The sequence below is a fragment of the Spinacia oleracea genome, chromosome 6 (assembly GCF_020520425.1).
Source record: "Spinacia oleracea cultivar Varoflay chromosome 6, BTI_SOV_V1, whole genome shotgun sequence".
NCBI lineage: Eukaryota > Viridiplantae > Streptophyta > Magnoliopsida > Caryophyllales > Amaranthaceae > Spinacia > Spinacia oleracea.
The window spans coordinates 98,522,409-98,594,497 of record NC_079492.1 but is presented as its reverse complement, the minus strand read 5'-3'; the positions used below and the strand labels follow the sequence as shown (position 1 = coordinate 98,594,497).

Here is a 72,089-nt window from a genome sequence, read left to right as displayed (position 1 = left end):
CCTCCGGGCTAGTTTTGGAACTGGAAGAATGTTTCCATGTTCCAAGTCTTACTAAAAACATCATTTCAGTTTCTTGCTTAGATGCTAAGGGATTTTCCTTTATAATAAAAGACAATAGTTGTTCGTTTTATTTTAAAGAGATGTTTTATGGATCTGCTAGATTAGTCAATGGACTTTATTTATTAGATCACGACAAACAAGTATATAACATAAATACCAAAAAGGCCAAAAAGGATGATTCAGATCTCACCTATCTGTGGCATTGTCGATTAGGCCATATAAACTTGAAACGCTTAGAAAGACTTCAAAGAGAAGGAATTCTAGAACCATTTGACTTAGAGGATTATGGTAAATGCGAATCATGTTTACTTGGCAAAATGACAAAGCAACCTTTCTCTAAAGTTGGAGAAAGAGCAAATGAACTATTGGGTTTAATCCATACAGATGTATGTGGACCAATGAGTACAAATGCTAGAGGTGGTTTCAGCTACTTTATCACTTTCACTGATGACTTCAGTAGGTATGGTTATGTCTACCTAATGAAGCATAAGTCTGAATCCTTTGACAAATTCAAGGAATTTCAGAGTGGAGTAGAGAATCAATTAGGCAAGAAGATTAAGGCACTGCGGTCTGATAGAGGCGGTGAATATCTGAGCTATGAATTTGATGACCATCTGAAAGAATGTGGAATTCTATCAGAATTGACTCCTCCTGGAACACCACAATGGAACGGTGTGTCAGAACGGAGGAACAGAACCTTGCTAGACATGGTCAGGTCAATGATGGGTCAGGCCGAACTTCCATTAGAATTTTGGGGACATGCACTAAATACAACTGCACTCACTATAAATAGAGCTCCGTCTAAAGCTGTCGAAAAGACTCCATACGAATTATGGTTTGGAAAGCCTCCAAATGTGTCTTTTCTTAAGATTTGGGGATGTGAAGTATACGTCAAACGATTAATTTCAGACAAACTTCATCCAAAATCTGACAAATGTATCCTTGTGGGCTATCCAAAGGAAACAAAGGGGTATTACTTCTACAATACATCTGAGAACAAAGTGTTTGTTGCTCGAGATGGTGTCTTTTTGGAGAAGGATCACATTTCCAAAATGACAAGTGGGAGAAAAGTAGACCTCGAAGAAATTCGAGTCGAACAACAAACTCTAGAGAATGCTCAAGATGACATTCAGGATGAAACTCAGAGATCTTTAGAACAATCTGGTGAGAATCATGGTCAATCTAGAAATGTTACCCCGCGTAGATCGCAAAGATATAGATCTCAACCGAAAAGGTACTTAGGTATTTTGACGAACGAGAGCTATGACGTTCTATTACTTGAAAGTGATGAACCTGCGACTTACAAGCAAGCTATGACGAGCCCTAGCTCCAAGCAATGGCAAGAAGCCATGCAATCTGAATTAGACTCCATGTCTGAAAACCAAGTATGGGATTTGGTCGATTTGCCAGATGGCTACCAAGCCATTGGAAGCAAATGGGTTTTCAAACTGAAAAAGGACAAGGATGGGAAACTTGAAGTTTTCAAAGCTAGATTGGTTGCAAAAGGTTACAGGCAAGTCCACGGTGTGGATTACGATGAAACCTTTTCACCAGTTGCAATGCTAAAGTCTATTCGAATAATGTTAGCAATCGCTGCATATTACGATTACGAAATATGGCAGATGGATGTCAAAACTGCTTTCTTAAACGGCGTTTTAACAGAAACTGTGTTTATGACACAGCCTGAAGGTTTTGAGGATCCAAAGAATGCTAAAAAGGTATGCAAGCTAAAGAAGTCAATCTACGGATTGAAGCAGGCATCCAGGAGCTGGAATATACGTTTTGATGAAGCAGTCAGTGACTTTGGTTTCATCAAGAACGCGGACGAATCTTGTGTATACAAGAAGGTCAGTGGGAGCAAAATTGCTTTCCTAGTATTATATGTCGACGACATATTGCTTATCGGAAATGACATTCCTATGTTGAACTCTGTCAAGATTTGGCTTGGGAAATGTTTTTCGATGAAGGATCTAGGAGAAGCACAGTACATATTGGGCATCAAGATTTACAGAGATAGATCTAAAAAGATGATTGGACTTAGTCAAAGCACTTATATCAATAAGGTGCTTGATAGGTTCAAGATGGCGGACTCCAAGCGAGGCTACCTACCCATGTCTCATGGAATGACTCTAAGCAATACTCAGTGCCCAAAAACACTTGATGAGCGTAGACGAATGAATGGGATTCCATATGCATCATTGATTGGTTCAATAATGTATGCTATGATATGTACACGCCCGGATGTTGCGTACGCACTCAGTGCTACGAGCAGATACCAGTCAGACCCAGGAGAGGCGCATTGGACTGCTGCCAAGAACATTCTGAAGTACCTGAAAAGGCACAAAGATGACTTCCTGGTCTATGGTGGAGATGATGAATTAATTGTTAAAGGCTATACGGACGCAAGTTTCCAAACCGACAAAGATGATTTCAGATCACAGTCTGGGTTTGTCTTCTGCCTCAACGGAGGAGCAGTAAGCTGGAAAAGTGCTAAGCAAAGCACCATTGCGGATTCTACAACTGAAGCGGAGTACATTGCTGCACATGAAGCAGCAAAGGAAGCTATATGGCTAAGGAAGTTCATAGGAGAACTTGGTGTAGTCCCCTCCATTAAAGGACCAATAGCCCTGTATTGTGATAATAACGGAGCTATTGCACAGGCAAAAGAGCCTAGACACCACCAGAGAGTCAAGCATGTACTTCGTAGATTTCACCTTCTACGAGAGTTCGTTGAAAGAAAAGAAGTCGAGATAAGCAAAATTGGAACTGATGACAACATATCAGATCCATTAACTAAACCTCTGCCGCAGGCGAAGCACAACTCGCACACTGCAGCTATGGGAATCAAGCATATTGGAGAATGGCTTTGATGTCTCTGTTTAATGTTTTAAAGTTTTAGAGTTTAAATCTTTGTAAAACATTATTGGTTAATCATTCACAATAAATGAAAAGAATTCATTTTTCCATTTAATTTGTGGTTTATTAAATGATGAGTCCCTTCAATTTGACGATATATTCAAGATAGACTGTCAGGACCAGTCCTGTGACTAAGAAATGTCTATCAAGTGAACTTGAATGTCAAAGGTTGAAAATGGTCCCTAATCGGAGTTTTCTATAAAATTGGACGCATAGAAAACGTTAGACGATTAGAATGCAAGATGACTAGTAGTTCTGTTTCTTGAACTATGTGGACATGGCAATGTCATAATCATTTGCATAGATACTTACTTTGGGAAGACTAGTATCGGACGAGACCTATGAAACTTTACTGTAAGAGATGAAAGTCTGTCATAAGTAAATTTCATTAAATTATTAGACACTAAATCCTCAATACCTGAGTGATTTGAAGATTACTTATTTGAGAACTGGTTGCTTTGACGTTGACCAACCGTCGCACCGTAAAAGGAGGCTATAAAGGCAACGCTCAGGTAATCACCTATCAAACGAAGTCTAATCTCAAGATCGCAAGATTGGGATTGTCCTCCCATAAATCGGGATGAGATGCTTAAAAGTTGTACAAGGCCACTCGGAGAGCTAGAAACTGTGAAATGCATGGCCGTGCTCGGATGAATCATAGGCTATGATTATCTGTTTATTTGATCAGTTGAACTCTGAAACCGAGGAACACCTCTGGACATAATAAGGATGACAACTCTTACCTTATGTTCAAGAGCAAGCATCGAGCGACAAAGGAATTAGGAAATGCACACTTGTCCCTAAGGACAAGTGGGAGACTGAAGGAAATAATGCCCTTGGTCCAAGTATGCATTCTATGTTAAGTCTAATAAATGCGGTTCAGTATTAATTAACAAGTTAATAATTCAGTGAGATCAAGTGAGCTGAATGCCTAACTAGAGGCCGCTTCAGTTCAAGTGGAATTAATGATATTAATCCACAGCTTACTCTTGACTGAACCCGTAGGGTCACACAAATAGTACGTAAACGGATCAAGTATTTAATAGCATTAAATACTCCATCTATGAATATTCGGAACCGACGGATCTTGGTTTCAGTGGGAGCTAAGATCGTCACAGGCAAGGAATGAATACTCCGGAAACGATGATATTGCCGGAAACGGAAATATGGATCGTATCGGAAATATAAATATTATCCAAGTCGTAGATGTTGCCGGAAACGGAAACATGGTACGTGTCGGAAAATATTATCGGAAATGGAAATATTGCCAGAATCGGAAATATTGCGGGAAACGGAAATATTGTCAGAATCGGAAATATTACCGGAATCGGAAAATAATTCCGGAAACGGAAATATTAAATATTTGTTCGAAACGGAAATTAATTCCGGAATCGGAAATATTAAATATTGTTCGTATCGGAAATGAATTCCGGAATCGGAAAATTTAATCGGAAGCGCATCGTACGAATAAGCATCGGACGAGGCCCAGCACGAAGCCAGGCCATCGCCCAGCAAGCCAAGCGCGCCGCACAAACAGCCACGCCAGGCCCAGCGCAAGGCCAGGCCCAGCAGGCTGCGCGCAGCGCGCATCGCGCACAGCGCGCACAGGCTGCGCAGCGCGCACAGCGCGCAGCGCGCGCGGGCGCTTAGTGGGCTGCTGCTCGCGCGCACGCATGGGGCCCATCGTGGCTGCCGTGCGTGTGTGTGCAAGTGTTTGTGTTCGTGCACGTTTCCTAAAACATGCAGAGTTCGGTTAATGATTAAATTCCTAATTCTATTTGATAAATTAATTAAATTAGAGTTCTTATAGGATTCTAGGTTTAATTAATTTGTATCTGAATAGGATTTCGATTCCCTTTCCATACCGCTATAAATATGAGGCTAGGGCTCACAATTTATAACACAAGTTTCAAAGTATTCAAAGTGAGTTTTTGAGAGAAAAATTCAGTCACACATTTGCCTATAAAGTGCCGAAAATAATAGTACCTTAAGGGCGATTCTAGTTGGTCAATCTTAAGGCGGATCCGGACGTGCTGTGGACTATCTACGGAGGGACGACACTTGGAGTCCTAAAGACTTGTTCTTGTTCGGTTCGGGCGCAGCTAGGGAAGGCACGCAACAAAGAGTATGCATCTAATCTATGCTAAATGATTATGTGTAAATAATATGTTTTCCTGGGTTTATGGTTTTTCCGCATGATTTATGAATTGTCATATGTATCATAACCTAACAGTGGTATCAGAGCCCCTTATTATTTTCATAATCTAAATTGCATGAACATGGTTAAATATTACAAATTTGCAAGAATTAAAAGGGGTGATTAATTTTCGTAATTGTTAATTAATTGCAAATTGCGTTTATTTAATTATACGTACGCAGTTTTTCGGCAGTTTCTTCGTTACTCATCCGAATTGAGTGATTATTGTGTCAATTCCGCATGTAAAAGGCATTCTAAAATTTTGACAAAAATAGTTTTTTTCTGCCGAACCCAGAATTCTCAAATTCGAAGCCTAACTATGACTTTTCGAAGGTTTTAGTTTTTCGAATGCAAAATTTCGTAAATTTAAGATGTTAAATTAAATATTTGCGATTCTTGTTGATAAATCTTGAATTTTTGATTGACCTAGTGCATATGTTTAACAAGTTTGAATGCCTAGTCTTGTTAATTATGCAATCTAATTTGTAATTATGATTAATTTGTTGAAAATTAGAATAATTTAGAATTAATTTGATTTTCATAATTAATTGTAATTTAATTAGAAACCTATGATTAAAAACCACCATAAAAATTGTAAATTTACGATAAATTTTAAATTTTTATGACCTAGACTTGAATCCATAACAATCGGAAATCAATTGGATAATAAATTTTCGATTTTTCGCCGTAAAATTATGAAATTAATATTATTTATTAATTTGTCATTAATTTTAAATATAAATTTTAAAATTTTATGCGATTCGTTCATATAACTTGCACGCACGAAGCAATGGACGCTTCGTGTTACCCTTAAGGAGTGTTGTATAATGCGGGCATGCGACGACGAGCAAGGGAGCTCGTCGCCCATGCGGCACGAATGCAATGAGCAAGGGCGTAGTGCACGAGCACAAGGCAGCAGCCCTGCCTTGTGTCGTGTGCCACGACCAATGGACGAATGGGCATGGGCGTAGGGCGAGCCAAGGCAGTCGCGTGTGGGCAGCGAGCGAGCTGCGCCACAACGCGCGCTGCCTCGCACAAGAGCGCGCAGCCTCGCGCGCAGCGAGCGCAAGCTCGCGTGCCACGAGCGCTGCGCCTAGCATTGCTCGCGCGCACAGCGAGCGATGTCGCCCGCCCAGCGAGCGATGTCGCGCGCCCAGCGAGCGATGGCTCGCGCGCCAAGCGAGCGATGTCGCGCGCCCAGCGAGCGATGTCGCGCGCGCACTGCGAGCGATAGCCCGCGTGCGATGAGCGCTGGCGCGCGCAGCGAGCACCAATGCGTGCGGAGGCTTGCGATAGGGATGCAGCAGCTATGCGACGAGCGCATGGGCTGCGCGCACATGGCCAGCAATGGCTGTGTGCGTGCGGCCCATGGGCGTGCTACGCGTAGGGTGTTTGCGTTACGATTAGATCGTTTTGAATGTTTGATTTGAAAATTTCAGTTCACGTAATTTTAATTAATTTTAAAATTAATAATTTAAATTATTTTCTTGGATTTTAATTTTGAATATTATAATTATAATAAATGTTATTTATTCTAATTATTTTACTAAAATTAAAATCATGAATTAATTTAAATGCGACTGAAATTAAATTAAACTTTTTGGATTCAATTATAAATTTATATGAGCTTTAAATTTTAATTAAATTTGTATGTTTCCGGTTAGACTAGAAATACATTTTTATGTTTAAAATTGGTAAAGCATATGAATTTATTGGTTTAAGTGGGAGCGCTTTTTAGTCATAAACTCTTGATTAGGTCTACAAATCCTTAAGGTTAAAACAACTTGATTAAAATTAATAAGGACTGAATAATTGGTAGATTATTGGTGCCCTTGATTAATTGCTGCAAATGTTTACGTGATGCATAATGTGTTTTACTAACCAGCTATGTGGGCCATTCATGATAATGAATGGGTGAATGGTATATATTGTATATGTACTGTTTTGCAGGTTATGAAGTGACTAGTATGGCCAAATAGGATAGAAAATATGGTCTGCGTACCATTAATTTGAATGTAATTGGTCTAAAGTACCAAAGTTATTTTTCAATTCAAATATGGTCTGCGAACCATCAAATAGTTGTAATTAGTTATAGCTTATCCTATTTGAAGAAAATGGTGCCTCCCACGGAGATTTTCAAGACGGACTTTGAAGTCAAAGCTTCAAGATGAAGTCGGGCCATACTAGATCACAAATATCTTATGCATGTTTTAAGTTATTTATTGTTTTAAATATGTCTTAAAATGCATGAGATCAAAAGCTTGATTATGTTGCATTATTAAGGATTTTAGTTCACTTAAAATCTAACCAACATAGTAAGAGCCTTAAGTTCCAAACTTAAAAATTGAGTTAAAAGGTGCCATGCCAAAATATACACTTGCTTGGATATCCTTTACATCAATCTAGTAATAGTTTTCGCTCAGCGAGGTGTTACTTATTGGTCCTAAAGGGGCAAGGTACACAAATAATTGTGAGTACATGTTAGTTTTGGTGAAACTCAACGATATAAGTAAGGAGTCCTTTTATGCCGTGGCAAATTTGATAGGTTTACCTAATAAGTTCTTAGACGTACCTATCAACCAAGAATAGTTTCTAGACTATTAGCAAAAGGCTTTTGCTTACCTAAGATGTTCTAGGATTAAGTCGACAAACTCTGCTTAGTTCTTCAATGATTTTAGGATCTTGGAATCATTTTATTCACACCTGCCGGAACACATAATTTGAATAAAATGCTTAATAAACATTGAATTATGCATGTATGCTAGAATTTAAGTTTATTAAGAGAAACTGTGAATGGTTATTTATTTGTTTATTCTTTTCAATTGTAGTTTTAATATGGCAAACAACAATCAAAACATCATCATGGGTTCTGAGCTTATGGTCAAGCTGAACCTGACAAATTTTCTTGAATGAGAAGCTAAGCTAGTTGAAATAGTCAAACTCAATGGACTTGAGTATGTACTGTCACATCCCATGCCAAGCTACTATGCCAGAGACATGACCCCTGAGAGATTTTACGCCTGGGATGCGGATCTCAAAAAGGTTATGAGTCTCATGCTGAACAATATCCCTGATGATTGGGCTAGAAGGTTTGTAGCCTATGAACCTTTTACGCTCATCAAGAATCTGAGGGATATCTGTCGTGGAAGTACGGAGGACAGGGACCTGAACGTCCATGAGTTGATTGAATCAATGTCTGGTCTAAAGGTTAGTTCTCCCAACAGGTGTTATAGGATGGAGGTCCAAGAAACACATGTTCAGCTCCTTCGCACTAAACAAAGGGTAGGCGTCCCACTGAGGTTCCATGTGGATCTTATGTGTTCATATTTTGATCGCCTAAGTCTACTAGGAACACCAATAAGCGAAAGGATGGCAGTCTCTGTCTTGCTCAATTCACTACACAGTGGGTTTGGTCGCTTCAAGCAACTATACCTAAGTGAACCAAGAGAAGAAACAGTTGCAGAATTTATTCACCTTGTCAGAAAGGCTGAAATAGTACTGGACTGTGAAGCCAAAGATTTACTCAAGGCTAGAAAGAGACCATTCAAGAAAGGTGGAAAGTCCAAGGGCAATGCTAAATCAAAGCAGGACAAGTCCACATCAAGCTGTCTTTATTGTGATGGAATAGGCCATTACAAAAGAGAATGTCCAAAGCTAAAGGAAGATCAGAAGAATGGAACAGTCGTTCCATCTTCAGGTATTTTCGTTATAGACTGTATACTTGCTAATTCAACTTCTTGGGTATTAGATACAGGTTGTGGCTCACACTTATGTTCCAATCCACAGGGACTAAGAAGAAGTAGAAAGTTAAGCAAGGGTGAAGTCGACCTACGAGTGGGAAATGGAGCACGGATTGCTGCATTAGCTGTAGGAACTTACTATTTGTCGTTGCCCTCCGGGCTAGTTTTGAAACAGGAAGAATGTTTCCATGTTCCAAGTCTCACTAAAAACATCATTTCAGTTTCTTGCTTAGATGCTAAGGGATTTTCCTTTATAATAAAAGACAATAGTTGTTCGTTTTATTTTAAAGAGATGTTTTATGGATCTGCTAGATTAGTCAATGGACTTTATTTATTAGATCACGACAAACAAGTATATAACATAAATACCAAAAAGGCCAAAAAGGATGATTTAGATCTCACCTATCTGTGGCATTGTCGATTAGGCCATATAAACTTGAAACGCTTAGAAAGACTTCAAAGAGAAGGAATTCTAGAACCATTTGACTTAGAGGATTATGGTAAATGCGAATCATGTTTACTTGGCAAAATGACAAAGCAACCTTTCTCTAAAGTTGGAGAAAGAGCAAATGAACTATTGGGTTTAATCCATACAGATGTATGTGGACCAATGAGTACAAATGCTAGAGGTGGTTTCAGCTACTTTATCACTTTCACTGATGACTTCAGTAGGTATGGTTATGTCTACCTAATGAAGCATAAGTCTGAATCCTTTGACAAATTCAAGGAATTTCAGAGTGAAGTAGAGAATCAATTAGGCAAGAAGATTAAGGCACTGCGGTCTGATAGAGGCGGTGAATATCTGAGCTATGAATTTGATGACCATCTGAAAGAATGTGGAATTCTATCAGAATTGACTCCTCCTGGAACACCACAATGGAACGGTGTGTCAGAACGGAGGAACAGAACCTTGCTAGACATGGTCAGGTCAATGATGGGTCAGGTCGAACTTCCATTAGAATTTTGGGGACATGCACTAAATACAGCTGCACTCACTATAAATAGAGCTCCGTCTAAAGCTGTCGAAAAGACTCCATACGAATTATGGTTTGGAAAGCCTCCAAATGTGTCTTTTCTTAAGATTTGGGGATGTGAAGTATACGTCAAACGATTAATTTCAGACAAACTTCATCCAAAATCTGACAAATGTATCCTTGTGGGCTATCCAAAGGAAACAAAGGGGTATTACTTCTACAATACATCTGAGAACAAAGTGTTTGTTGCTCGAGATGGTGTCTTTTTGGAGAAGGATCACATTTCCAAAATGACAAGTGGGAGAAAAGTAGACCTCGAAGAAATTCGAGTCGAACAACAAACTCTAGAGAATGCTCAAGATGACATTCAGGATGAAACTCATAGATCTTTAGAAGAATCTGGTGAGAATCATGGTCAATCTAGAAATGTTACCCCGCGTAGATCGCAAAGATATAGATCTCAACCGGAAAGGTACTTAGGTATTTTGACGAACGAGAGCTATGACGTTCTATTACTTGAAAGTGATGAACCTGCGACTTACAAGCAAGCTATGACGAGCCCTAGCTCCAAGCAATGGCAAGAAGCCATGCAATCTGAATTAGACTCCATGTCTGAAAACCAAGTATGGGATTTGGTCGATTTGCCAGATGGCTACCAAGCCATTGGAAGCAAATGGGTTTTCAAACTGAAAAAGGACAAGGATGGGAAACTTGAAGTTTTCAAAGCTAGATTGGTTGCAAAAGGTTACAGGCAAGTCCACGGTGTGGATTACGATGAAACCTTTTCACCAATTGCAATGCTAAAGTCTATTCGAATAATGTTAGCAATCGCTGCATATTACGATTACGAAATATGGCAGATGGATGTCAAAACTGCTTTCTTAAACGGCGTTTTAACAGAAACTGTGTTTATGACACAGCCTGAAGGTTTTGAGGATCCAAAGAATGCTAAAAAGGTATGCAAGCTAAAGAAGTCAATCTACGGATTGAAGCAGGCATCCAGGAGCTGGAATATACGTTTTGATGAAGCAGTCAGTGACTTTGGTTTCATCAAGAACGCGGACGAATCTTGTGTATACAAGAAGGTCAGTGGGAGCAAAATTGCTTTCCTAGTATTATATGTCGACGACATATTGCTTATCGGAAATGACATTCCTATGTTGAACTCTGTCAAGATTTGGCTTGGGAAATGTTTTTCGATGAAGGATCTAGGAGAAGCACAGTACATATTGGGCATCAAGATTTACAGAGATAGATCTAAAAAGATGATTGGACTTAGTCAAAGCACTTATATCAATAAGGTGCTTGATAGGTTCAAGATGGCGGACTCCAAGCGAGGCTACCTACCCATGTCTCATGGAATGACTCTAAGCAAGACTCAGTGCCCAAAAACACTTGATGAGCGTAGACGAATGAATGGGATTCCATATGCATCATTGATTGGTTCAATAATGTATGCTATGATATGTACACGCCCGGATGTTGCGTACGCACTCAGTGCTACGAGCAGATACCAGTCAGACCCAGGAGAGGCGCATTGGACTGCTGCCAAGAATATTCTGAAGTACCTGAAAAGGCGCAAAGATGACTTCCTGGTCTATGGTGGAGATGATGAATTAATTGTTAAAGGCTATACGGACGCAAGTTTCCAAACCGACAAAGATGATTTCAGATCACAGTCTGGGTTTGTCTTCTGCCTCAACGGAGGAGCAGTAAGCTGGAAAAGTGCTAAGCAAAGCACCATTGCGGATTCTACAACTGAAGCGGAGTACATTGCTGCACATGAAGCAGCAAAGGAAGCTATATGGCTAAGGAAGTTCATAGGAGAACTTGGTGTAGTCCCCTCCATTAAAGGACCAATAGCCCTGTATTGTGATAATAACGGAGCTATTGCACAGGCAAAAGAGCCTAGACACCACCAGAGAGTCAAGCATGTACTTCGTAGATTTCACCTTCTACGAGAGTTCGTTGAAAGAAAAGAAGTCGAGATAAGCAAAATTGGAACTGATGACAACATATCAGATCCATTAACTAAACCTCTGCCGCAGGCGAAGCACAACTCGCACACTGCAGCTATGGGAATCAAGCATATTGGAGAATGGCTTTGATGTCTCTGTTTAATGTTTTAAAGTTTTAGAGTTTAAATCTTTGTAAAACATTATTGGTTAATCATTCACAATAAATGAAAAGAATTCATTTTTCCATTTAATTTGTGGTTTATTAAATGATGAGTCCCTTCAATTTGACGATATATTCAAGATAGACTGTCAGGACCAGTCCTGTGACTAAGAAATGTCTATCAAGTGAACTTGAATGTCAAAGGTTGAAAATGGTCCCTAATCGGAGTTTTCTATAAAATTGGACGCATAGAAAACGTTAGACGATTAGAATGCAAGATGACTAGTAGTTCTGTTTCTTGAACTATGTGGACATGGCAATGTCATAATCATTTGCATAGATACTTACTTTGGGAAGACTAGTATCGGACGAGACCTATGAAACTTTACTGTAAGAGATGAAAGTCTGTCATAAGTAAATTTCATTAAATTATTAGACACTAAATCCTCAATACCTGAGTGATTTGAAGATTACTTGTTTGAGAACTGGTTGCTTTGACGTTGACCAACCGTCGCACCGTAAAAGGAGGCTATAAAGGCAACGCTCAGGTAATCACCTATCAAACGAAGTCTAATCTCAAGATCGCAAGATTGGGATTGTCCTCCCATAAATCGGGATGAGATGCTTAAAAGTTGTACAAGGCCACTCGTAGAGCTAGAAACTGTGAAATGCATGGCCGTGCTCGGATGAATCATAGGCTATGATTATCTGTTTATTTGATCAGTTGAACTCTGAAACCGAGGAACACCTCTGGACATAATAAGGATGACAACTCTTACCTTATGTTCAAGAGCAAGCATCGAGCGACAAAGGAATTAGGAAATGCACACTTGTCCCTAAGGACAAGTGGGAGACTGAAGGAAATAATGCCCTTGGTCCAAGTATGCATTCTATGTTAAGTCTAATAAATGCGGTTCAGTATTAATTAACAAGTTAATAATTCAGTGAGATCAAGTGAGCTGAATGCCTAGCTAGAGGCCGCTTTAGTTCAAGTGGAATTAATGATATTAATCCACAGCTTACTCTTGACTGAACCCGTAGGGTCACACAAATAGTACGTAAACGGATCAAGTATTTAATAGCATTAAATACTCCATCTATGAATATTCGGAACCGACGGATCTTGGTTTCAGTGGGAGCTAAGATCGTCACAGGCAAGGAAAGAATACTCCGGAAACGATGATATTGCCGGAAACGGAAATATGGATCGTATCGGAAATATAAATATTATCCAAGTCGTAGATGTTGCCGGAAACGGAAACATGGTACGTGTCGGAAAATATTATCGGAAATGGAAATATTGCCAGAATCGGAAATATTGCCGGAAACGGAAATATTGTCAGAATCGGAAATATTACCGGAATCGGAAAATAATTCCGGAAACGGAAATATTAAATATTTGTTCGAAACGGAAATTAATTCCGGAATCGGAAATATTAAATATTGTTCGTATCGGAAATGAATTCCGGAATCGGAAAATTTAATCGGAAGCGCATCGTACGAATAAGCATCGGACGAGGCCTGCCGGACGAGGCCCAGCACGAAGCCAGGCCATCGCCCAGCAAGCCAAGCGCGCCGCACAAACAGCCACGCCAGGCCCAGCGCAAGGCCAGGCCCAGCAGGCTGCGCGCAGCGCGCAGCGCGCACAGCACGCGCAGCGCACAGCGCGCACAGCGCGCACAGCACGCGCAGCGCGCAGCGCGCGCGGGCGCTGAGTGGGCTGCTGCTCGCGCGCACGCATGGGGCCCATCGTGGCTGCCGTGCGTGTGTGTGCAAGTGTTTGTGTTCGTGCACGTTTCCTAAAACATGCAGAGTTCGGTTAATGATTAAATTCCTAATTCTATTTGATAAATTAATTAAATTAGAGTTCTTATAGGATTCTAGGTTTAATTAATTTGTATCTGAATAGGATTTCGATTCCCTTTCCATACCGCTATAAATATGAGGCTAGGGCTCACAATTTATAACACAAGTTTCAAAGTATTCAAAGTGAGTTTTTGAGAGAAAAATTCAGTCACACATTTGCCTATAAAGTGCCGAAAATAATAGTACCTTAAGGGCGATTCTAGTTGGTCAATCTTAAGGCGGATCCGGACGTGCTGTGGACTATCTACGGAGGGACGACACTTGGAGTCCTAAAGACTTGTTCTTGTTCGGTTCGGGCGCAGCTAGGGAAGGCACGCAACAAAGAGTATGCATCTAATCTATGCTAAATGATTATGTGTAAATAATATGTTTTCCTGGGTTTATGGTTTTTCCGCATGATTTATGAATTGTCATATGTATCATAACCTAACACGTCCGGCAGGCCTCGTCCGATGCTTATTCGTACGATGCGCTTCCGATTAAATTTTCCGATTCCGGAATTCATTTCCGATACGAACAATATTTAATATTTCCGATTCCGGAATTAATTTCCGTTTCGAACAAATATTTAATATTTCCGTTTCCGGAATTATTTTCCGATTCCGGTAATATTTCCGATTCTGACAATATTTCCGTTTCCGGCAATATTTCCGATTCTGGCAATATTTCCATTTCCGATAATATTTTCCGATACGTACCATGTTTCCGTTTCCGGCAACATCTACGACTTGGATAATATTTATATTTCCGATACGATCCATATTTCCGTTTCCGGCAATATCATCGTTTCTGGAGTATTCATTTCTTGCCTGTGACGATCTCAGCTCCCACTGAAACCAAGATCCGTCGATTCCGAATATCCATAGATAGAGTATTTAATGCCATTAAATACTTGATCCGTTTACGTACTATTTGTGTGACCCTACGGGTTCAGTCAAGAGTAAGCTGTGGATTAATATCATTAATTCCACTTGAACTGAAGCGGCCTCTAGCTAGGCATTCAGCTCACTTGATCTCACTGAATTATTAACTTGTTAATTAATACTGAACCGCATTTATTAGACTTAACATAGAATGCATACTTGGACCAAGGGCATTATTTCCTTCAGCTGCTTCATGTGCAGCAATGTACTCCGCTTCAGTTGTAGAATCCGCAATGGTGCTTTGCTTAGCACTTTTCCAGCTTACTGCACCCCCGTTGAGGCAGAAGACAAACCCGGACTGTGATCTGAAATCATCTTTGTCGGTTTGGAAACTTGCGTCCGTATAGCCTTTAACAATTAATTCATCATCTCCACCATAGACCAGGAAGTCATCTTTGTGCCTTTTCAGGTACTTCAGAATATTCTTGGCAGCAGTCCAATGCGCCTCTCCTGGGTCTGACTGGTATCTGCTCGTAGCACTGAGTGCATACGCAACATCCGGGCGTGTACATATCATAGCATACATTATTGAACCAATCAATGATGCATATGGAATCCCATTCATTCGTTTACGCTCATCAAGTGTTTTTGGGCACTGATTCTTGCTTAGAGTCATTCCAGGAGACATGGGTAGGTAGCCTCGCTTGGAGTCCGCCATCTTGAACCTATCAAGCACCTTATTGATATAAGTGCTTTGACTAAGTCCAATCATCCTTTTAGATCTATCTCTGTAAATCTTGATGCCCAATATGTACTGCGCTTCTCCTAGATCTTTCATCGAAAAACATTTCCCAAGCCAAATCTTGACAGAGTTCAACATAGGAATGTCATTTCCGATAAGTAATATGTCGTCGACATATAATACTAGGAAAGCAATTTTGCTCCCACTGACCTTCTTGTATACACAAGATTCGTCTGCGTTCTTGATGAAACCAAAGTCACTGACTGCTTCATCAAAACGTATATTCCAGCTCCTGGATGCCTGCTTCAATCCGTAGATTGACTTCTTTAGCTTGCATACCTTTTTAGCATTCTTTGGATCCTCAAAACCTTCAGGCTGTGTCATAAACACAGTTTCTGTTAAAACGCCGTTTAAGAAAGCACTTTTGACATCCATCTGCCATATTTCGTAATCGTAATATGCAGCGATTGCTAACATTATCCGAATAGATTTTAGCATTGCAACTGGTGAAAAGGTTTCATCGTAATCCACACCGTGGACTTGCCTGTAACCTTTTGCAACCAATCTAGATTTGAAAACTTCAAGTTTCCCATCCTTGTCCTTTTTCAGTTTAAAAACCCATTTGCTTCCAATGGCTTGGTAGCCATCTGGAAAATCGACCAAATCCCATACTTGGTTTTCAGACATGGAGTCTAATTCAGATTGCATGGCTTCTTGCCATTGCTTGGAGCTAGGGCTCGTCATAGCTTGTTTGTAAGTCGCAGGTTCATCACTTTCAAGTAATAGAACGTCATAGGTCTCGTTCGTCAAAATACCTAAGTACCTTTCCGGTTGAGATCTATATCTTTGCGATCTACGCGGGGTAACATTTCTAGATTGACCATGATTCTCACTAGATTGTTCTAAAGATCTCTGAGTTTCATCCTGAATGTCATCTTGAGCATTTTCTAGAGTTTGTTGTTCGACTCGAATTTCTTCGAGGTCTACTTTTCTCCCACTTGTCATTTTGGAAATGTGATCTTTCTCCAAAAAGACACCATCTCGAGCAACAAACACCTTGTTCTCAGATGTATTGTAGAAGTAATACCCCTTTGTTTCCTTTGGATAGCCCACAAGGATACATTTGTCAGATTTTGGATGAAGTTTGTCCGAAATCAATCGTTTGACGTATACTTCACATCCCCAAATCTTTAGAAAAGACACATTTGGAGGCTTTCCAAACCATAATTCGTATGGAGTCTTTTCGACAGCTTTAGACGGAGCTCTATTTATAGTGAGTGCAGCTGTATTTAGTGCATGTCCCCAAAATTCTAATGGAAGTTTAGCCTGACCCATCATTGACCTGACCATGTCTAGCAAGGTTCTGTTCCTCCGTTCCGACACACCGTTCCATTGTGGTGTTCCAGGGGGAGTCAATTCTGATAGAATTCCACATTCTTTCAGATGGTCATCAAATTCATAGCTCAGATATTCACCGCCTCTATCAGACCGCAGTGCCTTAATCTTCTTGCCTAATTGATTCTCTACTTCACTCTGAAATTCCTTGAATTTGTCAAAGGATTCAGACTTATGCTTCATTAGGTAGACATAACCATATCTACTGAAGTCATCAGTGAAAGTGATAAAGTAGCTGAAACCACCTCTAGCATTCGTACTCATTGGTCCACATACATCTGTATGGATTAAATCCAATAGTTCATTTGCACTTTCTCCAACTTTAGAGAAAGGTTGCTTTGTCATTTTGCCAAGTAAACATGATTCGCATTTACCATAATCCTCTAAGTCAAATGGTTCTAGAATTCCTTCCTTTTGAAGTCTTTCTAAGCGTTTCAAGTTTATATGGCCTAATCGACAATGCCACAGATAGGTGAGATCTGAATCATCCTTTTTGGCCTTTTTGGTATTTATGTTATATACTTGTTTGTCGTGATCTAATAAATAAAGTCCATTGACTAATCTAGCAGATCCATAAAACATCTCTTTAAAATAAAACGAACAACTATTGTCTTTTATTAAAAAGGAAAATCCCTTAGCATCTAAGCAAGAAACTGAAATGATGTTTTTAGTAAGACTTGGAACATGGAAACATTCTTCCAGTTCCAAAACTAGCCCGGAGGGCAACGACAAATAGTAAGTTCCTACAGCTAATGCAGCAATCCGTGCTCCATTTCCCACTCGTAGGTCGACTTCACCCTTGCTTAACTTTCTACTTCTTCTTAGTCCCTGTGGATTGGAACATAAGTGTGAGCCACAACCTGTATCTAATACCCAAGAAGTTGAATTAGCAAGTATATAGTCTATAATGAAAATACATGATGATGGAACGACTGTTCCGTTCTTCTGATCTTCCTTTAGCTTCAAGCAATCTCTCTTCCAATGCCCCCTCTTCTTGCAGTAGAAGCATTCGGATTCAGAAGTGGGTTGACTGACCTTCCTCTTTACAGATTTGGCGCCAGTTTGCTTAGTTGGGTTGGCCTTGTTGCCACCTTTCTTAGCATTCCTCTTCTTTCCAGATTTCTTGAACTTGCCCCCACGCACCATAAGCACATCCTGCTTATCACTTTTGAGCGTCTTTTCAGCGGTCTTCAGCATACCGTGAAGCTCAGTGAGCGTTTTGTCCAGACTATTAATACTGTAGTTCAGTTTGAACTGATCATACCCGCTATGAAGAGAATGGAGGATGGTGTCTATAGCCTTTTCCTGAGAAAATTGCTGATCCAGCCGACTCATATTCTCAATGAGTCCGATCATTTTGAGAACATGTGGACTGACGGGCTCGCCCTTCTTAAGCTTGGTCTCAAGAATTTGCCTATGAGTCTCGAATCTTTCGACTCGAGCCAGATCTTGGAACATGTTCTTCAACTCACTGATGATTGTGAAAGCATCTGAGTTGATGAACGTTTTCTGCAGATCCGCACTCATGGTGGCGAGCATTAGACATTTCACATCCTTGTTGGCATCAATCCAACGATTGAGGGCTGCCTGAGTGACCCCGTCGCCTGCGGCTTCGGGCATCGCCTCTTCTAGGACATACTCCTTTTCTTCCTGCATAAGAACTATTTGCAAGTTCCTTTGCCAGTCAAGGAAGTTCTTCCCGTTCAACTTCTCCTTTTCGAGAATTGATCGAATGTTGAATGAATTGTTGTTTGCCATATTTAAAACTACAATTGAAAAGAATAAACAAATAAATAACCATTCACAGTTTCTCTTAATAAACTTAAATTCTAGCATACATGCATAATTCAATGTTTATTAAGCATTTTATTCAAGTTATGTGTTCCGGCAGGTGTGAATAAAATGATTCCAAGATCCTAAAATCATTGAAGAACTAAGCACAGTTTGTCGACTTAATCCTAAAACATCTTAGGTAAGCAAAAGCCTTTTGCTAATAGTCTAGAAACTATTCTTGGTTGATAGGTACGTCTAAGAACTTATTAGGTAAACCTATCGATTTTGCCACGACATAAAAGGACTCCTTACTTATATCGTTGAGTTTCACCAAAACTAACATGTACTCACAATTATTTGTGTACCTTGCCCCTTTAGGACCAATAAGTAACACCTCGCTGAGCGAAAACTATTACTAGATTGATGTAAAGGATATCCAAGCAAGTGTATATTTTGGCATGGCACCTTTTAACTCAATTTTTAAGTTTGGAACTTAAGGCTCTTACTATGTTGGTTAGATTTTAAGTGAACTAAAATCCTTAATCATGCAACATAATCAAGCTTTTGATCTCATGCATTTTAAGACATATTTAAAAGCAATAAATAACTTAAAACATGCATAAGATAAATGTGATCTAGTATGGCCCAACTTCATCTTGAAGCTTTAACTTCAAAGTCCGTCTTGAAAATCTCCGTGGGAGGCATCATTTTCTTCAAATAGGATAAGCTATAATTAAAACTAATTACAACTATTTGATGGTACGCAGACCATATTTGAATTGAAAAACAACTTTGGTACTTTAGACCAATTACATTCAAATTAATGGTACGCAGACCATATTTTCTATCCTATTTGGGCCATACTAGTCACTTCATAACCTGCAAAACAGTACATATACAATATATACCATTCACCCATTCATTATCATGAATGGCCCACATAGCTGGTTAGTAAAACACATTATGCATCACGTAAACATTTGCAGCAATTAATCAAGGGCACCAATAATCTACCAATTATTCAGTCCTTATTAATTCTAATCAAGTTGTTTTAACCTTAAGGATTTGTAGACCTAATCAAGAGTTTATGACTAAAAGGGCTCCCACTTAAACCAATAAATTCATATGCTTTACTAATTTTAAACATAAAAATGTATTTCTAGTCTAACCGGAAACATACAAATTTAATTAAAATTTAAAGCTCATATAAATTTATAATTGAATCCAAAAGTTTAATTTAATTTCAGTCGTATTTAAATTAATTCATGATTTTAATTTTAGTAAAATAATTAGAATAAATAAAATTTATTATAATTACAATATTCAAAATTAAAATCCAAGAAAATAATTTAAATTATTAATTTTAAAATTAATTAAAATTACGTAAACTGAAAATTTCAAATTAAAATTTCAAAACGATCTAATCGCAATGCAACAACCCCACGCAACGTACGCCCATGGGCCACACGCACACAGCCATCGCTGGCCATGTGCGCGAAGCCCATGCGCTGCGTCGCATCGCTGTTGCTGCTTTCCTTCGCAAGCCATCACGCGAGCTGGTGCTCGCTGCGCGCGCCAGCGCTCGATGCACGCGAGCCATCGCTCGCTGCGTTCGCTCGCCAGCGCTCGCTGCATGCGAGCCAGCGCTCGCTGCGCGCGCTCGCCAGCGCTCGCTTCATGCGAGCCAGCGCTCGCTTTGTGCGGGCCATTGCTCGCTGCGCGCGCTCGCCAGCGCTTGCTGCGCGCGCTTGCCAGCTCTCGATCCTGCGAGCCATCGCTCGCTGCGCGAGGCATCGACGCTGGGCGTAGCGCTCGTGGCACGCGAGCTTGCGCTCGCTGCGCGCGAGGCTTCGCACACTTGCGCGAGGCAGTGCGCGTTGTTTCGCAGCTCGCTTGCTGCCCACACGCGACTGTTGTGCCTGCTTTCGCCCTTGCCCATTCGTCCATTGCTCACACCCCACGACACAAGGCAGGGCTGCTGCCTTGTGCTCGTGCACCATGGCCTTGCTCATTGCATTCGTGCCGCATGGGCGACGAGCTCCCTTGCTCGTCGTCACATGCCCGCATTATACAACACCCCTTAAGGGTAACACGTAGCGTCCATTGCTTTATGCGTGCAAGTTATATGAGCGAATCGGTTAAAATTTAAAAAATTTATATTTAAAATTAATGACAAATTAATAAATAATATTAATTTCCTAATTTTAGGGCGAAAAATCGGAAATTTATTATTCAATTGATTTCCGATTAACATGGATTCAAGTCTAGGTCATAAAAATTTAAAATTTATCATAAATTTACAATTTTTATGGTGGTTTTTAATCATAGGTATCTAATTAAGTTATAATTAATTATGAAAATCAAATTAATTCTAAATTATTCTAATTTTCAACAAATTAATCATAATTACAAATTAGATTGCATAATTAACAAGGCTAGGCATTCAAACTTGTTAAACATATACAGTAGGTCAATCAACAATTCAAGATTTATCAACAAGAATCGCAAATATTTAATTTAACATCTTAAATTTACGAAATTTTGCATTCGAAAAACTAAAACCTCCGAAAAGTCATAGTTAGGCTTCGAATTTGAGAATTCTGGGTTCGGCAGAAAAATTTTAGAATGCCTTTTACATGCGAAATTGACACAAAAATCACTCGATTTGGATGAGTAACGAAGAAACTGCCGAAAAACTGCGTACGTATAATTAAATAAACGCAATTTGCAATTAATTAACAATTACGAAAATTAATCACCCCTTTTAATTCTTGCAAATTTGTAAAATTTAACCATGTTCATGCAATTTTAGATTATGAAAATAATAAGAGGCTCGTGATACCACTGTTAGGTTATGATACATATGACAATTCATAAATCATGCGGAAAAACCATAAAGCCAGGAAAACATATTATTTACACATAATCATTTAGCATAGTTTAGATGCATACTCTTTGTTGCGTGCCTTCCCTAGCTGCGCCCGAACCGAACAAGAACAAGTCTTTAGGACTCCAAGTGTCGTCCCTCCGTAGATAGTCCACAGCATGTCCGGATCCGCCTTAAGATTGACCAACTAGAATCGCCCTTAAGGTACTATTATTTTCGGCACTTTTATAGGCAATTGTGTAATTGAATTTTGCTCTCAAAAACTCACTTTGAATACTTGAATTCTCTATGTAAATATGTGACCCTAGGCACCTATTTATAGAGTTATGGAAAAGGATTTGGAATCCTATTAGGATACTAATTTATTTAATTATAATCCTACTAGGACTCTAATTAAATAAACTAAATCTTTTAGGATTAGATTAATCATATGACAAATCCTGGCAGCTTTAGGATTCGAGTAGCACACAAACACACACGCACGCACAGCAGCCCACGAGGGGCGCCATGCGCGCGCGCGCGCAGCCCCTGAGCTCGCAGCCCACTGCCGCAAGCCCACACGCTGCCGCAGCCTTGGCGCGCGCTGGGCCTGCCTTGCGGTGGGCCTGGCGCAGCCTTGGCTGGTGCGTTTGTGGCGCGCTGGCTTGCTGGGCGATGGCCCGGCTTCGTGCTGGGCCTTCGTCTGGCAGGCCTCGTCCGATGCTAAATCGTACGTTACGCTTCCGATTAATTTCCCGATTCCGGAATTCATTTCCGATACGAACAATATTTAATATTTCCGATTCCGGAATTATTTTCCGATTCCGATAATATTTCCGATTCTGACAATATTTCCGTTTCCGGCAATATTTCCGATTCCGACAATATTTCCATTTCCGATAATATTTTCCGATACGTACCATGTTTCCGTTTCCGGCAACATCTACGACTTGGATAATATTTATATTTCCGATACGATCCATATTTCCGTTTCCGGCAATATCATCGTTTCCGGAGTATTCATTTCTTGCCTGTGACGATCTCAGCTCCCACTGAAACCAAGATCCGTCGATTCCGAATATCCATAGATGGAGTATTTAATGCCATTAAATACTTGATCCGTTTACGTACTATTTGTGTGACCCTACGGGTTCAGTCAAGAGTAAGCTGTGGATTTAATATCATTAATTCCACTTGAACTGAAGCGGCCTCTAGCTAGGCATTCAGCTCACTTGATCTCACTGAATTATTAACTTGTTAATTAATACTGAACCGCATTTATTAGACTTAATATTGAATGCATACTTGGACCAAGGGCATTATTTCCTTCAATTTTGTACGAAAAAAATTATAAAAATTTGATATTTATACAATAAATTTTGAGACGAATCTAACAAAATGTCTCATGATAATTTTTGATAGATATAATAGTGAGAATTTATGGTCAAAGTTTTGATTATTGGACACATTTTTCAAAGCGTAAAGAACTTAATGAAACGGAGGTAGTACTACGTAAGAAATACCCATTTGCCCAACACATATTAGGTGACTTGTATAGTGGTATCAGTGTCGACTCAAAAGGGGGACTCTAAAAGGCCAAATACTTTTAGGGTCCCTAGCTTTAGAGTCGCCCCATAGGCGACACTAAAGGCCATTTAGAGGCGACTCACAAAGGTGTTTTTGTAGTAGTGTCTTAATCCCATTCCCCTATTATTTGGAGTTTTCCCTTTATTCATTATGTTCTTTATTACTCTGTATCATCTTATTCACGCTTTTGATCTAATCATTGTGTTTAATAGTCTCTGAGCTATGATTATTAGTCTTACGAAACCAAGCAAATTACACGAATCCGTTCTATGAAATTTTACCCCGAACAGCTTCATCCAAAAATTACGACCTTTAAGCCATGTCATAATGATGACATGGCATGCTTATATGTTATGATTTAAATTGTAAGCTAAAATATTGAACTTATATAAATTATAATACATGTTATAAAAAAGGTAGGACAATCTTAATATTCCAATTTACAAATTGAATAATGTAAATTTTTATTTCAAAAAAATATTTATGATTTGTGTAGGAAATATGTGTTTCCTTCTTTGTATATATTGACTACCTTATTTACATATTTTTTTACTAAAAATATTGCATAGATAGTAAAAATATTTTGATAACGCATGACCTACGTGGCCCCCATATGTACCACTAGTTTTTTATGCACGCGATGCCTGCGTGTATTTTTAGAATGCATGTAGGTCGATATTGAGAAATTAATATTTATTATCGTAAAATGATTACCTGTTTTTTTTCTTCTTTTGAAAACATCTTAACCAATTTCTTAATACCTATTTCAAGACTTCGTAACTAATCGAATAGTTAATAAAATGGTATGAAAGATCTATAGCAACAAAAGGCGTAAGTTGAAAACTTAAAAACCGAAACGATAGATTGAGATCCACCAAATTTGTTGAGACAATCATGCATGATCATAGTTTGAAAACTAACGCAAATAATGCATAAATTGAAAACTTAAAAAACGAAACAATAATAACTCCGTAATTAATAATACTCCCACCATTTTTTTTAAATAATTTAACGTAATTATAAGAGATTGATTATCAACTTGAAGTCTTAAACACTCTCTTTTGCCTTTTATATTGCCTTTTATAATTAATGGAGTAGTAATTTAAACTTTGTAATTATTAGGGACATTAATTAATTAAATTGTGAATTAACTGAGGGTATTATTGTCTGTTCCATAGGGGACACCAAAAGTGTGGTTACGAAATTACCCGTAGCTCTTCCCTTATATAATAGAGATTAGACAAATAGTTTATTGTGTTAATTTTTTTCTCTTTATTTAAATTTTTAATAATATATATTTTGTTAAGTTATGATACATATGAATAAACATAAATCATGCGGAAAAACCATAAAGCCAGGAAACATATTATTTACACATAATCATTTAGCATAATTCAGATGCATACACTTTGTAGCGTGCCCTCCCTAGCTGCGCCCGAACCGAACAAGAACAAGTCTTTAGGACTCCAAGTGTCGTCCCTCCGTAGATAGTCCACAGCACGTCCGGATCCGCCTTAAGCTTGACCAACTAGAATCGCCCTTAAGGTTACTTAGGATTTTCGGCTATTTTGGGTTGCAAGTGTTTGGCTGATTTTTGCTTAAAAATCTTACCTTTTAATACTTCAAAATCATCTGTTAAATATGTGAACCTAGGCCCTTATTTATAGAGTTTATGGAAAGGAATTATAATCCTACTAGGATATGGATTTATTAATTAGAACCCTAATAAAACTCTAAATAATAAATTTAATCTTTTAGGATCAGGATTTAATCAATGCACGAATTCCGATAGGATTAGGATTCGTTACGAACACGAGCACACGCACACGCATGCACGCCCGTACGCAGGCCTTGCGGCCCACGCCGAGCGCACAGCGCATGCGGCCTCGCAGCCCATGAGCTTCGTGCGCGCCTGCCAGTGCTTGGCTGGGCCTGGCCTTGCGTTGGGCCTGGTCGAGCACTTGGCGTGTGGCTTGCTGGGGTTGGCCTAGCCTCGTGTTGGGCCTTCGTCTAGCAAGCCTCGTCCGATGCTAATTCGTACGATACGCTTTCCGATTAAATTCCCGATTCCGGAATTCATTTCCGATACGAACAATATTTAATATTTTCGATTCCGGAATTAATTTCCGTTTCGAACAAATATTTAATATTTCCGTTTCCGGAATTATTTTCCGATTCCGATAATATTTCCGATTCTGACAATATTTCCATTTCCGGCAATATTTCCGATTCCTGCAATATTTTCATTTCCATTAATATTTTCCGATACGTACCATGTTTCCGTTTCCGGCAACATCTACGACTTGGATAATATTTATATTTCCGATACGATCCATATTTCCGTTTCCGTCAATATCATCGTTTCCGGAGTATTCATTTGCTTGCCTTTGACGATCTTATCTCCCACATAAACCAAGATCCATCGATTCCGAATATCCATAGATGGAGTATTTAATGCCATTAAATACTTGATCCATTTACGTACTATTTGTGTGACCCTACGGGTTCAGTCAAGAGTAAGCTGTGGATTAATATTATTAATTCCACTTGAACTGAAGCGGCCTCTAGCTAGGCATTCAGCTCACTTGATCTCACTGAATTATTAACTTGTTAATTAATACTGAACCGCATTTATTAGACTTAACATTATATGCATACTTGGACCAAGGGCACTATTTCCTTCAGTCTCCCACTTGTCCTTAGGGACATGTGTGCATTTCCTAATTCCTTTGTCACTCGATGCTTGCTCTTGAACATAAGGTAAGAGTTGTCATCCTTATTATGTCCAGAGGTGTTTCTCGGTTTCAGAGTTCAACTGATCAAATAAACAGATAATCATATCCTATGATTCATCCGAGCACGGCCATGCATTTTACAGTTTCTAGCTCTCCGAGTGGCCTTGTACAACTTTTAAGCATCTCTTCCCGATTTATGGGAGGACAATCCCAATCTTGCGATCTTGTGACTAGACTTCGTTTGATAGGTGATTACCTGAGCGTTGCCTTTATAGCCTCCTTTTACGGTGCGACGGTTGGTCAACGTCAAAGTAACCTGTTCTCAAACAAGTAATCTCAAATCACTCAGGTATTGAGGATTTAGTGTCTAATAATTTTAATGAAATTTACTTATGACAGATTTTCATCTCTTACAGTAAAGTTTCATAGGTCTGTCCGATACTAGTCTTCCCAAAGTAAGTATCTATGCAAATGATTGCGACATTGCCATGTCCACATAGTTCAAGAAACAGAACTACTAGTCATCTTGCATTCTAGTCGTCTAACGTTTTCTATGCGTCCATCTTTATAGAAAACTCCGACCAGGGACCATTTTCAACTTTTGACATTCAAGTTCACTTGATAGACATTTCTTAGTCACAAGACTGGTCCTGACAGTCTATCTTTAATATTTCGTCAAATTGAAGGGACTCATCATTTAATAAACCACAAATTAAATGGAAAATGAATTCTATTCATTTATTGTGAATGATTAACCAATAATGTTTTACAAAGTATTAAACTCTAAAACTTTAAAACATTAAACAAGGACATCAAAGCCATTCTCCAATATGCTTGATTCCCATAGTTGTAGTGTGCGAGTTGTGCTTCGCCTGCGGCAGAGGTTTAGTCAATGGATCTGATATGTTGTCATCAGTTCCAATCTTGCTTATCTCGACTTCTTTTCTTTCAACGAACTCTCGTAGAAGGTGAAATCTACGAAGTACATTCTTGACTCTTTGGTGGTGTCTAGGCTCTTTTGTCTGTGCAATAGCTCCGTTATTATCACAATACAGGGCTATTGGTCCTTTAATGGAGGGGACTACACCAAGTTCACCTATGAACTTCCTTAGCCATATAGCTTCCTTTGCTGCTTCATGTGCAGCAATGTACTCCGCTTCAGTTGTAGAATCCGCAATGGTGCTTTGCTTAGCACTTTTCCAGCTTACTGCTCCTCCGTTGAGGCAGAAGACAAAACCAGACTGTGATCTGAAATCATCTTTGTCGGTTTGGAAACTTGCGTCCGTATAGCCTTTAACAATTAATTCATCATCTCCACCATAGACCAGGAAGTCATCTTTGTGCCTTTTCAGGTACTTCAGAATATTCTTAGCAGCAGTCCAATGTGCCTCTCCTGGGTCTGACTGGTATCTCCTCGTAGCACTGAGTGCGTACGAAACATCCGGGCGTGTACATATCATAGCATACATTATTGAACCAATCAATGATGCATACGGAATCCCATTCATTCGTCTACGCTCATCAAGTGTTTTTGGGCACTAAGTCTTGCTTAGAGTCATTCCATTAGACATGGGTAGGTAGCCTCGCTTGGAGTCTGCCATCTTGAACCTATCAAGTACCTTATTGATATAAGTGCTTTGACTAAGTCCAATCATCTTTTTAGATCTATCTATGTAAATCTTGATGCCCAATATGTACTGTGCTTCTCCTAGATCCTTCATCGAAAAACATTTCCCGAGCCAAATCTTGACAAAGTTCAACATAGGAATGTCATTTCCGATAAGTAATATGTCGTCGACATATAATACTAGAAAAGCAATTTTGCTCCCACTGACCTTCTTGTATACACAAGATTCGTCTGCGTTCTTGATGAAACCAAAGTCACTGACTGTTTCATCAAAACGTATATTCCAGCTCCTGGATGCCTGCTTCAATCCGTAGATTGATTTCTTTAGCTTGCATACCTTTTTAGCATTCTTTGGATCCACAAAACCCTCAGGCTGTGTCATAAACACAGTTTCTGTTAAAACGCCGTTTAAGAAAGCGGTTTTGACATCCATCTGCCATATTTCGTAATCGTAATATGCAGCGATTGCTAACATTATCCGAATAGACTTTAGCATTGCAACTGGTGAAAAGGTTTCATCGTAGTCCACACCGTGGACTTGCCTGTAACCTTTTGCAACCAATCTAGCTTTGATAACTTCAAGTTTCCCATCCTTGTCCTTTTTCAGTTTGAAAACTCATTTGCTTCCAATGGCTTGGTAGCCATCTGGCAAATCGACCAAATCCCAAACTTGGTTTTCAGACATGGAGTCTAATTCAGATTGCATGGCTTCTTTCCATTGCTTGGAGCTAGGGCTCGTCATAGCTTGTTTGTAAGTCACAGGTTCATCACTTTCAAGTAATAGAACATCATAGCTCTCGTTCGTCATAATACCTAAGTACCTTTCCGGTTGACATCTATATCTCTACGATCTATGCGGGTTTACATATCTAGATTGTCCATGATTCTCACCAGAAACTTCTAAAGATCTCTGAGTTTCATCCTGAATGTCATCTTGAGCATTCTCTAGAGTTTGTTGTTCGACTCGAATTTCTTCGAGGTCTACTTTTCTCCCACTTGTCATTTTGGAAATGTGATTCTTTTCCAAAAAGATACCATCTCGAGCAACAAACACCTTGTTCTCAGATGTATTGTAGAAGTAATACCCCTTTGTTTCCTTTGGATAGCCCACAAGGATACATTTGTCAGATTTTGGGTGAAGTTTGTCTGAAATTAATCGTTTAACGTATACTTCACATCCCCAAATCTTAAGAAAAGACACTTTTGGAGGCTTTCCAAACCATAACTCATATGGAGTCTTTTCAACAGCTTTAGACGGAGCTCTATTTATAGTGAGTGCGGCTGTATTTAGTGCATATCCCCAAAATTCTATTGGAAGTTCGGCCTGACCCATCATTGATCTAACCATGTCTAGCAAGGTTCTGTTCCTCCGTTCCGACACACCGTTCCATTGTGGTGTTCTAGGAGGAGTCAATTCTGATAGAATTCCACATTCTTTCAGATGGTCATCAAATTCATAGCTCAGTTATTCACCGCCTCTATCAGACCGCAGTGCCTTAATCTTCTTGCCTAATTGATTCTCTACTTCACTCTGAAATTCCTTGAATTTGTCAAAGGATTCAGACTTATGCTTCATTAGGTAGACATAACCATATCTACTGAAGTCATCAGTGAAAGTGATAAAGTAGCTGAAACCACCCCTAGCATTTGTACTCATTGGTCCACATACATCTGTATGGATTAAACCCAATAGTTCAGTTGCTCTTTCTCCAACTTTAGAGAAAGGTTGCTTTGTCATTTTGCCAAGTAAACATGATTCGCACTTACCATAATCCTCTAAGTCAAATGGTTCTAGAATTCCTTCCTTTTGAAGTCTTTCCATGCGTTTCAAGTTAATATGGCGTAATCGACAATGCCACAGATAGGTGAGATCTGAATCATCCTTTTTGGCCTTTTTGGTATTTATGTTATAAACTTGTTTGTCGTGATCTAATAAATAAAGTCCATTGACTAATCTAGCAGATCCATTAAACATCTCTTTAAAATAAAACGAACAACTATTGTCTTTTATTAAAAAGGAAAATCCCTTAGCATCTAAGCAAGAAACAAAAATGATGTTTTTAGTAAGACTTGGAACATGGAAACACTCTTCCAGTTCCAAAACTAGCCCAGAGGGCAACGACAAATAATAAGTTCCTACAGCTAATGCAGCAATCCGTGCTCCATTTCCCACTCGTAGGTCGACTTCACCCTTGCTTAATTTTCTACTTCTTCTTAGTCCCTGTGAATTGGAACATAAGTGTGAGCCACAACCTGTATCTAATACCCAAGATGTTGAATTAGCAATTATACAGTCTATAACGAAAATACCTGAAGATGGAACGACTGTTCCGTTCTTCTGATCTTCCTTTAGCTTTGAACATTCTCTTTTGTAATGGCCTATTCCATCACATTAAAGACAGCTTGATGTGGACTTGTCCTGCTTTGATTTAGCATTGCCCTTGGACTTTCCACTTTTCTTGAACGGTCTCCCTTTAGCCTTGAGTAAATCTTTGGCTTCACAGTCCAGTAGTATAACAGCCTTTCTGACAAGGTGAACAAATTCTGCAACTGTTTCTTCTCTTGGTTCACTTAGGTATAGTTGCTTGAAGCGACCAAACCCACTGTGCAGTGAATTGAGCAAGATAGAGACTGCCATCCTTTCACTTATTGGTGTTCCTAGCAGACTTAGGCGATCGAAATATGAAAGCATAAGATCCACATGGAACCTTAGTGGGACGCCTACCCTTTGTTTAGTGCGAAGGAGCTGAACATGTGTTTCTTGGACCTCCATCCTATAACACCTGTTGGGAGAACTAACCTTTAGACCAGACATTGATTCAATCAACTCATGGACGTTCAGGTCCTTGTCCTCCGTGCTTCCACAACAGATATCCCTCAGATTCTTGATGAGCGTAAATGGTTCATAAGCTACAAACCTTCTAGCCCATTCATCGGGGATATTATTCAGCATGAGACTCATAACCTTTTTGAGATCCGCATCCCAGGCGGAAAATCTTTCAGGGGTCATGTCTCTGGCATAGTAGCTTGGCATGGGATGTAACAGTACATACTCAAGTCCATTGAGTCTGACTATTTCAACTAGCTTAGCTTCCCATTCAAGAAAATTTGTCAGGTTCAGCTTGACCATAAGCTCAGAACCCATGATGATGTTTTGATTGTTGTTTGCCATAGTAAAACTACAATTGAAAAGAATAAACAAATAAATAATCATTCACAGTTTCTCTTAATAAACTTAAATTCTAGCATACATGCATAATTCAATGTTCATTAAGCATTTTATTCAAGTTATGTGTTCCAGCAGGTGTGAATAAAATGATTCCAAGATCCTAAAATCCATTGAAGAATTAAGCACATTATGTATTTAGACTCAATTCTAAAATCTTTTAGGTAAGCAAAAACCTTTTGCTAATAGTCTAGAAACTACTCTTGGTTGATAGGTACGTCTAAGAACTTATTAGGTAAACCTATCGATTTTTCCACGACATAAAAGGACTCCTTACTTATATCGTTGAGTTTCACCAAAACTAACATGTACTCACAATTATTTGTGTACCTTACCCCTTTAGTATCGATAAGTAACACCTCGCTATGGCGGAAAACTATTACTAAGATCGATGTAAAGGATATCCAAGTAAGTGTTATTTTGGCATGGCACCTTTTAACTCAATTTATAAGTTAGGAACTTAAGGCTCTTACTATGTTGGTTAGATTTTAAGTGAACTAAAATCCTTAATCATGCAACATAATCAAGCTTCGATCTCATGCATATTTAAGACATATTTAAAAGCAATAAATAACTTAAAGCATGCATAAGATAAATGTGATCTAGTATGGCCCGACTTCATCTTGAAGCTTCAACTTCAAAGTCCGTCTTGAAAATGGTTTGGAAACTCCGTCTTGAATTTCACCGTGGGAGGCGCCATTTTCTTCAAATAGGATAAGCTATAATTAAACTAATTACAACTATTTGATGGTACGCAGACCATATTTGAATTAAAAAATAAATTTGGTGCTTTAGACCAATTACATTCAAATTAATGGTACGCAAACCATATTTTTTATCCTATTTGGGCCATACTAGTCACTTCATAACCTGCAAAACAGTACATATACAATATATACCATTCATCCATTCATTATCATGAATGGCCCACATAATTGGTTAGTTAAAACACATTGTATGCATCACATAAATATTTGCAGCAATTAATTAAGGGCACCAATAATCTACCAATTATTCAGTCCTTATTAATTCTAATCAAGTTGTTTAACCTTAAAGGATTTGTAGACCTAATCAAGAGTTTATGAATAAAATGCTCCCACTTAAACCAATAAATTCATATGCTTTACTAATTTTAAACATAAAAATGTATTTCTAGTCTAACCGGAAACATACAAATTTAATTAAAATTTAAAGCTCATATAAATTTATAATTGAATCCATTTTATTTAATTTATTTTCAGTTGATTTAAACGAATTTAAATTAATTCAAGGTTTAATTTTAGTAAAATAATTAGTATAAATTAAAATTTATAATAATTATAATAATCAAAATTAAATCCCGAGAAAACAATTTAAATTATTAATTTTAACGTTAATTAAAATTATTTCCGAACTGAAAAATTCAAATTAAAATTTAAAACGAACCAATCGGGTCAAGACAAGGCCATGGGCTTGCGCCCATACCTCGTCAAGTCCAACAAGCAACAAACCCCTTGTCACTCGATTGATCGTACCGCAAAGCCCAAGCAACAACGCACCAATGCGTCAGGCCTAGCGAGCCACGCTTGCGCGCAGCCAACTCGCCCATCGCCTTGGCGCGCTGCTGGGCAACGCTCGCTGGACAGGCCAGCCAACGCTGCCCGCGTGCAAGTTGTGATGCGCTTGTCGCTGCCTTGGCTACTGCCTTGGCGTGCTGCTGAGCGGGGCAGCGCATGTGTGGCGCAGCATCCATCGCTGCCTTGCTCGCTGCACTTGCTTGCCCGTTGCCCCATCGCCCACACGCGTAGCACACGCCCCTTAGGCGCACAGCCTTGCGCATGCCACCCTCGTTGTTCGCTGCATTCGTACCGCACGGGCGACGAGCTCCCTTGATCGTCGTCTCGTGCCCGCACTGTGCAACACCCCTTAAGGGTAACACGTAGCTTCCATTGCTTTGTGCGTGCAACATTTATGGGCGTATTCATAAAAATTTAAAAAGTTTTAATTTAAAATTAATAAAATATATTAATTTCATAGTTTTAGGACAAAAAATCGAAAATTTATTAATCAATTAATTTCCGATTAACATGGATTCAAATCTAGGTCATAAAAATTAAAAATTTAACATACATTAACAATTTTTATGGTGGATTTTAATCATGGATACCTAATTAAATTATTAATTAATTATGAAAAACAAATCAATTCTAAATTATTCGAATTTCAACAAATTAATCATAATTACAAATTAGGTTGTATAATTAACAAGTCTAGGCATTCATAATTGTTAAACATTTACAGTAGGTCGATCAAAAACTCAAGATTTATCAACAAGAATCGCAAATACTTAATTTAACATCTTAAATTTACAAACTTTTGCGTTCGAAAAACTAAAACCTCCGAAAAGTCATAGTTAGGCTTCGAATTTGGGAATTCTGGGTTCGGCCGAAAAATATTAATTTTGTCAAAATTTTAGAATGCCTTTTACATGCGGAATTGACACAAAAATCACTCGATTTGGATGAGTAACGAAGAAACTGCCGAAAAACTGCGTACATATAATTAAATAAACGCAATTTGCAATTAATTACGAAAATTAATCACCCCTTTAATTCTTTGCAAATTTGTAAAATTTAACCATGTTCATGCAATTTAGATTATGAAAATAATAAGAGGCTCTTGATACCACTGTTAGGTTATGATACATATGAATAAACATAAATCATGCGGAAAAACCATAAAGCCAGGAAACATATTATTTACACATAATCATTTAGCATAATTCAGATGCATACACTTTGTAGCGTGCCCTCCCTAGCTGCGCCCGAACCGAAAAAGAACAAGTCTTTAGGACTCCAAGTGTCGTCCCTCCGTAGATAGTCCACAGCATGTCCGGATCCGCCTTAAGCTTGACCAACTAGAATCGCCCTTAAGGTTACTTAGGATTTTCGGCTATTTTGGGTTGCAAGTGTTTGACTGATTTTTGCTTAAAAGTCTTACCTTTGAATACTTCAAAATCATCTGTTAAATATGTGACCCTAGGCCCATATTTATAGAGTTTATGGAAAGGAATTATAATCCTACTAGGATATGGATTTATTAATTAGAATCCTAATAGAACTCTAAATAATAAATTTAATCTTTTAGGATTAGGATTTAATCAATGCACGAATTCCGATATAATTAGGATTCGTTACGAACACGAGCACACGCACACGCATGCACGCCGAGCGCATAGCGCATGCGGCCTCGCAGCCCATGAGCTTCGTGCGCGCCTGCCAGTGCTTGGCTGGGCCTGGCCTTGCGCTGGGCCTGGTCGAGCACTTGGTGTGTGGCTTGCTGGGCGTTGGCCTAGCCTCGTGCTGGGCCTTCGTCTAGCAAGCCTCGTCCGATGCTAATTCGTATGATACGCTTTCCGATTAAATTCCCGATTCCGGAATTCATTTCCGATACGAACAATATTTAATATTTCCGATTCTGGAATTAATTTCCGTTTCAAACAAATATTTAATATTTCCGTTTCCGGAATTATTTTCCGATTCCGATAATATTTCCGATTCTGACAATATTTCCGTTTCCGGCAATATTTCCGATTCCGGCAATATTTTCATTTCCATTAATATTTTCCGATACGTACCATGTTTCCGTTTCCGGCAACATCTACGACTTGGATAATATTTATATTTCCGATACGATCCATATTTCCGTTTTCGGCAATATCATCGTTTCCGGAGTATTCATTTGCTTGCCTTTGACGATCTTAGCTCCCACTGAAACCAAGATCCATCGATTCCGAATATCCATAGATGGAGTATTTAATGCCATTAAATACTTGATCCGTTTACGTACTATTTGTGTGACCCTACGGGTTCAGTCAAGAGTAAGCTGTGGATTAATATTATTAATTCCACTTGAACTGAACCGGCCTCTAGCTAGGCATTCAACTCACTTTATCTCACTGAATTATTAACTTGTTAATTAATATTGAACCGCATTTATTAGACTTAACATTATATGCATACTTGGACCAAGGGCATTATTTCCTTCATATTTTTCAATAGAGAAATATTACTAATGATATTTTAAGCATTATTGCAATATACTTCAATTATTTCAAAGTACTAATATAAAATTTATTACAACAAAAAACGAATCTAGTAAATAGGGTGAAATGAAAAAGAAAGTGTGAGTAATGTTTTTAGGAGAAAAATATGTAGGGTAACAAGGTTGATAGTTGTTGTAATTATAGGCAATAGTAGGACAAAATAGTCATTTTCATCCACTTTTACAAACCTCTAATTGCAAAAAGCTCCTATATAGAGCTTTTTTAAAATTAGTTTTTTTTACCCCAAAACTCTCTTCCAATCCTCTCATAACCAAACACTCCCCATTAGCTTTTTCTAAACGTCAAACCTCTAATTCACCCCAAAAACCTCTTTTTCCCTCAAACCTCTCCTAAGCCAACACCCACTTGACATATGTAGACTATTTCCAATCATTTGGGTTTAATGAGGTCTAAATGTTGGATTATTAAATAACTAGTCTTATATGCACGCTATGCGTGCGAGATTATAAAACTAAAAATTACGTTATGACAACTAATCGTAATAAATAATAGGAGTATGCTAGAAAAATTATTCAAAAAGTTCATATGAAGAAAAATTAGATATAATCTCTAGCTAAAAGTATTTAGATAGTGAAACAATGTAATACACCTATTTATATGACGAAAAATCTAAATTGTAGTATTACAATAAAGAAAATTACTATATAAATAGTGTGTTTCACCTTTTTTTTTCTCGCAATGTACTTGGCTAATCACATATTCTATACTCAATTGATTTACGGTTTCTTACGCAATCACATATTTTTTTTCTCGAAATGTACTTGGTTAATCACATATTAAAGCATAAACTTTCTGTAAGAACTAAAGTATTATTTTTATAGAGTTGATTGTGTAAGATATAACGAAAATGGTTGTTAGTAGATTTATTTATGAGGAGTGCATAGAAGATGAGAGGTTGATGACTTATTTTGAGAAGATTAATTTCTTATGCTTTCTTTTTAATAAGAAATAATGTTTATATTAATCACAATTGAATTGGAGAAGAATATATGAGCTTAAGGATATTTTGGTATTTTACGTGGGGGACACCAAAAGCGTGATTACCAAAAAGACTTCACCTCTTGGCTTATATAATAGAGATAATCTAAAGATTGTATAATTAGTAGAAAATCGTAAAAAAAGTTAAATTAATTAAAACAATTTTTCCATAAAAATAAAATAACAGATGGAGTATGATATTTATCTCCGTAATGCCTTACAGAAAGGAAAAGCATGAGGGTTGGAAGAAAATGACTGAACTGGAATTTGGTTTGGCCATTTAAGGGTCCCTTTAAACTGCCTAAAGGGAAACACTCAAACAACCCAATTTGTGTTTTTGTCAAGTTGGGCTCCCTATAATTTCCTCGCAATTTCGTTGCTTTATTTTTTCCATTTTATCTTCCAAAATTCCAACTAATGAAAGTACATAACAACTACTGTACACACTTGTTCTACTACGAAGTACGGACCAACGGAGTACTAGCTTCATTTCATGTTTTCTTTGACCAACCCATAAAAAGAGTGATTATCCAAGTTTTAATTCGATCATGGCCTTTGGTTGTTAGAGGATTGAAAAAAAATTAATGGATTAGACTCATTTAGAAGTTTGACCAACTTTGTTAAGCAAACCAATCTCCATCAAGTCAAGAGTGATTCGATTCGTTCATTTCAGTCGGAAAGCATTGATCTTACCTACGTTAACGCTTTCTTATCTTATGTAATTATCAATCCCTTAGGTAGGTGTTTGGTTGTTAGCGAAATGGAATAGTGGAGTGAGATGAATCCGCTAATTTAAAAAATGCGGATCCTAGCCGTTTTTCCAATTGGAGTAGATGATAGCATTGGGCCATGTGATACAATTTTGCCAACAAGTTAATACTAACAAAGCATCCATTTCCCCTTTAATTTTTCTTGATTTATTTTCTCTCTTTTTTTCTTCTTCTTTTATACGTTTTGTGTAAAAGATTCTACATTTTTTTCTCCTGTTTTTACTCCTCTTTCGTACTCCATTTTTTTTTCTTCTCTCTTGTTTTTTTCACTCTTCTGCGGTTTTTTTGAGGTGGGGGATTCTGCATTTTTTTTTCTTTAATTAATTTCTTCTGTATTTTTTTTCTTCGCTTAATTTTAACTTCTTCTTTTTTATATGTTTTTTTTCAGTTCAAGTGATTTATTTAAAAAAATTCCCCATTTTTTTTCCTCTTCTTCGTATTCTTTTCAATGTTATTCAAGTTTTTTTTTAAACACTTCTTTATTTTTTCCTATTCATATGTGTTTAATTCTAATTATTCTCTTTTTTGTTTACTTGTCGAATAATTCATGTACACTTAGTAATCTTAAATCAAACAATACAATATGATAATGTCCTTATTTGTCATTTTATATTATCAAATAGCTAACAGCTAACCGCTATTTACCAAACACTTTTAACAAACTAACAATTCAACCACCTAGTCAAAATTGTTAATTCAATCAGTTAGGCAAATTTGATAATCCAATCCGCTACGGCTAACCGCTAACCGTTAATTACCGAACAGGACGGGTTTGTTTTGCTAAATTTATATTATCTAAACTCAAATAAACTTAAGTAAACTTACTTTTTCAAAATAAGTGAAAATAAAGCAAATAGAACCAGACAACTTTTTCACGACTTGAGGTTTGTTTTAATAACACTTACCTCCACCCAATCCTCAAAAGCCTCTAAAAAATCCTTCAGCTTTAAATCAACCCTCACAATACTCAACAACGATGAGGTGGAGCTTAAATCTTGGAGGGCTTATGTCGGATTTCAACACAGAGAGATCTTAGTCTCTGCTATGAACGTCGTCATCTCCGACAGAGCAACCCTCTTTGCGGTAGTCGGTAAAGATGGGGGCATACTAAATAGCTTCCGGGATTTCTCCAATTTGTATTTTGAAATCTGTAACATATTATCAGGTTGATGAGTTCAAGCACCAATTTACCAGGGCTCCATTAATTAGAGGGGAGAAAAAGGTGAGAAAAGAAGAAAGAAGGGAAGCACGTGTGAAAAAAAAGAAGTGAAATTTGAAATATTATGTTACTGTTCATAAGCTACAGCAACTTGTACTCCCACTTTTTAAAGAGTAAAGATTTATAATTAAATATAATATTTTAAATAATTTCTAATATTAGAATGTACCCTGGTAATGCACAGGATCGATTGTTATTGGGGTGCATAAATGGATCGTTACATGAGAAATTCGTACGCTAAGTAGTTATTTTAGGATGGTTTTTTTTTTTTTTTTTGCGAAGTTGGTAGGGTAGTTAGTTATTCTAAGGAAATTTCTTTGTTTTTTTTATATATAAAATAACTACTAAGTATTTATAAGGGGTTGCACATAATTGCTAGGATGGAGTTTCAGAGGTTTGTGGCTAGAAGTTGAGAAATTGACATTCTTATTTATATATAAGATTTTTTTTTTTGGCAATTAATAATTGTTATTAATAACCAAGTACCTTGGGCACAAAAACCCAAGAAGACAGTTACAGCCAGAACACCAAAACCCCAAAACCACAACTAGCAGCAGCTAGAGAACCCTAGTTACATCAGAAGCTTACTACTCAGCTCCTCATAGCACCTACAGGAAACTTTAAACAAAATTTCCTTTACAAGCTGTATTGGAGTTTTACTGGTTTTGCTAAAAATTAACAAATTTCTATGCAACCAGATAGCATACACAGCCTCAGCAAAACACATAGCATAGAGGGTAGCTGTAGCCCCAGTCTTCCTGCTTTGATACGCAACAATGGAAAGCTCTTGACTGAACCCAAAACTGCTTCTCCTTATGCCAAGCACACCAAGAATCTTCTTCCAGATATCACTAGAGAAAGAGCAATCAAAAAACAGATGCTCAGCTGATTCTGCAACACTGCTGCATAGCACACACTGAGCAGTACACTGAATACCCCAGGAAATCAGCCTATTAGTAGTAGAAAGTCTATTAAGAGCAGCCAGCCAGGTCACAAAGATGCTTCTGGGGCTATCTTTGTTGTTGCAAATTACTCTCCTCCGAGCTACTTTTGGATAGGTCCCCTGCATTGTTGTATACACTTTCTTAATAGAGTAGTTTGTGCCAGTAGTAGTGTTTTTCCATCCACCAACATTCTGCACAATCTCTCTACATTCCAAAATCTTCTTCAGAGCCCAAGAACAACTAGTAGGGATAGGACAAGTTACAGGTTCTCTCCCTTTCATATAGTAAGTATCAACCCATTTCACCCACAGTTTGTCTTTCTTGAAAGTGAGAGCCCATAACAGCTTGGTGATGGCCACTTTGTTCTACAGAGCAACCTGTTTAAGATTCCATCCTCCTGCTGATTTAGGAAGAGAAAGTTTCTCCCATGCCACTAAAGCTTTTTTTGACTTAACTGTATCTCCAGTCCACAAAAACACCCTACAGAAAGCTTCCACTTCTTTGATAATTCTCTTAGGCAGAATAAAGATCTGGCACCAGAATGTTTGCATGCCAAAAAGTATAGTTTTAATCAACAGCAATCTCCCTGCATAAGAGAGGTACTTAGTAGACCACACTTTGGGCCTAGCCAGGATTTTGTCAACAAGAGGCTTACACTGATGATAGTTCAGCTTCCTTGGAGAGAGAGGTACTCCAAGGTATCTGAAAGGAAGACTTCCTTCAGAGATACCCCCAACTGCTAGAATCTGTAGTTTGATTTCATCAGTCACACCTCCTAAGTATATGTTGCTTTTTTTTAAGTTGGCATCAAGCCCTGAAGCAGCAGAGAATTTCTGGAAAGCTTCTAGCAAAAGTTTAACAGAAATCACATCTGCTCTAGCAAACAGCAACAAGTCATCTGCAAACATTAAGTGTGTAATGTTGAGTTTCTTACACTTTGGGTGGAAATTGAAATCTGGATTCTCCTTTAGCTTGCCCATACTTCTGGAAAGAAACTCCATCCCTAGAGCAAAAAGGAAAGGAGAAATGGGGTCTCCTTGTCTGAGACCTTTCCTAGCTTGAATAGGAACAGTAGGAGAGCCATTAATAAGCACTGAATAGGAGACTGTGGCTAAACAAGCCATCACCCATTTAGTAAAAACCACTGGGAAGCCAAGCTCTTGCATTACTGTCTCTAGAAAACCCCATTCAATGGAGTCATAGGCTTTTTTAAGGTCTATTTTCAGCACACATCTAGGGGAGATGTGAGCTCTGTTGTACCATTTAATAAGCTCAGCGGATAGGAGGATATTATCAGCTATACACCTTCCTAGAATAAAACCAGACTGGCAGTCACTCACCACTTCAACAATTACCTTTTGTAGTCTAGCTGTAAGAACCTTGGATATCAACTTGTAAATGATAGTGCAGCAAGCTATGGGCCTAAAATCTTTCACATGACTAGAATTTGGAATTTTTGGAACAAGAGTGACAGAAGTGCAATTCACCCCTTTGTACATCTTCCCAGTATCAAAAAAATATTTAACTGCAGCATAAACATCAGCTTTGACAATGTGCCAAGTTTTCTTGAAGAACACTGCATTAAATCCATCAAGGCCACGGGCCTTGTTGCCATCTATTGACTTCAGAGCTTGGTCAATTTCACTAGTAGTAACTGGAGCACAAAGATCTTGTGCAGCAGCTGCAGACAATCTAGGGCCACTTCTGAGAGTAGGAATATCTGCATGTGGAAGAGAAGCAGCTGCAGTCCCAATAAGAGTTTTATAAAAGCTTTGAATCTCAGCTGTAATATCCCCAGGATCAGTCAGCTTCTCTCCTTGAGAGTTGTAAAGCACAGTTATTTTATTCAAACATCTTCTTTGTTTTACTGAAGCAAAGAAAAACTGAGTATTAGAATCACCACCCTTCATCCAATGAATCCTAGCCTTTTGTCTCAGTGCAGACTCCTCCACAGCTAACCATTTCTTCAGATTACCCATATGAACTTTCTCTGCACTATGTAACTGATCATCAGTAGGAGTAATAAGCAACTGACTCTGCACCTTTTCTAATTCCTGCTTCTCTATTTCAATCTTTTCAGCTATGCCAGCAAATTCCTCCTTGTGGAGCCTTTTAAGCACAATCTTAAGCCTTTTAAGTTTGAACCAGACCCTACTAAGTGGATTGCCTTGAATGGGAGCATTCCAATCATCACCAACAAGTTCCTAAAACTGAGAGTGTTCAGCCATGAAGTTAAAGAACTTGAAAGGCCTCCCCCCCTGTTATGATCTTCCGCAAATTGCAGCAACAGAGGTGAATGGTCAGAAATTGTGGGATTCATATAATCAACAGAAACTTGATCAAATTGTATCATCCAGTTGCTATTACCCAAAGCTCTGTCAATCCTACTTGCAATTCTAGCTCCACCTACACCCTTATTAATCCAAGAAAAAAAGTGCCCAGTAGCTCTCAATTCAGCAATACCAGTGGTAAACAAGAATTGTTCAAAGTCATAAGTGTCATGACTAGTAATTCCTGCCCCATTAATCCTGTCATTGCTATGTAGAACTGCATTAAAGTCCCCCATAAGGAGCCAAGATCCACTCACAGATCCAGCAATATGTTTGAGAGCACTCCACAAAGGTTTCCTAGTGTCAACAGTATGCAGACCATATATAGCAGTAAACAGACAGATCAACTTCCCTTTTCCATCAAATAATTCCCCATGGATGAACTGCTCATGAGTGAGCAAGACAGAAAAAGACACATTCATTAACCTCCAACCTATCCAAATCCTTCCTCTAGGGTTATCAGCTATATTATAAACCGAACTCCAGTGGTTACCAAACTTCTGCTGAATTTTTGTTGTGTTTTTCTCTTTCACTCTAGTTTCTAAATCAGCTATCACATCCACCTTATTCTTGACCAGAAAGTCTTTAAGACCTCTAGTTTTTATTGGGTCATTGAGACCCCTAATATTCCATGAGCAAACAATCATTGAGGGGGGTGAGAATAGTTACCAGAAAGGGCTCCTCGCATTCCATCATCACTTTCATCATCTTCTGTCTCCAACTCATCTTGCTGATTCAACACTCTAAAAGAGTTTTGAATGGGTGTTTCAGCAGTAATGTTCCTGTCTTCTGGCTTTTTAATTCTTCTAGTTTTTACTTTCCAGCCTGCATCATCATCAGATTGCACAAGTGAAGCAGTACCAACAGGAGTTTGCACATTGTCTCCAGGTTTGTCTGCAGCTGGCACAACCTGCTTTGGTACCCACTGCTTCACTAATTTCTTAGCAGGTACATCAGTTTTAAAGGCTCCTTGCACTTTCTTATCACAATTATGGCAAACTAAACAACACTTTTTGCAGAAGTCTGGTTTCCAATCATAAGTCACAGGTTGATAGAACTCCTTGCCATTAACATCAGCCACCACAATGCTAGAAGGAAGTGGCTTAGTGACATCTACTTCTATAAGAACTCTGGCAAAGGAGATACGAAGTTACTGCGTAGTACACTCATTTGCAAACAATAGGACACCAATCACACTACTCATCCTGCTTAGGGAGTCCTCTCCCCAACAATTAAGTGGTAAATTTGGAAATTTCACCCAAAGAGGTATCACAGTCAATACTTCAGAATGAAAATTAAATTGGGGTGACCATGGCTTAATAATCGCAGGCTTGCCATAGGAAAATTGAGGTCCAGAAAAGAGAATTTCATTTTTATCTTCCTCAAATTTAAAATTCAAAATACCCATCATCATGAAGAAATACTCTGGGGGTAGTAACATGATTCCACTCTTTGGCCATAAATCTCATTATTGAAGCAATTGTTGGTGTTTCCCCCAAAACAAATAAAACAATCGCATTCATCCATTTTTCAGTACATTTCTCCACCTCCTCTTTCTGCAACTGGGCAACAACCTTCCCTGCAGTGCAAATTGGAGCCACAAACTTCAGTGCCCGTCCCTTAAAAGCTAGAGAACTGCCCTTAAACATATTGGACCATGGTTCTGGGTTTTTGCGAGGTTCTGGTTCTGGTTCCATATGCAATCGCCTACTAACAACACGACCAGAATCCTTACTAACATTCCCAGATTCAGGAATGACATCCAACACACCACTTCTATTGATTCTATGCAACTGAGAAATTGCTTGACATTCACGGATTACCTCTTGCAGACGAATCGGAACAGGGCCAGCACTTGGGTGCACCAGCTTAGGATCTGCCATTGACATCGGTTCATCCATTTCGAAAGGGTCTTCCACCAATGGTGGCGTCACAAGAAGTTTCTGCGAGCCATCCTTCACTGGTTCTTCATGTCCATCGGAAAAATCTGATTGCGCCACCCTCTTCTTCTTCCCCATGGCTGGGGGTGCAGGTTAAGAGAACACCGTTAACGTACACCACAGCGAGAGAGAGAGAGCACTTTAAAACTAAACTTAATAGGAAGTACTTATGACATTTTATATAAGATTGATATAAGATAAAACATATATTCATGTGAGTCTTGTTTTGATTAGTCTCAATGGATACTTTAAGAATATCAAATTTTTTAATTTTTACTATTACGTGATTAGTTATAAAATTGATATAAAACGTACTTTGACAAGCGTAAAAAAGTAGAAACTTAACGTCATCATTTGAAATACAAATATCTGTTTTAATATGATTATAAAATAGAGCGATTTTCTGGCAATAATGCTTGAAGAAGCTAAAATTCCCATAATATGTCCCATGTTAATTCATATACTACCTTTCACGTAAGAAAGAAAACCGGTTCAATATATGTTTTTGTTTTATCAATTAACACAAAACCGCCAATTGAAATAACGTTTTAAATAGGTAAACCGATATCAATTGAAGGAGAAGAAACGGGAAGGATGGCGAGTCAACTCGGGTGATCACCATGAGTTTACTGGAACCGTCGCTAATTGGCCAATCCAGAGTAGTGTTGGTTTCAAGCAATACTGCAGATGAAACCACTATTTCAAATAGCGGTTTAGTTTCAAAGGAAACCACTATTTGAATTGGCGGTTAAGTGAACCAAACCGCAAATTGAAATGACAGTTTCCTTTGAAACTAAACCGCTATTTGAATTAGCGGTTTAATGTTGAACTGGAAAAAAGGTTTGGGAATTACTTAAACATGGGGCATATTTTGCAAATTTTCGTGTCTTCTAACATTATTATGGGAAATCGTTCTATAAAATACGGATTATTTAATTTGGCATTTAAAAAGTTAAACTGGCATAAATTACTCCGTAAATACGAGTAATAAATTTATAAATCATGACTTATATATTAGTCATATTTTTCTTGAATATCGTCAACAAAAATTCAAAATCCAAAACTTGCAAATTTAGGCCCTATTTAGTTCACCTTATTTCTCCTAATCTGATCTGATGTGATCTGGTCTGATCTGATCTGAACTTATTTTTTCTGGTCTGATCTGATCTGAACTTATTTTTTCTGATCTGATCTGATCTGATTCTTCAGAATTAAGTTAAAACAAAAATCTACATTTATTAATATTAAACGACTTATGTGTAAAATAAATATTACACAAATTTATAATATTGTTATTATTTATTTGTCTTTGCTCATGATTTAAGTATTCCTTATATTAGATAGACCTATACATGATCTAGATAGATCGGTTATGATCTAGACATATAAGTTCTGATATGTATATGATCTGTACAGATCTGTTTTGATCTGGACATGATTTGTACAGATCAGTTCTGATTGACATGATCTGTACATATCAGTTTTGATCTAGACACGATCTGTACAGTTCAGTTCTGATTTGGACATGATTTGTACATATCAGTTCTGATCTGGACAGATTAGTTCTGATCTGGACATGATTTGTGCAAATCAGTTCTGATCTGGTCATGATCTGTACAGACCAGTTTGATCTAGTCATAATCATTACAAATCAATTCTGATATGGACATGATCTTTGCAGGTCAATTCTTATCTGAAAATAATCTGTACATAGTCGATATCTAGACCAGTTATAATTTGGACGTATCGATAGATTCTGATCTGGACATGATTTGTACAAATCGGTTTTGATCTGAACATATTGGTTCTGTAAGGATCGGTTCTGATGTAGACAAGATCTTTGCAGATTTGAACATTATCTGGACATGATATGTACATATCAGTTAAGATCTGGATATTATCTTATCCTATCAGTTCTGGTCTGGATACATAATGGTTCTGATCTATAAAAATCAGTTCTATTATGGACATGACCTGATCATATCGTTTCTGATCTGGACATAATGGATTTAATTTGGACATGTTGATTTTTTTTTTTTTTTTGTTCTACTACGAGGAGTTCCCACCGCCTTCGGCGAGTGGACTAATCTCCCGCGGGAGTTTGCATGGGTACCTCGATGGGCACCCTCCCAGTTGAGATTTTTTCCATTCCCAAGGCTCGAACCCGAGACCTTGGTTAAGGAGCAAGAGGCCCTTAACCACTCATGCCAACCTCAATTGGTTGGACATGATGAATTTGAATGTTTTGTTAATGTTTTTTGATGCCTTAAGTAATAGATTTTAATTGCACCGACAACAACATTACTTTTTATTAAAGAAATAATAGTAATAAAATATTAAATATAATAACAATAATAATAATAATAATAATAATAATAATAATAAATGAATAATAATAATAATAATAGTTATCTGATCTGAACTTATTTTTTCTGATCTGATCTGAACTTATTTTTTTTGATCTGATCTGATCTGGTATGGTCTGATATGATCTGATCTAATCTGATTAAATCTGAAATAAGTAATAAGATCATGAAATAAGGTGAACTAAACAAGGCCTTAATAGGTAGTATCATCGGGTATAACTTCCATTCAATGATCAAATATTTTTAGCTATCTCATGAATAAAAATATAAACATCAATGCTCATATTGTTTCTAAAGATAAAAATATTGCTACTATTTCAATATTTATTTCATCCCATGGAAGCCTGATAGGACACCTTCTACACCAGTCCATGTCCCCTTGCTATTTTTATTATTTTCTTTTTTCTTTATAGCACTGTTAACAAATCCCCTCCTTAATAAATAATAAGTGCTTACAACCAACAACAATAATACACCTTAACTCCTTAAGTACATGATAAAAAAAAGTGTTGATTTTTTAATAACAATTAAATACTCCACCAAACCTAAAAAAGTACTCTGTATGTACTAAAATAAGTACATTTAGCTAGAAAAATATGGAGTAAATGATTAGACGGGATCGGATCAGGTATAGAGAATAGAGGTTTTCTGAGACAATATTTGGTAAGGCTCTTAAATTTTATAATAAGAGCTAAATTGTAACTTGTAAGAAATTGAGTTTGGCCTACAAAAAAAAAAAATTACCTTTGAATTTGGAATTGTGTTTTCCCTTAAAAAATGTTTTTCATGAAAAATCATTTTACAATGAAAACATTTTATGTCCTACCAAACGAAAGCTTATAAAAACATCACATTTTGCAGTGCATAACAATTAATATGGAAGTTGTAGACTTGTAGCAATAACCCAAAAAGACAATTGAAAAAAAGGAACCAAATAGGTTAATTAAAAGACAATAAAAAAGGAACCAAAAATAATTATAAAAAAAAAGGGCCATTCTTAAAAACAGTACCTAAAGTGGGGCCCAGTTTCCGTACTCTAGCCGGGACAAGTAGTAGCAATTTAACCTTTACACGTACCCTCTTTTCCTAAAAAAATTCCCCTCTTTAAATTTGAACCCTCAGTCGAACCTCTGCTCCAAACACACGATTCATATTCATTTATCTGCATTTCTCTTTTTCTCTCTCTCAGTCCTCCATTTTCATTCATTATCCGAGTTTTGAGTTATAAATATAATAATAAAGGCTCTGGTTTGGCCTATGAGAGAAAGAATAGCCGTAAATAGGAAATTATACGATGGAGCACAGTCCAGTTTACAACCCTGTAGTACATCACCATTCCGATGCATCACGACCGTCCCTTGGTTTTCCACTTGGAACAGCTCTTCTTTTATTGGTGATCTTCAGTTTAAGTGGGATTTTCTCATGTTGTTATCATTGGGACAAGTTTCGATCACTCCGTCAATCTTATTCCGATGATCTTGACCTTGAAGCTGCTAATCACCCTGCTAAACCCAATTACCCTAATTACTTATTGGTAAGTTGTTTCTTTCTTTGTTATTCATACTAATACTTACGCCAAACTCTTCCTTTTATTCCTAAATAAATCACTTATTCTTAGATCGAGAATTCTTTTTTAATGTCTTATAATAACTTCAATTATAAATTTTTGAATTACTCCGTACATAACAAACGTTAAAAATTAAAAACATTGACGAGATAGCTAAATACATACAACAAGGGCATAAGGCTAATCCGCTAATCTAATCATAATTAGGTTTGATTTACGCTTTACATTCTTCTAGATTTTTGAGTACTCCATTCCCTCTATGAGTCGGACTGTGGATCCCATTTTTTAAATTACAAATTTAATTATTAGATGGAGAATATTAAATATTTTCCGTACTAATTTAACTGGATTTTGATTTTGAGCCCTGTGCGATACCATTTTTTACAGGTACGTTTAGAATAAGTGTTTTTTTTTAAAAGCCTTTTCCATAAAATGGGGTGAGTGTTTTTCTTTTCCATGTAAAACAATACGGAGTACAGTATATCGTAGTCTTATACGGAGTACGATCTTAGTTTTTTTTTAAAATATATTATTACATGAACTCCAATACAATATTTAATTATTAATATTTTTAATTTAATGCGAATTATAAATCATCAATTTGGAATATAAATCGACAAGAATCTCACGTAATTAATATTAATGATTTGATGAACATAGTCAAAATTGACGGAATTAAAGTCAAAGTTTAAAAACTTTGAACAAAATGTTATTGTTGAAGTTTTTTTTTTTTTTTTCAAGCAGATGTAGCCAAAAAATCTTAAAGTAAGTCTATGCTTAAGTTATCTTACATTATAAAGTTCAAATTCAAATTTGCAAAAAACAACTTTAAATTTGGATATTGGCTATTTTTGGCTATAGAAATAAATTTATTAATTTATTTTAGGTGGTCATATAAATTAGGTGTTGGATATGAATGGCACCGAATATTAAAAAGTAACACCAAAGGCCCACAAGAGTTACACACTCATTCTTTTTTTTGTTTTTGTTTTTGTTGAGGGGAATACATACTCACTAATAGCTGGCTTTATTAATGCTTTTTAATTCCTTAATTACGTTTTCAAAAATATATTGCTGTTAATTTAAATGAAAAGATACTGACGTTACTTTCTTAGGCTTCCTTTTCAATCCTATATAATGCCTTATTTGTAGTTGAGTGAAAGGGAAGATCTCATATGCCATAGGGGCGTAGGCTAGTTATTGGAGGAAGATATTGTACTAATCTATTTATTCCGGTTTCGGAAATATAGTCTTGTTTTCAGACACCAACTCTTACAAAAAAAAAAAAAACACACGATCATTCTTCCAAGGCAATATTCACCCTCGCCATTTTTATTAGAATGTCGTTCTTTTCTACTCCCTCCATATTTAGTTACCTTTATTTTTCTTATTTAACTATCATGGTCTCCACTTTTAATATATTAATTAATATATCTCTCTTTCTTTGTAGTCCTTAAATTTACTCACATCATTTTTACTACAATAAATAATTCACTCACTACCCTCACTCTCCATCTTATTTTAATAAATTGGACTCACTATACTAAAACTACGTGTCGGTTAAACTATATTCTTTAATTAAATATGGAGGAAGTATGGAATACCAAACTATTTTTCCAATTGTAATGTGAATACTTAGTTTATTTTTTTTAAAGTAAAATTAATTCATCGATAAAAAGTAATATAATTAAAATTATTAACTAGCTGATTAGTATGTTTACAACTAAGATTTAGTTTTAGCTTATTATAATTGATTTATTTGTAATTTTGTATCTACGTGTGGTGTTTTGGATCGATAACAAAATAGCATACAGTATACTGATAAATTATGTTGGTTGAAAATGCAGAAACAACAACAAATGGAAAGCCTACCAGTGATAATGCCAGGAGACAATATAGCGAAGTTTATAGCTCTACCATGCCCATGTGAACCACATCGCCCAGAAATGCAAGCCCCAATTCCAACTCCTAATAAACCTGCTAAGCCGCCACGTTTCCCAGTCCCTTTGTATTGATCCATTATTATTATTATTATTATTATCTAATTAATTAATTTATGATTAGATTATTTTTTTTTATCACATTTTTCTACACAAAAAAGTTGACAAATTTGGTTTATAATCTTGTAGTACTCGTAGTTAATACTTTGTAGTTTGTAAATACATAATATTATTACGTGAATTTTCTTCTCCCTGAGTCATACTGTTTGTGTATTAGTTAGTTTTATTGGTTGATGTTGGTATTAGTATTTTACATGGCATACCAGTTTCACAAATTGCGAAGAAGATGGTTAATTTGGGTTCTATGAGAATCTGATGTGTTGCCTGCTGCATATGTTGTTTATTACTCCCTGATGAGTGATGAGTGATGAGTGATGACCAAATCAGGGGATTCTCTGAACCCCTGCTCCATGTTAGTTAGTGGTTATATATTCCATATGTGGTTACTAGCTTGTTAGGTACTTGTGACCAAATCGGATCATGCATAGCTACTTTTCGGAATTATACAAAATTCATTGAGATCTTCCATTTGTCATTATTTCTTTTAGCTATCGTACGACTCACATTGCCAATCTGTATGTTAAAAAAAATATTGGGTACAAATGAGTCACAAAAAGCTACTCATACAATTTAGTTACAAATAAGGAACGAAAGAATCCAAATGTAAAATATTACATAACTATAAATAAAAACGCATTGGATTAAAGAATTTTTATTGATGGAAGTTCTAATTTATTACGGATAGTCACCAAAACAAAAATTCTTTTGTAAGTATCATTGCAACTTGTTAGTTGCCTAGAATCATATGACGTGCCTTTGCTTCTATCGATACTCATTTCCATCCTTTGTTTTCGTCGGGGCAGTGACACTATATAAATACTAATGCATTAGTTTCAAAATAATCTTTAAAAATTCCGTTTTAGTTTATTTTATAATGTTCTTTACACTTTGCTTTATTCTATTTTCGGACATGAAAATTACTACCTTACCCTTCTTACCTCACAATATTTACAACTAGTCTTATATGTACGCGATGCGTGCGAGATTATACACAAACTAAAATTAAAAATGGATATATTGTCACAAACCAGACCACATTACATAATTCGGGGCAACTTTCCTTAAAATAAAAAATGAACACAATTTACTCAAATTCAATACTAAATAGTAAAAACAACTAAAACAGTTCAAAATTTGCATCAGATTACTTAATTTCTTCTCTCGTAGATGTTTTTTCCTGGATTGTTGATTCTTCTCCTTGATGCGTCTCCACTTTTGATCGAACTGAACAAATGAATCAGAAAATAAGGCTCCATTCTATTCGACTTATTGACCGAACTTATATTATCTGAACTTATTTGAACTTAATTGATCGAACTTATCTGAACTTAACTGAACTTATTTTATCTAGAAAAACTTATTATGTCTGAAAAAACTTATTATGTCTGAAATAAACTTATTTGTATGTGGAAATTTCTAATTTTTTTTTTCTGAAGTTATATTATCTGAACATATCTGAACATATCTGAATTTAACAGAATTTATCTAAATTTATTTTGTCTGGAATAAGTCAAATGAGTTGAACAGAACAGAACCTAACCTCCAGCAGAAACCACGATTGGAGAATATATAGTTCTTCAATACTCCTAAATGTCAATGTACAAATTCAAGTTTTCTTTCTCTTTTCATCAATGAGTGAGGGGACAAGAGCAACAAATAATTCAAGCTAGTTACAAATCGTATGAATATTGACTATATTGTCGGTTGAGGCATGGTATTGATTTATTTGCTTGAGGAATATATACTTATAGTTTTTAATGGATTTTGGAATATTAGCTTAACAGTTAAACGTTTATCAAATGTCATTATATAGCTTCCCTTTCCAGATATAACTTAAACAGGATCGAATTGGCTTCCCTAATAATGCAAATGTAGTCGAATCAATTTGCTTCCCTAATAATGCAAATATTGTCGAATCCGCATTCACTTTTTGTTTCATTTTTACCGAATGAGCTATAAAGCAATACAAATTAAATATGGGCTGGCGTAGAGGATTCAAACATATAATATATCAGCTATCGCATACATGCTCTCTGTCTTTGTTACTTGGCGTAAACCTCATTGATATGCTTCCTATAGTTTTATACTTTTGTGGAATAATTTAATTAATACTACTCCACAAGAGCTCCAACGCGGAAATCCCTGGTTAAAATCAAATAACTCCCTTACGAGCTGACACTTAAGATAAGAGATTGTAAACAAAAAAAATGGTCATATCAATACCTAACATTTTGATAAAAAATGGACAAGAAAATAGTATATGATGTCAAGCATAAGGATATTGTGCGGGAACATCATAATTTGGGGAAAGTATATGTCATCTTCCACTAATATATAAAATCATCCTTTAGCCTTTTATCGTTTGTTTCCACCCAACAATCAAAATCATGTCCTAACTTCACTATTTCCTTTCTTTACAAAATGCTTTAATTATTAATTATTATTGCATTTGCTCATCACTTTCAAGTACTACTCCTTGCCTGTACTCCTTCCGTGATTTTTAGTACATGTATTTTTTCACTTTCATCATTTCTTCATTGAACTTTTTTATTATTGCATTTGGCCTTATTTATTGTAGAGCTTAGTCAAACTTGTATTCATTGGATCCAATATTCTTCATTCTTCTGATATTGAAATATAAGAGCCAACTACTCATTTATTACCAATTAGTTTTAAAATGAAACTCTAATAACAAAGTCCTGTGAACAATAAAAGCGAGCTAATTTATTTATTACTAGTTTGTTTTAGAATGTGACCTTATTGCACTTATATATGCATAAATTTCTCTCAGATGACGAAGGCTTATCGTTGGATGTTGAATAAAGTTTATCAGACATGAACTCGTACATGACCCATTTAAGATTTAGCAGCGTATGCACTTAAATTTTTATGTAATTTCTCTGTAATTTAATTAATGAACCGTACACAACATCGATCACATTCAAAAATTAATGATAATGAAAATTTATAATCTGTGATAGACAACAAAAAATTTAAATTACTGCCGTCTATGAGTTACCAAATGGTGTTGTACTCATTAGACGAGTCTTTCATAAAGTTTACAATATGATTTTTGTAAAACTTAAACACGCTGCCTTAAATTTAAACATTAAAGTCATTGACACTATACTATACCATATTAGAGGTTATTCCTTCCAAATGAAAAATAAAAAATGAATGAATGAATTGATCATGACGTTCATGCATAACATTGTTAATTACTCGGGGCATATCTCGCACATCAATTGCATGTTGATATTAGGGGAGCGTCACTTCGATGAGAAATGTCTTGAATGACAAAATACACTTTATCACCGGATATATAGTCTGCTTATTTAGTCGGTTCAGCCAATCAAGTTTTGTTCGTTCTTTGGGGGTGTACGTATGAACCTCCTTCAGAATTTCAATTATTCCAAATCTTGTCTAAACGCTGCAGTAATCGACGATAAAGATAAAGCACCGCCACCATTAATTCTCAAGTATAGGTAAAGTTTAGAGTTTGGTTTTCAATTTCTGGATATAATTATTTGTTTTGGTTGTGTTCCGTATGTTAGGGGGTTTTGACTACTGTTATTGTATTGGGTTTCTAACCGCTGTTGTCTCGTAGTGTCGAATAATCTTGATTTTGACGGTATAGGTAAAGATTAGTTAGTGGTTTCAGTTATTGGAGCCAATTTTCCGTCGCCACTTTAATTCGGCTATGTTGCCTTGTTTGGTTGTTTCACTGTTTTTGGAATGGGTGTATATCTTGTTGGTGTGTTGGTATATGTTGTGAGTTAATTGTTTTAATTGTCAATGATGGAGATAGAAATCTACTAGGATTTAATCTCGACATTTGATGTATATTAGACTTCTAGTCATATTGTCCTAGGATATTTGATGTATATTAGATTAAATCTTAGCTAGTAGATTTCTATCTCTATCAGTCAAGTTTGTGGTTGGTAGTATAATGCCTCGCTTGTAGCGAGGGATATGCTCCTTGTGGATTTTTTTTTTGTTGGTTAGAGCCAAAAGCTGATCACGAAATCAATCATGTCACCAAGACGGGGGTTGAATGTTAATGGTTGGATTGTTAATTTAAGGATGAAGATCATAGATGTTGTGGATTTGAGTGTCTTGGATTTCCCGATTAGTGTAACAATAATGTCAGTCACTTTACTTTGTGCCAAGGGTCAAGTGGGTAATACTACCCTTGTCGGTAGTATGTTGGATCCTAGGATGAGGGAAGAAGGTAGTATGATTAGGTATGGAAGGAGCGTTTGGTGGATGCAAGTATTGGTTGTGCTTTTTAGGTTTGCGAGGAGCAATTCTTTTGCTTTCTTTACTCTCAAAATCTATTATCTAAGGCAACTCCCCAAATTAAAATTTTAGGGGGTTCATAGCTTGTCCAGGTTGAGTCTCTCCTATTTAAAAGGGAGAGACTCTAAGTATTCATTCATGCATGTGGATATCGAGTCATCTTTGGTGGCTTACTTTGTGTGTGAGCTTTTGCTTACTATGTCGGGTCAACCATCTCGTATTATTTATACCATCCTTCTGTTTCTTTCTCCGTGTTATAAGTTTCACATAGTTAAGGAGTCCTCGAAGTGCTAATGGCCCAAGCTACACCCCAACTGAAAAAGGAAATGGGGATGTGCAAGATGAAGCCATTTTCCAAAGGCCAACGAACAAGGCAACTTCTATCTCTGCAATTTCTTTAATTATTTACAAGCATTTTGTATTATGTAGTAGAACTCATATAAGTAGCTTTAGTTTCCCAAAACCTTGCTAATGAGGTTTATGTTGTAATTTGTAACCTTTTTATTTTACGTAAGTTTAGCCTATGTAAAAAAAAAAAAAAAAGTTGCTTATATTGGTAGATATAATGCAACTATTGCATCATCCTCTTAGATTAGTTGCAAATAAAAATAATGTATCTAGGAAAATCTAGTGGAAGGCACCATATATTCATTTGTTGTTGTTAGCACCCGGTTTAACCTTAAGGCTAATTCGGATTCGGGGTAAGTTCTGGGTGGTTAAATCACAGTCCCCTCCCAATTGTTGTTGCGGGGGATTGAACATGGGTTCTCTCTACCAAGTTCAGCCCCAATCACCACTAAACCAACAAGCAATTGGTTACCATATATTCATTTTTGTAATGAACTAAAAAGACCCACTAGGTATGTACTTCTATAAAACAACCAACGTCTAAAGCCCGTTTATGTATATTAACTTAGTTCGTAAATTCTTGAGAAGGTGGTATATCCAAGATTTGTATTCGGGTCTCGTCTATATTATTTATCAGCTTGTTTTTATAACTATCTTTTAACCAATAAAACTTATCAAGCCTTGTTAGTTGATGATAATTAATGAATCATGGTATTGTGAATGCTTTGGTGGTGTAATAATTTAAGAAAACAAAATCATACACCTTTGTCCATGAGATTGTTAATGGTGATAGTTAATGAATCATGGTAATGAAAATGATACTGTAGCGTAAAAATAAAAGAAAATTCACACACCTATGTCCATGAGAATGTTAATTCACCTAAAAAATCACTCCTTTCTCCGTTGTTTATTAGTCTCTTATTGAATATTGAACAATCCACTAAAATGACACCTTATATGTGAATTTCTAAAGAATCTTACCCATGTGGGTAGGACAGAGAAAAAAAAAGAAAATATAGGTAGTAGCGTATTTAGTGTTGTTAAATTAGAAAATAAAGGGACCACTTGCATATTTAATTGGGATGAAAAGAGAATTACAATTGTAATATAAAAGTAAAAGGGGAATAATTGTTCAACAAATTAGGAAAGATTATAAAAGAGACTAATAAAAAAACATCCCAATAAAGAAAGTAGACTAATTAATAAACAAGAACATAGTATTTTCTTCATAAGTATAAGAATATTTAGGTTTTACCACCTTAAAAATACACCAATATTATATTAACTAACTTATAATTTTTTTTAATTGTAATTTGTTACCTTAAATATGTTTTTGTTTTGGAAAACTACCGCTTTCTCATTTTAATATCTCTTTCGTTTCTTAGTCGTTTTAAATGATTCTAAACACGGTTTTTTCCTTTTTCTAAAAGGATTTCATATAGAACGATATTTTAAAGAAACTCATTTTATAATTCACAATATTTTAAAACTTCACAAATATCTTTTAATTCGTTTTATCTTTTACAAATTTTTAAAAGCACGGTCTCTATGGAATCCTTACACATAAAGGAGGAGAATGAGTTTCGAATAATTTAAAATGAATAAGAATCGAAAGAGATATCTTAATTTTAAAATAAAAAACAATAAAGTGGTAGTGATTCCAAAACAAACATACTTTAAGGTAGTAAATAAATAATAGTAATATTTTCATAAGTTAGTAAATACAAAAGTGGTGTATTTTCAAGGTTGTAAATACCAAAAACCCCATTAAATTACTCTTTATCATCCATTACCATATGAGGGTAGTATTTAGTCCCTGTTTAGTTCACCTTATTTCAGATCAGATCATATAAGCTCAGACCAGATCCGATAATAATAACAATAATAATAATTACTCTACTTTGCTTTGCGTACATGTCCTCCTGGTATTTTTGAAGCGGCTCAGCGCACTTTCGATGAGGCTCTTCGATCTTCCTTGGAGCGCATTGTAACTGCTTCGGGGCCTGGCTTTGGCGATTGGCAGTGATGTCTTGCCACCTTACCTTTTTCTTTTGGCGGACTTGGTGTTTATTCCGCAGGTGATGTTCGTCATTATGCTTTTCTAGCTTCTCGATTGCAGTCTTTTGGTTTGCAGACAAAGCTTTTACAGTATGCTGGTATTGTTGGTCCTGGTCGAGTATTTGAGGATGCGTTGAGTCTATTTAGTAGAACGATTGAGTATGGCATTCTAAGTAACCCCAGTGAGGTCGTTTCCCCTAAACTCATGAAGAAATTGGCAGATATATACTTCACAAAGGTTACTGCATCTGCAGAATCCACCTTCTCTTTATCTTCTCGACAGTCGGCGTTGTGGAAATCGCATCAGGGAGATCACACCTCTACTTGGCTTCGTGCGGTCCCCATCTCAGGGTTGGGACAAACGATGCAGGCTAAGGCTTACCGATGTGTGTTGTGTTACCGGTTGGGGGTTCCTTTGTTCTCTGTTACGGCGCCATGTTCTGCTTGTTCCAGGGTCTTTGCGGGAGACATCTTTGGTGATCATGCGGTGTCATGTGCTGGTATCGTGGGTATTAAACATCGACATAATGTGGTTTGGGATACCCTTGTTGATGTTTGTTATCGCTCTGGGATTTCGGCGCGGAAAGAGGTTGATATTGGTCTATCTGGAGGGAACGATGGAGCTCTCCGACCAGCAGACGTGTTGCTCTACTCTTGGGACCGGGGCTGTGATGTGTGTGTTGACTTGACGGGATCATCTCCTTTGACTCAGTCTGGGTTGTTTGGCTTTGCTCCGGACCGGGTTGTGACTGATGCGACTCTTCGGAAACGGGTCAAGTACGAAGCACGTTGCAGGGCCATTGGTTATGGCTTTCTTCCGTTCTCTTTCCCTTCTTTGGGGGAGCTGGATAAGGATGTTGTTGTGTTGCTGAAGCCGATTCAGAAGTTTTCTAGGACACAGGACATTGGGGCTCGTGCTGCTGCTCATATTTTCACTAGGATAGGCTTTGCTATAGCCAGGGGAGTGGGGGCCCAGATTGTATCTCGGTTACTCACTAACTATTTGTAAAATATTTGCCTTTGTTAGAATTTGATTTATAATAATAATAATAATAATAATAATAATAATAATAATAATAATAATAATAATAATAATAATAATAATAATAACAATGTAAAAAATAATAATAATAATAATAATAATTTATTTGCTATCGGTCGGGGATTTCTGCTGGCAAGGAGGTTGATGTTGGGATGACTAGTGAGAGCGATGGAGCTCTTCGTCCTGCAGATATATTGCTTTATTCATGGGATGGCGGTCTAGATGTGTGTGTTGACTTGACTAGGTCTTCCCCTATGACGCAATCTGGGTTGTCAGACTTCGTTTCGGGTCGGGTTGTGGCGGTTGCAGCGCAGAGGAAGCAGGATAAGTATGCGGCGCGTTGTAGGGCTTTGGGTTACGGTTTCTTTCCTTTTTCCTTCTCTTCTTTAGGGGAATTAGAGAAAGGGGCTGTTTCGTTGCTGAAGCGGGTCCAGACGTACTCCAGGGCTCAAGACATTGGGGCACAGGCAGCTGCCCACATTTTCTGCAGAATCGGGTTCGCCATAGCTAGAGGAGTGGGGGCCCAGATTGTATCTCGGCTCCCCTCCAACTTCTTGTAGTTCACTTGATCTTTGTAGCTTGTTAATCTTGTAACGTTTTGGTGTTTTCCCATAATAATAATAATAATAACAGTAATAATAATAACAATGACAATAATAATAATTATTATTTTATTATTGATCATATCCAAAACAGAATCGATCTGTCCAGATCAAGGCCACATTAGCACCGATTTGTCCAGATCATTGACAAAAGTGCCACATGCACACATCTACAATCTCGTATAAACATTGAAATCACGAATTATATGCACCTTTTCTATATTTAATGGACACATGTATGTGGTGCTCATTTTGTACCTGATGACACACGTACTATCTGTTAGGTTATGACAAATATAAATCATATATTTCATGCGGAAAAACCATAAAGCCAGGAATCCAAATTAATAACATAGTCAATTAGCATAATTTAGGATTGTAGACACCTACTTTTGTCCCCATTCCCGAAAGGGAAGGTTCGATGATGAGAACATAAATCTCCACTTGACAACGCATCTCCTATAAAATAAACGAATCTCAATTCCCCTTTTCATTTCACCCGAAACCTGCTATTTATGGAAATCTGCCAAAAATAGTAACTGCCATAATGGGTAGTTGTTAAAAGTGGCAAGTCATAAAAGATAGAAACCTGTCAGAATTAGGTGTTGCACTCCAACATAAATCCTAAATGAGATAGAGATTACGAGAGAATCCTATTCCTAATATGATTCGAAAATAAGAGTCACGTATTAATTAAAATCCTAACGAGCCTAGAGTTCGTAACCGGCCCAGATGCATCCCGTCATAAAATTGATACGCACTAAAAGACTCGATTTAAGTCTCATACACTCCGGATTCTAAGAGTCCGAATCTGACAAAGAAACGGCCCAAACATCAATTTCAACGCCCAGCCCTGGGCGCTGAAATTGCATGGATCCTATTTTCAACACCCAGAGCTGGGCGCCGAAATCTTTGACGCCCAGCCTTGGGCGCTGAAAATACCCGGGACGTGTTTTTTCCTAATTTCTCGTGGATTAGAGTTCTGCAATTCTATCTTTCCACGAACTCTTTTCTATAAATAGGGCCTTAAGTTCGACGTGAAAAGGACACACAACACACAATTCATATTCTGAGTATTGACTCCAACCCCTAGCCTAAGCCTCACGCTGCGAAATTGTTCACGCGTTCTGTCGCAATCGATCCATAAATCGAACAGAACGTATCCTGTCCCATAATATGAGATTCGTTAAATAAAAAGGAGAAATAGCAAAGTCAAAGTGGTTAGTTTTCTGAGAACCGTGACGCACCTCTCAAGGGTGCGTCGTAATGTGCCCCTTTTCGATGTTTTAATTGCTTTCCTCGCCCTTTTTATGAACTGTTAAACTAATTAAATCTGATTGTTCTACCACGCCTAACAAGTATAATATTTTTGGGAAATTGGATTATCATGCTAGGTCCCTTAATGCTATTTAAATCAGATAATCGCGATCGATCTAGTATTATATGTTGCATATTGCTAAAATCAACTCAGATTAGTTTAATAGTTAACGCATGTCCCTTCAATTATTTATGCTGAGCTAGTAAGGATATCCTGCCTCTGGAGTTATCGACGAGCGAGTACTCCTCTCGGTAGTTACAGTCCCCCGAACCCTCAATCTCTACCTTGCGGGTGTATGTTGAGAGATCCCCACACCAGGGATCACAAGGGAACCTACGGCCGTCGTGGTCAAACATAATTGCACTCCCTTTATGTCACGATAACCGGGTTTTGTCAGTTTTTCTCATTGTCGTTAAAAACTGAATGGCGACTCCTATATTACTAGTCAATTGGGTGTAAACTCACAGGAAATCCAATTACACTTGATTGAATAAAAAGAATCGTCACACCCACGAGGGACGAGGTCACGCATTAGCCTCGCGCTTTTTCGACCCCCTCACAGTGGCGACTCTGCTGGGGATAGTGAAGGAAATACTCGTGCTTGTAGGTAATCAAAATAGCCGAAGGGTGAAACGATCCTACCCCGCGTTTATTTCCCCATCAAGTTGGGACGACCTGAAAATCAGCATATTAATGTGAACGGGCAGAACAGCATAACGAATCTCGGCTCCCTCGGGAGTTGGGACTAAAAGGATACCTTTTTTCGCCAATAGGGGGGTGCATACGCCGCACATGTTTCCCACTCGGTACTTGTGCAGGTAGTACACCTATCCCGAACCCAATCGCTCGCTCATTAGGTCCCTCTCGCCTGCATGCCCCCTTGGCTTGCACTTGCGGGTTGGCCTCTTGAGCGAAATTCGTCTGCTGAAGACACTACCTCGACCGGGGCATGTGTTGGATCTACGATAGAAGCGGTACCAAGCCAGGCGCAAATAACTACCCATAGAAGCCTATCATAAACTGCATGACATGTTATTATCGCCTCATGATGAATGTTAGTTATGTGTAGCGAAATATGTGATTGTGTGTGACAAACTATCCTAGAAAACCAACGACCTTAAAATTGCCCAAACATTCATAGACTAATTTGCCAAAGAGTTATACCGAAATATGTGTTCCGCAAACCCGAATGATCGCCACAAAAATAAGCGACGCTCGGGATGGCCTGTAACGAATCCCACAAACGCTACAACGCGTAAAGGACGTTATTAGGCAAGCACGCAAATCGAAGTCGCATAAACAGAAGTAGACGCAAACAGAAAACGAGAACCAGCCACGGACGCATTTTCAACGCCCCTGACTGGGCGCCAGAATTTCTCAAGCCCGACGCTGGGCGCTGAAGTTGCTGCCTGGCCTTTTGGTCAGGCACAACAGCCTCGGTGCCCGCGCATAAAAAAAATATACGTAGCAAAAAAAAAAACTTTTCGTAAAAATTGCTGCAAGGGCGTATGAAAAAGGCACTCGATTCTAAAAGCGACTAAAAAAATAAAAATAAATAACTCTTTGTGTCGTTGTTAGGCCTCCTACGACGACAATGCTCGGCATCAAAACCGAACATCCTAATTAAAACGACCTTGAATGTCACATGGGCAAAATATTCAAAAAATAATGTTCGAATAAAGTCTTCAAGAAAAAATAAAATGTTCAAATAAAAAATAAATAAATCCGAGTCTAGACTAGGCTATGCCGAAGTATAATCTAAATCCTAAGTCTTAGTTGTTTTATCCATAGAATCGGCCCTAATGTTTGGTGTCGTTCTGCAAGTTAAAAGGTTAAACCATATTGAGTCTCCCTTTCTAACATTTAAATCAATAAGCACCCATATGTAATTGTCATCCCTTGCTAAGAATCCATGGCCTCAATACTCTCTCTCACCAATAAAAAGAATACATTATAGTATTTGCAAAATGGAAACAGTCACATTCTGAAAATCATTCCCCCATAGTCGCACAACCCCCAAAGTGAACCTAAGGTGTCAATACCGTTAGCAAAATTTAATGGCCTCAAGGCTTATGATCACATTGGGTCACGACTATCATAGTCCTCTCGAGCCACTCGCTCCTTGAAATACTCCTAAGTACGGACTAAAAGATTTTCCATGAATGCAACATGACAAACCATGAAAATACCCAAATCGGCATATCATGAGGCTACCATTGGGGTAAAGCAATACACACTAAGAGAGAAGCTGCACTAATGATTCTAGTCTTGCAAAAATAAAAAATCGATCTCCCCAATTAACTACCTTGCCAACATTAAGCAAAATGGCACATGACAAATGAACACCCAAGGGTTAAAATCTAAAGTGTCAACCAATGAAAGTTATGGTCCAATTAGCCTAAGTCTGAGAGTTGCTTGGTCAAGTATTATAGGCTTACGCCACGTCATTATTTTGAGTCTAGGCCACCTCCTTGTATTCATACACGGGTTATAATCAGAAAGATTAATGAAAGTTCGAGTCTAAATCACAACTTCCAATTAAATCCCAGAAACTGGAATCTGAAAAGAAGCAAAAAAGTTATTTTCGATGCAATTCTTTCGTTAAATTTCAATAAGGTAAAAACAAGATTTCGAATCTACGCTATTTGCACATTTTAAGAAACGACTAAATACGCTTGCAAAGTAAGGCAATTTAAAGGTCCACCCTAGGACTGCTAAAATTAAACGTCCACCCTAGGCCTACTAAAATTAAAGGTCCACTATACGCCTACCAAACGAGGCTCACTCAGTCTCGCCTCGTGACTCAAAGACCACAACCATCTACCTTTTAGCCTAAATAAAAAATTTTGATTGAAGGATTTATGTTGGGGGGAAATCCCGAGCAAAAAGAAAAAAATAGAAAGAGAAAAGGGAGAGCGAAAAGAGCGAGCCATGAAATACTTAGCCCGTACCTCCCAAAGTGCGAAATTTACCCAAGTAAACGAAGGAAGAGAATTGAGTCAACCAATCCAAATCATAAAGTTCTACGATGTCTACCCTTTCCAATCCTCATGTTCTTAGACGCCTTCGCTCTGGGGCCCCTGTTCAGCTCATCTAACCCATCCATGTTCTCATTGCCATAACCCAAGAAACCATTACCTCGACTCTTGTTCTTGAAATTGTTGTCAACCGCAAACCACGCACGGCCATTGACACGTGCGTCATACCCATTATTTCCATAGCCCAAAACCTGTTCTTACACCACCATTAGCATAATGACCATATAACTTGTGTGGATACATCCTGTTGATATACCCTTGAGTCGTCCCCATACTACTCATTGGCCTTGATTGATGTAAACTCGTGACACTAGCTTGAGGCTGCAAATTGTGAGTCCTAGCAGATATAATCCTCATGCTTGACCAATGCCTATACAAATTATCCTATCTCATTCAACCCATCTTTCAAACCGTCTTGAGTCACGAGTAAAAAAGGAAGACAAATGAAAAGTACAAAAAAAAAAAAAATAAAAAAAAAAAAGCAAACTTTGCAAAGTGCCTTTAAAAGTTCGTCTAAAAAGAAAAAGAAGCATTTAGCGCACCAAAAAAGATGCTCCCAGAAGTCATTTTCAGCGCCCATAGCTGGGCGCCGAAATCTTTAGCGCCCCAGCCTGGGCGCTGAATCTCCCTGCTTGCTAAAATTTGTCCAGAAGTGCTCGTCATTTTATCCGCACATGCACGGAAAAATAACAAACACTTGGAGGGGTACAACACGTATTCAGATATACGTACCACCAAAGAAATACATGTACTCAATCAAAAAAAATATAAAACAAATTTTTGGCTTACGGCAAAGCAGCAGATTAAAATAATAACAAACTTCATTTATTCTACTGTTTCAAATAATATGTTTTCACCTCAGAACATACTTATCGAATTCGGCATTCTAAGAAACCATTTTCTAGGCTAAGAACTACGCAAGACTTGATTCCAAATTAAATCTATTTAAGGCGGATACGTAGGCAATCCATGATTCGGTCCAACCAATTTGCAAAAATATTAAAGCCTATAGAAAAACAAGAATAAAAATAGAAGTCCCTTATTGAAATTTAATTACTTGCAATCCAAGTCGAAAGAAAAATTGAAAGCACGAAGAAGAATCCAAGTCATCAAGATGCCAAAATGAGCACACATCGAAAAATAATAAGGGCACGTACCCTTGCCAGAAGGAGCACTCACACTCCTAGGCACTTAGCCAAGACTCAAAAGATCGCTTTGCCTCAATCGAATGGGGGCTAGCGCAAGCGTCCATGACTTCTAAAGTACTCAACTTGACCCTCCCTAAAGCGAACTAACTCACCTAAAGACCTTCTTTCACCACTAGACCTAGTCGTTCGCTTAAAGACCTTCTTTCACCACTAGACACAGTCATAATCGCCAACAAGTAGTAAAGGCAGTAAGCTTGCAAAAAAAGAGAATTGTTCTACGGCATTGCCCCATCGTTCCTTCGAACTCAGGGCACCCGTTCATGGTAATTGAAAATGCTTACGAATCCCCTTTGAAAAAAACAACAACAGACATTGTCAATAGGACTTGGCACTTAACCAAGGCTCACCCTACTCAGACATATGACACGGGCATCTAAAACCGAAATCTGAATGGGAAGACATAACAGCAACTGGGGGCTAAAAATTGAAATGAAAGAGCTAGGGAAAGAACTAAGTATACCTTGACCTTTTGTGCAGACAAACACCAAGTAAATCTAAGTCAATTTGAAAACGGTTTATATTCCCGCAATTCTGGAAAAGATGGCCCTAAAAGCCTAAAGCATATGCCAAACGGGCACAAGTATATCTTGACGCCTGCACCCTGGCTTCCAGCAAATCCTTAGACAGCATTCCAAAAATCGTAACAGTATTTTGATTCATTCATGTACGAACCCTTCTATAAGTCAACTTACTTAGGACACCTCGGACTGTACACAGTAGGATTCGGATTTTAAATAATTCTCAAATGATTTTTAAAGACTTCTTCGAACATAATAAAGTGTCGTTGGTTTAAGCTTAGTATGGGTCTATCTCAACGTTGCAGGTGAGTCAAAAAGATTTTTAAATATGATTATGGGTAAAGAAAGGCACCTAGCTTTTGGTCAAGGCACACTTCGACATGTGACTACCTTGACCATGACAATGTCGCACAATACGACATTTACAAGAGAAGTAGCAAATCACTACCCGAACGTACCTCGCACTAAACGAGTCTGGTTCAAACTATTCATGATCCATGTCACCATGAATGCATAAAGACGTATGCAAAGCATTATAGCACCAAGCCAATCCCGTAGCTACAATTGGGGGCTTGAGAAAAACACTCTAAAAATGCTCGAAATGACGATTTTATCGCAAATTCTCGACGCTAATGCTATACATATGTCATAGGGGCACAATCCTAAGATTTAATCGTGTAAAACGAACCTTAGAATGGCTACAACCCCTCCCAAATTCTAAGAACTACTTAGAATATATAAAGTCACCCCACTAACAAGGGTAACTGAAAATCGCGAGTCACCAAAACTCCGATCAAACTACTGCACATAACGCTCGCCCTACAAGCGCCTGTTACACAGTCTACCTCGTTCCAAAGCAAAAGCGAAAGAAAAAATCAAGGATAAGAACCGTCAAAATATACCCAGAAATCATTTTCAACGCCCAGAGCTGGGCGCCGATATCTTTAACGCCCCAGCCTGGGCGCTGAATCTTTCTGCTAGCCAAGTTTTGCCCAGATATAAAAATAAGAAAGAAACACCTATGAATCCTCGCATCGAACGAAGTAATAAGCCGTGCAAACCCACGCGGAAGGTGCTACACTTGTCCGAACACCTGAACGAGGCATGACGAAGTACTCCAATGCAAAAAAAATAATGATATCCTAACACCTGGAGAAATGTTCTAATACATGTTGTTAGGCCACACAAGCCTACGTCGTACCATAAGTTTAACCATTCCACAGTATAAATCTAAAAAAGGAGAGTAAGGCATATTGCACTAACACGGGCACGACCAAGAGCACGTGTAAAAGAGGCAAAGACTACTTATCGCCCAAATTCGAAATGCAAGCCACACGACTTCTACATTAAGGATTGAAAGTAGCAAAATATTACCTACCACGGAAGGGATAGCTCGCACCTACACGAGCGGAACCCCAAGGCATCTTTCTCGAAAGAACCTACAAAAATCGTACGCCAAAAGGAAGCATCCCAACATGCATACTTGGGGGCCCCAAGCTACGAAACAACCATAGCAAAATAAAAAAAATCTCGAAGCAAATGTTTGAACAATCGAAAGGGTACGATGTTTGAGCCCACTTCATGAATGGGCCTAAACCCTATCAAGCTTCTAAGCAACTATTCAAAATCAGTCATTGCTGAAAAAAATGATTCAAGCAAACTGATTAATGGACCGCACACAAAGGCCATTCTATGAACGCTTGTTCGCACATACATATCATCTTTTCTAAGTATCATTTACGAACGCGTTCAAAAGAAAAAAAGAAAACGAACGATCAAGAGGCCAACTGTGTCATCAAGAAACCTCGCCAGAAATTATTTCCAGCGCCCAGCGCTGGGTGCCGAAATCTTTAACGCCCAGGCCTGGGCGCCGAAAATGAACCCAGGCTCAAAAAAAGGCCCTAACTTCTATTGGGCCCTGCCGCATCCATTCGACTCGAAAATTGCCGATTTCTTTACTGAAAGTCGCACCTCATGACTTTGTCAAGAGTAGCACACCACTACAAAGATCGCTCGCACTTACGAGTACAATCCCAAACATGATCAAGGACATCACAAATTGCGTATCCCTAAGGAACCCCTTTGACAAGAAATGACCGTCAAGCACGAGTGCTTGGGGGCTCGAAAGAAAATATATATTATGCAAAGTTAAAACAATATTTCCAGACTACGTGTCTGGATGTCTCAAAAAAAATAAAAGAACCGGTTTACGACCTCAAGACAAAGGTCGCCGTTGATACTTATACATGGTCCCCCAATCAAGGACCCAAGGCAAAATTGAGCCGTAAAGACTAGCTCAAAACCATGGAAGATGATGACCACGAGACAATGGTCCGTATAAGCACATTGTCAACCCACATTCAGGTTACAACTAAATCCGATCATCCCTCGAAAGAATTCGCTCCTGCGAGAATGAATAAGAAAAGAAGTTCTCAAAAGAAATCACAAAGAACAAAAGAAATAGGAACTTGCCCATCTTCAGTTGGCAAGATCGCGTCACGAACCACGCGAGTTCCCAAATCGAAAAAACGAATTCAGGGACGTCCACCCTCAGCGGGCAGGGCTCGCCCACCCTCAGCGGGCGGGGTCTGCGTCACTAGCCGCGCAGGTCCTCAGTTTTCAAAAAAGAATCTTCAAAAAAAATATGTATGTTTACAGGCTCGCCATCTTTAGCCGGCGGGGTCTACGTCACAAACCGCGTAGGTCCTTATTTTCAAAAAAGCACAAACAAATTTCAAACAATTCGTCCACTTCTATCGGACGGGGTGTCCACCCTTAGCGGACAGGCTCGCCATCTTTAGCCGGCGGGGTCTGCGTCACTAACCGCGCAGTTCCTTAGTCGCTGCAGCGATAACTTTTTTTGGTTTTCCGTTTTTCCCAAAAATGATGTGAGTAGCTTTTGGTTTTCCATTTTTCCAAAAAGAACGATGTGAGTAGCTTTTGGTTTTCCGTTTTTCCAAAAAAGAACGATGTGAGTAGCTTTTGGTTTTCCGTTTTTTCAAAAAAGAACGATGTGAGTAGCTTTTGGTTTTCCGTTTTTCCAAAAAAGAACGATGTGAGTAGCTTTTGGTTTTCCGTTTTTCCAAAAAAAAGCGATGTGAGTAGTTTCCCTTTTTCCAAAATTTAAAAGATTGGTTTTCCGTTTTTCCAAAAAAGAACGATGTGCTGGATTTTCCTTCGTTTTACGTCCCATAAAAACAAGGGGGTTTTCTCGTTTAGCTAACCCTGAAAATGAGAATCTTTAAAACATTTTTACCTCGTGATTGGGCTTGGCCAGGCCCAATTACACTTTATAGCTTTGATTTCGAAAACATCTGTAGCTACTCCCAATGACAAAGTGAGGGAGTTTCTACGCACCTTTAGGTCCTTCCAATGACAAAGTGAGGAAGTTTCTATACTATCCGTTGACAAATCCCAATGACACGTGAGGGATATGTCGACACTTCAAGTGATGACCCTTAAGTCAAATGTTATCACTCAGGGGCTCGTGAGACCCTCGCAAAACAGGTCACATACACCATGGCTTGTGTGACGCACTCCGTCCAGTACTTTGACCATCGTCTCATCCCGAGACTCAGTCAAAGTGGGGGTTAACTGTAGACACCTACTTTTGTCCCCATTCCCGAAAGGGAGGGTTCGATGATGAGAACGTAAATCTCCACTTGACAACGCATCTCCTATAAAATAACGAATCTCAATCACCCTTTTCATTTCACCCGAAACCTGCTATTTATAGAAACCTGCTATTTATGGAAACATGCTAAAAATAGTAACTGCCGTAATGGGTAGTTGTTAAAAGTGGCAAGTCATAAAAGATAGAAACCTGTCAGAATTAGGTGTTGCACTCCAACATAAATCCTAAATGAGATAGAAATTGTGAGAGAATCCTATTCCTAATATGATTCAAAAATAAGAGTTACGTATTAATTAATATCCTAACGAGCCTAGAGTTCGTAACGGGCCCAGACGCATTCCGTCATAAAATTAATACACACTAAAAGACTCGATTAAGTCTCGTACACTCCGGATTCTAAGAGTCTGAATCTGACAAAGAAAACAGCCCAAACATCATTTTCAACGCCCAGCCCTGGGCGTTGAAATTGCCTGGATCCTATTTTCAACGCCCAGAGCTGGGCGTCGAAATGTTTGACGCCCAGCCCTGGGCGCTGAAAATACCTGGGACGTGTTCTTTCCTAATTCCTCGTGGATTAGAGTTCTACAATTCTATCTTTCCACGAACTCTTTTCTATAAATATAGCCCCAAGTTCGACGTGAAAGGAACACAACACACAGTTATTATTCTGAGTATTGACTCTAAACCCCTAAGCCTAAGCCTCACGCTGCAAAACTGATCACGCGTTCTGTCGCAATTAATCCATAAATCGAACAGAACGTATCCTGTCCCATAATTTGAGATTCGTTAAATAAAAGGAGAAATAACAAAGTCAAAGTGGTTAGTTTTCTGAGAACCGTGACGCACCTCTCAAGGGTGCGTCGTAATGTGTCCCTTTTCTATGATTTAATTGCTTTCTTCGCCCTTTTATGAACTGTTAAACTAACTAAATCTGATTGTTCGATCACGCCTAATAAATATGATATTTTTGGGAAATTGGATTATCATGCTAGGTCCCTTAAAACAATCTAAATCAGATAATCGCGCTCGATCTAGTACTATATGTTGCATATTGATAAAATCAACTCAGATTAGTTTAATAGTTAACACATGCCCCTTCAATTATTTATGCTGAGCTAGTAAGGATATCCTGCCTCTGGAGTTATCGAAGAGCGAGTACTCCCCTCGGTAGTTACAGTCCCCTGAACCCTCAATCTCTACCCTGCGGGTGTACGTTGAGCGATCCCCACCACCAGGGATCACAAGGGAACCTACGGCCGTCGTGGTCAAACATAATTGCACTTCCTTTATGTCACGATAACCGGGTTTTGTCAGTTTTTCTCATTGTCGTTAAAAACTGAATGGCGACTCCTATATTACTAGTCAATTGGGTGTAAACTCACAGGAAATCCAATTACACTTGATTTGACAAAAAGAAGCGTCACACCCACGAGGGACGAGGTCACGCATTAGCCTCGTGCTTTTTCGACCCCCTCACACTTACTACAAAGAAGGAATGAAACTAAGCTCTAGTATACCACTTTGTAACACCCTAATAATTCCTTGCTTTTATAAAATCATTTTCCAACTTAAAATAAAGGAATTACTAAAGTATTACCGCCACCGTGATAACGGTTAAGGCTAGTACCAGAATTACGCATCGGAATTTAATGTCAACTAACTTTTGAAAACATAATTAATAAATATCGAGGCCTCCTACAATTTGGAACCATGACGGCCCAAAAACCAAAGTATAAATAGTTCAACAATTTCAAACATAATTAAATTATAGATAAAATAGTTTTAAAGTACGAAAGCATGCAACTCTCTCCATCATCCCAAGCCACATGATTTCGATCGTACTTTGATCTACCAACCTGCTATATTATTCTACTCCCCATCAATGCAAGTGAAAATGATAGATCATCATAGGGTCATTAAGGCAAAGGCCATGACCAAAGAAACACAAAGCACGTATTCAGCAAAATCTCAATACTTACAAGAATAGAGTGAACAAAACTAAAAACATGCATCACTTACTAAGTACTAATCAACATGCAACGGCCATTCAATAAATCAAACAAATCATGAATACAAGACTCGACTCTTGACTCGACTCTTGACTCACAATTTAATTAGAATAAGCTTCGAACGGGCCAAAGAAATATTCCATAAAGGAAAGGTGATGGGAGCCAACCATACGCCAAATATATAATAATAAAATCGGGCCATACCGAGTGTCGGGCCATACCGACGGAATTCCTGCGCATAATATAAATGAAACAACATTTGTATCATTAGTAGGAGTACGAGCTTTCCGGAAAGACTCCCCCCATTGTTCATACTCAAGGTATATACGTTCCAAGAGTTTTGAAGCTTGTTCTGGTTGCAATTTACGTTTATTAATATTTTATTAAAGGTGAACTCAAGACTCAACAATGTACATTCATTCAATTAATAAACACAACCAAAACAATCTTATTTTAATGCTTTAAGACTTGTGATCAACCAAGCAAGACTCTTGTGAAATTACTACCATGTTCCTCCTCACCAAAGTGAGATTCCACATCATGCCCATTAACATGAGGGTTGTGCCCTTGCACGACAAATCCTAATTCATTTTATATAATATTCCCAACTGAACCCTACATGTGCGGTGGCTTACGTGAGCTAACCCTTCACATGTGGTAAAATAAATAGTACAACGAAGTACGAATAATTGGCTCAAAGTATGCTAGACATCCTGTACAATAGCATACAAATAAATAATCCATCCCTTGCATGTGAAACAAACCATACATGCATAAATATTGAACAACATGATTGACAATGAAATCCATACTCATAATAATCCCAACATGCTTGTTCAATCAACAAATCAATAATTCCAACAATAATAATTCACATGATCGTCCACCAAATCAACTATGAATTCACCAAGTTCACGTAATGCAATTCACATCCATAAACAATCATGTAATGTCCCTTGACAATTAATATGGTCGCCCTAGACTTGTACGTACCTGGAATACCTAAGTACGGGGGCCACTGTGCGAATCACAACTTACTAGAAATCAACTCCTATAAACACAATGGAGAAACTTAATTATTATCCATGTTTACTAAATTTCCAGCAACTTTGTTTAGTTTTAAAACACTTGAATTAATTAGAACTTAATCGTTCATTAATAAAATAATCGTCTCAATCAATCGTTTAAAACCCTAGCATGAAATTAATTTATTTTCATGCATAAAACCATTAAAAATCGACGTTTTAAGTCTTTATAATATTCTGAAAAATATAATTGATTATCATAATTAAATTCATCATCTAATTATGCTAATCAATCACCCATAAGGCTTAGATTAAAACTCCAATCATAGTTTGTAATTAAAACCATTAAAACTAATAAAAATTGAAGCTTTAATATATACTTCAAATCTGAAAATTATAATATTTCAATTCAAAAAATCCTTCAATAATTCAAACATACAAATCCTCAAAATTCGGTGTTCATACCCGATCCCAACATTTTAATTAAACAAAACCAATAATATTAATATAATTTAAAATACGGAATTGAAATAGAATAGGCAAGGAAGAAGATAATCATACCAATCCGGCTTATAGCACGGAATAACCACGAATTTAAGTGATTGGGCGAAAAAGATTGAACAACGAACAAAAGCAACACACACACACGTTCCGTGTGTGCGCGCGCGGGATCGAAGGCAGGCACATGCAGCAGCAGCTGGCACACGGGACAAGAGGGCGAGCAAGAGAGTGAGGCGAGGGGCGTGTGGCTGGGCGAGAGCAGCGCACACAGCAACAGCAATAGCACACAGCAGCAGCGCGCAAGGGGAAGGGCGAGCGCTGCGCGAGGGAGCAAGAGGGAGAAAAATTACTGCAGCAGGATTTTAGAACGCTCATAACTTTTAATCTACAACTCGGAATTGATCAATTCTTCAGATAAAGTTCAAGAACTTTTCGAGATCTACAACTTTGAAGAAGAAACCTTTTTCTGAAAACGAACGGAAGTAGGAGAAAAACGGCCAAACATAAGTTCGACGAAAGAAAGAAGAATTTAGGGTTAGGGTTTTGTTTTTAGGTTTAATGAATAATAGGGAGGGATTTTGAGGGTGAGCACCTATATTTATAGACTTAGGAAACTCAAAGATGGGCTAGGCTTTAGGATTCCCTTTCGGGCTTCATTAAACATAGGATGGACTTGTTTAATTTGTTTGGACTTGAACTTGGAATTGAATTGGGCTAGATTCATTTAAAATTGTTTTACTTTTTAAACCCAATTAAATTCCCAACATTAAATAATAAATTCGTTCAATATTCTAATAAAATAAAATACATTTAAATAACATTTAAATGCGTTTTAAATTCTAAAAATCATAAAAATACTTTATAAATATAATAAAATATATTTATAAAATACAGAAAAATACGAGGTATTACAGCGCCCGATACGAATTCAAAGCCAAAAATCTCAACTTGGGAGAGGTTGCTCAACCCAAATGTCCTAGATTTTGTATGTTAAACTTGAACTTGAAAGCTTGAATATTGAAGTTTTGAACTTGAAATGATTGAAACTTGAACTTGAAATGATCCTAGTTTAGGGAAATAACTATGAATAACCCTAAACATGGTAAGATCTTGAAAATTGAAAACTTGACCTTGTATATTGAAAATGGAGTTTTGAATCTCAAAAAGACTAAACCTTTAAATGTTAAAAGGTGTTATCTTTGATTACCCCATTTTTTGTGGTGATTCTAGTCCAAGAGGTGATTGTAAACAACTTGGACATCCTTGAATCTTTGAAAATTGTATTTTGTATTTTGGAAAAGTTTGTATTTTTGGAAAACATGTGTGATTGTTGCAAGTGGTGTTGTTTAATGATTAAAAAAACACCAACTTGCTAATCATTTAGAAATCAAGTCAACATAGTAGATTAGAATGGGATTCGGATTTACCTAGTTAGATTTAGGCAAGAGCTCCCAATTGCTTTTTTTGAATTTAGGAATTTAGTATGTGTTTTTGAGGAGTTTTTGAGTTCTATTTTGAGGCGTAA

General features: G+C 37.7%; 3 protein-coding genes across 4 annotated transcripts; 1 reads left to right on the top strand and 2 right to left on the bottom strand.

The window, feature by feature from the left end:
* Positions 1-29,489: 29,489 nt before the first annotated feature.
* LOC130463975 (uncharacterized) lies at positions 29,490-38,305 on the bottom strand. 2 transcript variants are annotated; one of them, XR_008924263.1, is made up of 3 exons: positions 33,460-38,305; positions 29,770-30,638; positions 29,490-29,680 (listed from the first exon to the last, which is right to left on the bottom strand). XR_008924263.1 is itself a non-coding variant. In XM_056833299.1 (2 exons), the coding sequence occupies exons 1-2, from the start codon at positions 33,552-33,554 to the stop codon at positions 29,852-29,854; spliced, it is 882 nt and encodes a 293-aa protein (XP_056689277.1). In that variant the 5' UTR covers positions 33,555-38,304; the 3' UTR covers positions 29,490-29,851. The 2 variants fall into 2 exon arrangements, 1 of the variants encoding a protein (XP_056689277.1); XM_056833299.1 differs by having other exon boundaries at positions 29,490-30,638; positions 33,460-38,304.
* A 23-nt stretch (positions 38,306-38,328) lies between these two features.
* Positions 38,329-38,982, bottom strand: LOC110804292 (uncharacterized). Its single transcript, XM_022009867.1, has one exon. The coding sequence runs from the start codon at positions 38,980-38,982 to the stop codon at positions 38,329-38,331; it is 654 nt and encodes a 217-aa protein (XP_021865559.1).
* Positions 38,983-46,454: 7,472 nt separating this feature from the next.
* Positions 46,455-49,104, top strand: LOC110804284 (uncharacterized protein At5g65660). Its single transcript, XM_022009856.2, has 2 exons — positions 46,455-46,871; positions 48,752-49,104. The coding sequence occupies exons 1-2, from the start codon at positions 46,632-46,634 to the stop codon at positions 48,917-48,919; spliced, it is 408 nt and encodes a 135-aa protein (XP_021865548.1). The 5' UTR covers positions 46,455-46,631; the 3' UTR covers positions 48,920-49,104.
* Positions 49,105-72,089: the final 22,985 nt, after the last annotated feature.

What these genes read in the sequence shown, in the direction of transcription:
- LOC110804284 (XM_022009856.2), top strand. Translation starts at nt 46,632, where the DNA reads ATGGAGCACAGTCCAGTTTACAACCCTGTAGTACATCACCATTCCGAT. An exon ending in ATTACCCTAATTACTTATTG is followed by an intron (nt 46,872 to 48,751) that starts GTAAGTTGTTTC and finishes TTGAAAATGCAG; the next exon opens with AAACAACAACAAATGGAAAG.
- LOC110804292 (XM_022009867.1), bottom strand. Translation starts at nt 38,982, where the DNA reads ATGAAAGGGAGAGAACCTGTAACTTGTCCTATCCCTACTAGTTGTTCT.
- LOC130463975 (XM_056833299.1), bottom strand. Translation starts at nt 33,554, where the DNA reads ATGCTGTGGACTATCTACGGAGGGACGACACTTGGAGTCCTAAAGACT. An exon ending in GGGAGGGCACGCTACAAAGT is followed by an intron (nt 30,639 to 33,459) that starts GTATGCATCTGA and finishes TTTCAATTGTAG; the next exon opens with TTTTACTATGGCAAACAACA.